At 46.9% G+C, this 71,464-nt stretch overlaps 1 protein-coding gene across 2 annotated transcripts; it reads left to right on the top strand.

The window, feature by feature from the left end:
- Positions 1–44,103: 44,103 nt before the first annotated feature.
- On the top strand, positions 44,104–61,364 carry SUCLG1 (succinate-CoA ligase GDP/ADP-forming subunit alpha). Of its 2 annotated transcripts, XM_044428982.1 has the most exons (9): positions 44,104–44,202; positions 48,686–48,789; positions 51,554–51,670; positions 53,510–53,722; positions 54,348–54,405; positions 55,848–55,931; positions 57,304–57,455; positions 60,028–60,216; positions 61,110–61,364. In XM_044428982.1, exons 1-9 carry the CDS (start codon positions 44,151–44,153, stop codon positions 61,134–61,136), a joined length of 996 nt encoding a protein of 331 aa, XP_044284917.1. In that variant the 5' UTR covers positions 44,104–44,150; the 3' UTR covers positions 61,137–61,364. The 2 variants fall into 2 exon arrangements, with proteins under 2 accessions (XP_044284917.1, XP_044284918.1); XM_044428983.1 differs by lacking the exon at positions 51,554–51,670.
- Positions 61,365–71,464: the final 10,100 nt, after the last annotated feature.

Here is a 71,464-nt window from a genome sequence, read left to right as displayed (position 1 = left end):
TTCAATTAGCGTTTGTGCCAAAGGTTTCCTCCAGATTTCCCCACCATCCTCATTCCATTTGATAGAAAACAAATCGGTTTTAAAAAGAAATTCAACAGAGAAAATATATCAGAGACATGCTCTGTGTGAGCCATCCCTTGGGGAATTGGGAGGGGTGGCTGCTAGGAGAAGGGCCTTTTCTGTAGCTGCTCCCCATATTCACCTGGCGCCTTCCTGACTTTCTTTTCTGCGCCAGGCAAAGACCTTCCTTTAAAAAAAAATGAATATCTAATTGCTATAAGACCTTGGTTTTTGTAAGTTTTGCTGTATTTTATTGATGTTTTTAATATGTTAAGGATTTTATTATGTTTTTATTGTGTTTTAACTTGTGGTTGTGAGCCGCCCAGAGTTGGTGTGGTGCAATTGGGTGGCATACAAATGTTTTAAATAAATAAATGGGTCCAGAGTTCCTGATCTTTCCTTACCCGTAAGGTGGCCAAGAAGTGTGCATCAATGCATTCTACAGTCATACCACTGGCTTCCCACACTTCAGTCAAACGCAAGGAGAAGAGGTCATGGGGTGATTCCTTCCATTGGGCCTGCAGCTGAAGGCAGGCTGTGGTGCCGCAAAGTGAAGGAAAGCGTTGTGTTGCCAACAGAAGCTCGCTCCTTTGCGGAGGAGGTTGAGGCCCCCGGAGGACAATGCCAGCCAGGGCCCATGTTGCAACGGGGCCCTGAACTCGCGCAAAAGCCTGCTGAGATCCCATCCCTGCAAGAAGAAGAGGCGGCTGAGTATTTCCGTAGTTCCAGGGATCAAGCCCGACTCAGAGAACCTCAGAATGCGGTGCCAAGGAGTAGCAGCTGTCTCCTTGGTAGCAGAGAATGGCTCGTGAGTAGAGGACCCTCTGTAATCAAAGTGAACAATTACAGCTGCGGTTTGGATGGAGCTGGGTGAAGAACCCAGTAGAAGCTTGCAGAAGCTGCTAGGAGTCGTGCCCGTGTCTGAGCATGGCTCGGGCCTGCGACTGGTACCTGCTTTGCAAGCGACCTTGGCCTTACGTAAGCCACCTGGAGTTCCCTGAAGGAATAGAAATATGATAAAGAAATCAAGGTCTGAGTGCTTGGCTGGGAATCGGGATCCTGGTTCTAGTCTCCATTCCAGGATAGGACATGAGGGTGCATAACAGAAGGAACTTCCACCCAAGGCTGATGTTATATTTTCTCCACCATTTTTGGCAGCCCCTTCCTCTGTCCCACGTAACTGGCATGCCACTCGGAATGGGGCAGGGGGGAGGAGGCCGAATGGTGAGCGGGCTGCCGACACATGTGCTGCTGTCGCCTGCTGCAGCAGCAACACAAAAAAACAAAACAAAACCCAAAGACAAAAGAAAGACCCTGTGCTGCAATGCCCCAAAACCACGAGTTTCGCTTCACCTCCCTCCTGCTGGAGAACTGGGTCAACTTGTCTTCCTAATTCCTCTGCCTTGGGTGGAGATCTCCAAAGGCCTTTCACGTACAATTCAGGTTAAAATGCATGCAATGACTTTTCAAAATGTTGATTTTGAGAGGAAAGACATTAAGCAGTACATTGTTTGTGGGGAAAACGAGCATTTGTTCTGCATTTCTCAGTGCAAAGAACGAAGAAGCGTGATGGAGTGGACCTGTGGGAGAACGCAGGTCCGAGTGCCCGGACCGGAGATCCGGTGGGTCAGACCAAGCATTCTGCCAACCTGCCACCCCTGGGAAATGCACCAGCAGGACATGGGTGCAGGAGTACCCTCCTGCCCATGTTCCCCAGCAGCTGATGTTCAGAGCACAAACTGCCCCCAGTACTGATAGACTGACTTTTGCCATCCTTACCAAGAGAGTTTTCAGAAGCTGGACTGAGTTCTTCAGCAGAAGAGCTGTTGGATCAAGCCTTGCATGAAGACCCCACAGGGGCTCTTCTGTCAGTACAGCAAACCTTTGCTAGACTGAGTCAAGGTCACGGTGCGGCAGAGTTGGCAAGTAGCGCGGGAGCCGTTTGGTCCAAACGGAAACCCGCTCCTGCAGCACCCTGCTTTTCCAGGCAGTCGGTCCCACTGGCAGAGAGCTCACGCTGCCTGGAGGTTCTTTCTAACACGCGACCCAAACCCCCTTTCTTGTCCTGGCAAGTATCCCATAGAACACCCCAGCTTTTCTGCACCGAGGGCCAGCGTGGCGCAGAGGTTAAAAGCACAGGTCTTAACTGCACCAGGTGATGTGACCCACTCAGCCATGGAACTAACTTTGAGCCAGTCCTAGACTCTCAGCCCAGCCTACCTCACAGGGTTGTTGTGGGGATCAGACTGAGAGCAAGAAGAGGGGAATGATGTAAGCCACTTTGAGTTCTTTTAAGGAAGAATGAAGGTGAGATATATCTAATAAACAAATACGAATTATGTGGCACTAGATTGGAGTGCACAGCCGTCTTTGTGCAGGCGCCCACTCGTGCAGTTGGGTGACCTGTCTGGCACCACATTCAGCAAGGGGGAATGCAGAGCCCCAAATGAATGCCTTGATCCTGATCAATGCCTTCACTGCATGTGGAAATCATGGGGTCCAGACACACCACACCTGTTGTTTATTTATTATTTATTTATTTTTCGATTCATATCCTGCCTTTTTCCTACAAAGGGCTCAAGGCAGCTTGCATCATTCTCCTCCTCCATCTTATCCCCACAACAACAACCCTGTGAGGTAGGTTGGGCTGAGAGACTGTGACTGGCCCAAAGTTACCCAGTTGGCTCCATAGCTGAGCGGGGACTAGAACCTGGATCGCCTGAGTCCCAGTCCCGTGCTCTTAACCACTACGCCACACTGGCTCTCCCTTCCTTGGTTGCATTTGCTCCTCTTCCTCCCTTTCTTATCACAGATGATCCCCCTCAGCTGGCCCCTGTGCCTGGTAAACTCACTGCCTGGGTCTTCTGCATCCCAGAAAGAGCCCTTCAAAGTTGTTTTGTGTGTATGAGATGCCTGGGTAGGAATCATAGAGTTGGAAGGGGCCTCAAAGGTCATCGCATCCAACCTCCCCTTCTAATTTTGGAAATCAGCTGCTGCTGCAGCATCCCAGATAGATGACTATCCACATTCAATTTGAAAACCCACCATGAAGAAAATTCCTCTGCCTTCCTAGGCCATGGTCTACTGTCCAATGGGCTCTACTACCAGGAAGATTCATTTATTCATTACATTTGTATCCCGGTTTTTTCCTTCTAAGGAACTCAGGGTGGCACATAATTCCCTTTTTATCTCAGCCTGATCCTCACAACAACAACCCTGTGAGGTAGGTTGGGCTGAGAGTCTGTGACTGGCCCAGAGTCACCCAGTGGGCTCCATGGCCGAGCAGGGACTAGAATCCAGATCGTCTGAGTCCCAGTCCCTTGCTCTTCACCGCGACACCACACTGGCTCTCTACTCCCCGTGCCCACCAAAAATCCTTTTTAATTGAAATCTCCTTTCTTGTCATTTGAACCCATTGCACTGGGTTGCTCTGATACCTGAAAACAAATCAGGTCCACATTTTGTGACCACCCTTCAAAAGCTTCACAGTGGTTATCACACTGCATTTCTGTCACCTCTTTTCCATGCTAACCATACCCAGCTTCTTCAAGCTTTGCCTATAGAATTTTGTCCACAGAGATCCCACCATCCTGGGGACTAGCTCCCCGCACAGGTCACTAAAATACACATCTGTGGGAGTTTGTATCTCTGTGGACAGGGGGATGAATCTTGCCCCCTGTAGTTATGGGGTGAAGATGCAGCTTGGTTCCAACACACATTGCTGCTGACCATGGGCCTTGCTGACTGGTGATGGTGGATTCCACCATCTTTGGAGGACCCCAGAATTCCAGACCCTGCTGTCATTCAATGTATTTTCACATTTGCAAACAAGACCGCATTTCTTTTTTTCCTGGAGGCTTCCCCGCAGCCCTGCACTATTTGTTTTGGCTCTAACCTAGAGCAACAGACTCCGTTTCAGCTGCATCCCGAACATGGTTGGCCCCTTGATGACCCTTAACAAGGTAATAAACCAAGGAATGCCTGCACAAAAATCACGTCACTCATTCCAATGGCATGTGTGAATACCATCTTTGGAGAAAGGGGGGCTTTGTGCAATGACTTCATTTGTTCTTCCACAAGCATGAGAAACGGACCTCCATGCACAGCCATTTTTGTCGATCGGCTGGAATTTGCGCCCAGGGAAGCCTTCTGAGAACTTGTAAATTCTGACGCCCTGCTGGATGCCCTGCATAACAGCAGACTTTGTGGTTTAAAAATAATTCTCCCCCAGGGCAGTAATTCTTACCCGGTCTGTCTGCACCAGTGGAGGATCTCTTTGCCAGAAGGTCCTGTCATACCTCCAGACTTCCCCTGGGGCATCTCAACCATCAAGGAGAGGCCAAGCTTGGGAGTCCTTCATTTTCATGCCCTCATTAGGTAGCCCAGGTTCATCCTTGCCTTTTCTCCTTTTGGTCTGGTCTTTCTATAGATTCTGACTCACATCCTGGTCACTAAAGGTGCACACCAGTTGCTTATGAATAAGCCTCAGCTTTCCAGAAGTTCTTGTGCTTATACTACCACCCTAAGCAATGAGGCTTTTGGGCCTTGAAACTCTCGATAAGCTAAGATGATGATGAAGAAGAAGAAGAAGAAGAAGAAGAAGAAGAAGAAGAAGAAGAAGAAGTCTTCTTCGTCCAGCCCCCATTTTAACATCTCCCCATTGAAGGTTCATCTGTACTCTTGGCATTTCAGTAATGGATGATTGGTATTTTTAAAGGCTGAATACACTATTTATTGGAAATGCACGAAGGCTGCTTATTAGGAAGCGTGTGTGTGTGTGTGTGTGTTTAAAACCTCCCAAGAGGTTCCAATTTACAACATAATGCATTCCAAAAATGCTACACTCCACAATACTAAAAGTAATGATTGATGAACACCAGCAACCACACTGAGACCAAAAAGGAGTGGCCCGACAGAAATGCTGAGATCCAGGAAAAATGATAGCAGCCCATAGGCCCAGCATCTTGGTGAAAAGTTTTTAGGATGGGGTGGGCAACTTGGGGCTATCCCAGTTTTTTTGGACTGTCCGAGGGGAAAGACAAGATGGTGCCCATTTCCATGGGCAAAGGAGTCTTCAGCACCAATTAATCTCCATTGCACATGGAGGCACTGAGCTATTTTGGAGACTAGTCAAGCAGCATGGCTTGGAGCCCAGGAAGAGCAGGCGAGAGGCTGCCTCCAGGGTCTGATGCCTAAGGTGAATACCTCACTCTGTCTAATAGTTGGGCTGGCTGGGGATGATAGGGGTTGTAGTCAAAGAACATATGGAGAGCCAGACGTTTCCTACCCTCGTTGGAAGGTCTCCTCTGTAGAACTGGGCAGAGGCACGCTGGGGACCCTGCGTCTGCAGGAAGACTGACCGGTCTTGTGGCTGCAATTGCCGATGTGGCTTGCCAGTGGGGACCATGTGCAGCATTCTGCCAGGAAGAAAAGGAACGATCCTTTGGTATGGTCCCTCTTCAATTCTCTTTCCATCAGGAAAGATGTGTCCTGTGAAAAGTCTGCATTCTTAGCAATTGTGCCAGAACTCAGAACTCACTTGAGAATGTAATGGGAATTGTAGGCCTCTGTAAGGCCTCAGGTTGCTCACCCTTGAATTATGGGATTGTGCTGCCTCCTTGATATTTCAAGAGAGCATTGTGTATTCCTGCAGCTTAAGATTTCTGACTCAAGAAAAAGGAGATGTGGTGGAATTTTGACCCGTGAGTGAATACGGGAGCTTTATTACTGGAAGCTGGAAGGAGCTGGTTTGGTGGTGTCACAGATGCTTTCATAGACCATGGAAGATGCGATAATCAGTTCATCTTTTATTCTTACACGTTACCTCAGAAATACTCCTGTCCTGATCAGTAGCAGAAAATGGTTTGAAATGAATGTTTACTTATTTATTTAAAACTTCTTAGACCGTCCCTTACTGTGGTCTCAGGACAGTTTAACAATAAGACAAAATAGAATTAAACTCAGTATCCTAATAAAAAATTTCCAAACGACAATAAAATCCCTATTAAAGCAATTGAGTCTTAAAACATTGGGAAAATATAAAGATTTTAGCCTGATGCCTAGGTGGTGGTTGGTAATTACCTATAAAGCCCTTAAGGGCTTGGGACCTGGATACCTAAAAGAACGCCTGCATCCATATTTGCCCTCCCGCCCCTTGAGATCATCAGGAGAGGCCCTCCTCCAGGAGCCCTCCATGAGAGTTATCAGGAAGCAAAATACCCAGAGGAGGGCTTTCTCTGTGGTGGCACCCCATCTGTGGAATGCACTCCCCAGAGAGGTCCACCTGGCACCATCGTTATTTGTTTTTCAGCGCCAGGCCAAGACCTTTTTATTCAAACAATATTTTAATAATGTTTAATATTTATGTTTTTTATTTTATTTATTTATTAAAACATTTCTATGCCGCCCCATTCGCCGAAGCCTCGGGGCGGCTCACAACATAAAATATAATACAAAAATAACAATATAAAACTAACAATATAAAATAATTAACAATATAAAAGAAGTCGCCCTGGCCAGATAAATAAGCAAATACTGTTAACAATTAAAATGACGCTTAAATAAAAAGGTCTTCGCCTGGCTCTGAAAAACAAATAACGACGGCGCCAGGCGGACCTCTCTGGGGAGCGCATTCCATAGATTGGGCGCCACCGCTGAGAAAGCCCTCCTCCGAGTCCCCACCCTCCTAATTTCTTTCACAGAGGGTTCCTGGAGAAGGGCCTCTCCCGCAGATCTCAAGGGGCGGCCGGGCATATATGGATGTAAGCGTTTTAATTGTGCAGCCAGGGTGTTTCCGGGTTTTAATTGTAATTGTTATTTATCTTGTATTTATTTATTTCTGTGAGCCGTCCTGAGGCTATATAGCAAGGGGACAGCATATAAACACTTTAAATAAAAAAATAAATGCCTAAAGTATCGGCTCCAGGGAGCGAAAAGGCCCTTCTCCAAGTAGCCACCCTCCTAATCTCCTTCAAGGAGGGCTCCCAGACAAGGGCCTCTGCCCCAGATCTTAAGGGGTGGGCAGGCACGTATGGAAGGAGACACTCCTTCAGGTAACCAGGCCCTGAGCTGTTTAGTGCTTTATAAGTCATTGCCAGCACCTTAAATTGGGCCCAGACTTCAACTGGTAGCCAGTGGAGGCAGTAAGGACCAGCATTACGTGTTTATATCTGCCAGTCCCTGTCAACAGCCTGGCGGCTCTATTCTGAATCAGTTGAAGCATCTGGACTGTCTTCAAGGGCAGCCCCACATAGAGTGCGTTGCAGTAGTCCATGTATGTAAATAATAAATTTGACATCCCTACATCACACCACCCCCTGCAGGCTCTAGGGATCTCTTAGGGTTTGTTGGAAAGCAGGGATTCCCAGCCATGTTGCCATGTTGATTTGACGTGAGCTTCTCTTCAGGGTGATGGAGAAAGCAAAAGCCACCTCTGCCAGCGGTCTCTCCCTCTCTCTACCCCAGCCTTCCTCAACATGGTGTCCTCCAGAGGTTTTGAACTACAGCTCCCATAACTCTCATCCTGCAGGGCCAGTGCCCAGGAATCCTGGGAATAGTCATCCAGAATCTGAAGGTTGAGAGAAACTGGCTTCATGGAAACAAGGAGACAGAACCAGGAATGTTATGAGATGAATTGCAGGGATGGTTGAGGTACAGACATGGATGGGGAGGAGCCTGGGGAGGAGGGTGGAGCCTGATGCACAGGGGAGGGGCCTGTTGACCCAGGGCAGAGTCCTAGGGCACCTGATACAGCCATTGGATGAGTGGGATTGGTGGTGAAAATGGTGGGTGGAAACAGGATAGAGAATGAAACTAAATCTAAGAGAGAGAGAGAAACTGACAGCAGTGTGGTTAAGCACACAAGACTGGGACTCAGAGGATCTGGGTTCTAGTCTCCCCTCAATCATGGAGCCAACTGGGTGACTTTGGGCCAGTCACAGACACTCAGCCCAACCTACCTCACAGGGTTGTTCCTGTGAAGATAGAAACACAGAAACATAGAAACAGAGTGAATCAGAAGGGGTTTCCTGGGCCATCTAGTCTGATCCCTGGTTCCAGCTGGCTCCACTTATGGCATGCCTACCATGTGCATGTTCAGCCTATCCTTGAACACTCTCACGGATGAAAAGACTCAGTTCCCTCAGTCTCACCTCGGTTGGCTTTCTCTGCAATCTGGCCACCATCCTTGTGGCCCTACGCTGCACTGACTCCAACCTGGCTACATCCTTCCTGTAACGTGGAGCCCAGAACTGAACGCAATACTCCAGTTGTGGCTGCACCAGAGTTGTATAGAGTGGTAGTGATACCTCTCTCAATCTAGAAGCCACACTTGACTATGCAACCAAGGGTGGTGTTCACCCTCTTGACCACCGCATCACACTGCATCACACTGCTGACGCATGTTCAGCCTGCAGTCAACCAGCACCCTGAGGTCCTTTTCACAAGTGCCGCTCTCCAGCCACTTGTCCCCTAACCTGTACTTATGACAGCTATTCCTATGCCCCAAGTGCAAGACCTTGCATTTATCCACATTGAACGCCATCCTGTTGTTCCCTGCCCACTTCCATACTCTGTCCAGATCCTCCTGGATCCAGAGGATAAGATTGAAATGAGGAGGAGAATGATGCTAAGCTGCCCTGGAAGGAAAAAAGGTGGAGTTAAATATAATCAATCAATCAATCAGTCAGTCAATCAATCCACAGTGTCTACAGTTCACTTTGTTGACCAGCAGCCCTAGCCGCACAAGGAAGGTAGAAGCAGCGCCTGTCCGGCAATTTCACCGTTCAAGCATTTCTTGCTCAGCTTATTAGCTGTGACTGCATTTGTGTGATACCCTGGCAAGAGGGGGGCAGCAAACTCGTCCTGGAGGAAGGTCTTTCTCCCAAGGAAGGCTCTGCAGCTGGCTGGGCTGCTGGCCTCTGTTCCCTGCATGAACAGTTAGGGGCACTTCAGGCCCCCAGTCTCAACATCCTGTTTTGTTTTGATCTTAATAAAATTGAAGTCAGGATGGTGCTGGCTGAGGCCGACAGGAACGCAGGTGCTCGTGCCCCAGGAGAGGAGCCCACCCTAGGAGGTGGCAGGCAAGCTACCCAGTTGCTCAGAGCTGAGGCTGCGCACTCCTTGCCTTTACAGCGCAGGCTTCTTAAGGTGCCCACCAGTTTGTTGGACTATTCCCCAAAGACGGACTAAATTAATCGCTTTGGTACATATGTCCGTTCTGTATTTTCACAATCCTTTCCAACACTCTTTTCCTTTTCCTTCCCCTTGTTTCCCTTCCTTTTGTCTTAATTCCCTTCTTTATTTAGCTGCAGTTAACCTTTGCCTGCAATGCTTACTGTCCTGGACGACTTGGGTGGTCTGAGTCCCAAACCAGCACAGGGGGAGCCAATTTGGATGGGGGGTAGGAAAATATTATTACTCCATTAATGCACCAGTCGCTGCTATTGTGGCTGCTACAATGGAATTCTGCTCACAGCCAGACAGACACAAAGGAAGAATGCGGCACCTCCCAGTTTTTCTCCACGATTCCCCAGCTCCGTTGGCCTCTCGATTCATCTGCTCTGGATGTGAACTCTCTCCAGGAAAACAAACACCGTTCTTCTGATCCACTGTTGATTAATCATTGACCTGTACCAGAGAGACTATTGTGTGCAGCTGTTCTTGCCCAGGTGGTAGGAAGTTGCTTACCAGGCCAGGCCGTCCATCTGTAAGCTCTGGTTCCACTAGCAGCAGTTAACTGTGGGCCACAGATGGGCTGGACTGACATTTGTTCCTGTGAAGACTTCCGAGTCTTCTTTCCAACTTAAAGGCCTCATGCAGAGATAAGCCTGCAATCGAATGGCTGGATTCACACAACACAAGCCATGGTGGTTTCCTGTCATTGCTGGCCTGTCACGTTGTCCAAACCCAATCATTTCACCAGGGCTCGTTTAGTCTTTAGAAACCATGATAAGAAACAACAGCTTGTTCTATGGTTTCTCCGTACCACCGTGGCCTGCCAGGTTGTCTGGATCCTGGATCATGGTTTCTATGGTCAACTACCACAGCGTCTTCTGGAAAGAATGGGGGAACCCGCAGAAATGCAGCCCCTATTCTGAAAAGGTAGTTGGGAACCAGGTTCCCCCTTCTCTCTTTCAGAACAACAGACCATTCCTTGGAAAAATTTGATGTTGTAAGGCGCCCCGAGGCCTCGGCAAGGGGCGGCATAGAAATGTTTTAATAAATAAATAAATAGATAAATAAATAAATAAATAAATAGAGCTCTTTTTCCAGTGTAAATCCAGCAAAATACGGCCAGTGAAGAAAGAGAGAGTCCCTGAGCATGCACAGAGCGGTTTGTTGAGCCCAAACTAGAAACTAGTTCTGAGAATCCTCCTTTTGAGCATCCCTGGATCCCACCCCTCCGGGAGGGCCCTTCTGGAGACAGACAAGCCTCCTGGTTTTATGCAGCCCCTGTAGTTCGCTAGCCCTTCTCTCCCGGAGCCCTATCATGGGTCCAGGCTTGTGCCAGGCTCACCTGGCTCCTGGGAGTCCTCTCCCAGGCCCCCTCCTGGCACTTGCAGATCCTGTCAGTTCTCAGAGCCCGCCTGACCACCTGCAGACGGAGGCGATAAGCTCTTTTCCTCCACCATCTCCATGTCTGGAGGCCCCATTTTCCAGGCTCCTCCTCCTCATCTGTGTCACCCTTGCCCTGAAACACGTGCCAAGAACCACGACCTCCTTCATTCCCAGCAGGCAGAGATCTCCTCTGTATCTTGAGCTTTTGCCATTCCCAGTATTCCTTTCTTGGAAAAGCTGCCTGGCTGCTTGGATGCCAAATGGCCAGAAAAGAAATGTCTTGGTCTGCCTTTCTACTTCCAAACCAGCTTTATGAAGTCTGGAGGAAATCAGCCTATGATGCTTTGCATACTGTCAGCTGTTGCATGCATGTCAAGCTGCTATTAGAAGACAGAGGAGTAGGGGCTTGTTTAGAAGTTGGCAATTCCAGGCAGTAAGTGGAAGATTACGCAGGCGTGCGTGTGTGTGAGGGGGTGACCAGACTTGCTCAATGGAAGAGCCACATATGGTAAATGTCGGATGCTTGAGAGCTGTGAGACGTGAACAAATATATATCCATCCATCCAAAAATCCATCATGACCAAACAGACATTGCTACAAGTGACATATTGCAGATAAGACAGAAAGTTGTACTTGCTGCACAGATATTATCCACAACAAACCCGCCCCCAAGCCAGGGAATAGCAAGATACCCAATCAGCTTATCTAGTAAGAAGAGGCTCTGCACCAATTATAGCTTAGAATTGCCTTGCTCTTAAAAGAAAAAAAAAAAGTAGCCCGGGACAGTGCATTTTGAATTGTGGTGCTGGAGGAGACGCCTGCCAGTCTCTTGGACCGCAAGGCGATCCAACCGGTCAGTCCTGGAGGAGATCAACCCTGGCTGCTCTTTAGAAGGCCAGATCCTGAAGATGGAACTCAGATACTTTGGCCACCGAATGAGAAGGAAGGACTCCCTGGAGAAGAGCCTAATGCTGGGAACAAAAGATGGCAAAAGAAGAAGGGGGCAGCAGAGGATGAGGTGGCTGGATCAAGTCACTGAAACAGTCGGTGTGAGCTTGAGTGGACTCCGGGGGATGGTGGAGGACAGGAAGGCCTGGAGGAATGTTGTCCATGGGGTCGCGATGGGTCGGACACGACTTTGCAACTAGCAACAGCAACAACAACAACAAAATGACAGTGCATATGAAGAGCAAACCATCATTTTAGCTTCACAACAACCTTCTGAGGTAGGCCAAAGACAAATGACAGAGTCCAAACCACCTCTGTGGGGTCTTCTGGCTATTTTAAAACACAGGACATGCAAGAAGCAAGCCCGTGCCTTCCCAATACGCTCTGCCAGTCCCACCGCAGTCTTTCATCGGCACATTTTTTAACGCCCTCTGCAAAGGTGAATCGGAGCAAAGGACCCGTCGCGGTGGCAGTGCACACCATTCCTGCTCCAAGCCAGACTCCGGATTTTGTCCTTCCATCACATGCCTTGCTTCCATTGGCTCAGGCTGGTGTCCAGCTGGTCAATCTCAGTCACCTCTGTGGCTGGTTGATGATTAGAGAATGCCGGCACCTTAGTTAGCATAGTGACTTTGTTGGAAGGTGCTCTTCTTTGCTTCTCTTTCATTTTGCAGTTCAGCCCCTCTGTGAGCTGCCGAATAAAATCAAAGAGCCGCATGCAGCTTGTGAGCCTCTCTTTGGCCTCCCTGATATCCGTGTGTGTATTTGTGTATTCATTTAGTTCTTTTCAGTAGCTACGGATTCTCTTGTGGTGCTCAGTTACTTCTCACAGATTGCCCTCTTCCTAGCAAGAAGCGTGTGCGTAGAATCATCTCTCAACAACTTTAATAAACTGTCTGATCATTATAAACTTAATTTATATTGTTAATTTATACTATTCTATTTTGAAGTTTATTTATGGTTGTGAGCCGCCCCGAGGCTTCGGCGAATGGGGCGGCATAGAAGTCTCCTAAATAAAATAAATAAAAATAAAATAATAAATAAACTTAGGAGGAGGAAAGAAAAATCCTATAGTGAGTTAGATGTTTGTATTGGGGAATCTGTTTTTGTCCATTGTAGCCAATGGCCAACTCTCTCTCCAACCCAAACATCAGACAGCGTGTTTTTCATTAAAATTAGTTGCAGGCCTCCAACGCAAACATTGAATGAGGCTTACCACTAAAGTACACCGCAACATGCTGTGGATAGCCTACCAGTCCGGATCCTCCAGGGAACCAGTGGGAAATAAATTTCTATTTATTTATTCCCTAATTCTGTTTATGGACAGGCTAGTGCTTCCTGCAACATTATCTCCAGTGTTTTATAGAATGCTTCGCTATTTTTCCATGTTGCTTGAATTAGGAAACCTGGCAACAAGCATTCGAAATCAAACAGAATGCGAGATGCGTGCATTGGGATGCATCCTTGCTGGGGTCCGAGAGCATTCTTTTTGCCGACGACTGAACTTTTAATTTGAATGGCAGACTGCCTGTCAACTGGCTCTTTAACCCGACAACAGCACTGCAAGGTAGGCTAGACTGAGAGTCGGTGACTGGTCCCTTTTTATTCAGACGTTATTTTAATTGCTAATATTATTTATTTATTTTATTCTTTGGCCAGGGCGACTTAATTTATATTGTTAATTTATATTGTTTTATTGGATTCTATTTATGTATGGTCGTGAGCCGCCCCGAGGCTTCGGCGAATGGGGCGGCATAGAAGTCCCCTAAATAAATAAATAAATAAATAAATAAATAAAATAAACTCACACAGCAGGCTTCATGGCCAAGTGGGACTAGAACCCAGGACTCCCAAGTTCCTTCTGACACTCTAACCACTATTTCGTGCTGACTTTCTCAGTCTTTCATGCTTCATTTGGGGTTGCTAGACTTACCAGGACACCCTATGGCTGTTCTTCACCCTTCCTTCAGCACCTAGCTTTTGGGTTTTATTTATTTATTTTCCGATTTATATCCTGCCTTTTTCCTACAAAGGGATCATGGCAGCTTACATCATTCTCCTCCTCCATCTTATCCCCACACAACAACCCTGTGAGGTAGGTTGGGCTGAGAGTCTGTGACTGGCCCAAAGTCACCCAGTTGGCTCCATGGCTGAGTGGGGACTTGAACCCAGATCGTCTGAGTCCCAGTCCCATGCTCTTCACCACCACTCCACACTGGTTCCCTGCCTTTTAGTCTGCCTGTTTCCTGAACCCTCATGCCAGATCTCAATCTGTTTGACAAAGCCATTCCTCTCCACAGAAACCTTATGCAAGGAGTCTGGGAGAGGAAAACACTTTGCTCTTGCCACTCAACGGCCGAGTGCTCTGACAATTTCGCCTGAGCAGCAGGAATGTTTAGGAACCTCCTGTGTCATCCCACCATTTGAGTCTGTCAGTGTCAGGCAAAGAGCTGCAGCTAATTTGGGGGCGGCAAAAATTCCAGTGTAGGCAGTGGCCCAGTTCGCACAAAAACTGAGGACATGAAGCCACATGATAGCTTCCTTTCCCCATCCTGCAGATCCCATAAGCAAAGCCCCTGCTGGATCAGACCAAAGGTCCACCTCCCATATACATGGTAGCAAACCAGCTGCCCACGGGATCCCTCAAGCAGGATGGGTGCAAGGCCTCCTCCTGCCCAAGCTCCTCAGCACCTGGTGCGTGCAGGCAGGCCACCTCTGCAGAAGGATGGAGCATGGGGCCCGCAAGGCTAGTAGCCACTGCTAGCCACTTCTTCACGAATCTCCAGTCCTCCTTTAAAGCCATCCAGGTGGGCAGCCATCGCCAGTTCCCATGGTGGTGAATTCCGTAATTTGACTATACGTTGTGTGAAGAAGGACTTCCTTTGATCTGTCCTATCTCCCCACCAATCAGCTTCATGCACCACACCATGTGCCAAATTGGGCTCATGGTGTGGCTTGCTGTACTGTCCAAACCGGGCAAGGGGCATAGTGGGGATGGCTCTGAGGCTGGTCCAGAACACATTCTTCACTGGGATGAATTTCGTACAGAGCGTTTTTCCTGCTGGAAAGGTGTCCCAAGGAGCATCAGCTGCATCTTCAAGGATTAACCACCTACATATCTCGTGCAATGCCCAACTCAGCCAACAAGACCTTGTACCATTTCCTGGACCAACACAGGGTAATCTCCAAGAAGCAGGGTAAACATGCAGAAATCAAACTATTCTTTTTAAAGGATACATCTCAGAAACAGAGGGGCATCCTGTAGCAGATGTTTGCCGAATCACCACGTACACGTTTCCAGGAGTGACTTCAGTGTGAACTTGTGGTTCTGATGCCCATTAGCCATCTTGAAAGTGGGACTTGCAAAGTCTTTCATAATCCTGTGAATTTCTAATTTACAGCAAGCAGTAATTGTTTCCTGTGAGGCTTTGATTTGCATCATTGATCCTTTGATTATTTGTCATCCAGGTGGGCTGCTGATTTAATTAATTACTTGCAATACAGCCAAATAGGCGAAAACTGGGAATGGGACATAGCCAATCTGATTGGAACTGGAATGCGTTGGATGGGATTCGGTAGTCATCTGCACCCTGCAGACAACTGTGACAACTGTACCTCTCTTCCGCATCATGCGACCCTTTTATGACACAGGTCTGGGTGTGCTTGACCCTCTCTTTATTCCAGGTATTTGTGTCTACAGTCTTTTGATTAAGTGGAGCTTAGCCTAGAAAGACCCCCACCCAGCCCTCGTACTGCATCTTCAAGGTGAATAGAAGAACGGCTGTGGCTTGGTGGAAGAACACCTGCCGTGTGCATGTGGAAGACCAAGGTTCAGTCCCTGACACCCCCGGCCTGGGCTGGGAAAGGCTGCAGGCTGAAACCCAGGAGTTGCACATTTGTGCAGAGGGAAACTAAGAACCATTGCACTGCCTCTGATCAAAGCAGCTTCTCGTGCTTCTTTCAGATGCCACAGATCTAGCTGTTCCATCTCCACCAGGAACAGTGGGCATCATTGGCTGTTCAAGACCAGGCCATCTCAGCATACGGAGCAGTCCAACCAGGAAAATCGGTGTGCGGCTGGGAAAAGTCATTCTGCCCAGCCACACTGAGAGTTGCAGCGAAGCCCGGGGTGTGTGTGTGTGTGGGGGAGGGGGAGGGTCACTCCCGCTCACCCGGCATTCTGGAGTGTGGCGGCTCTGCCACAGCCCTGCCCAAATGCCCCCCCTCGCCCACCCGCTGCCACCTGGGTGTTGAGACATACCTCTAGCCGTTGTAAAAGAAAAAGAAAAGTTTGGATCTGGAGAATGCATGCACTCACATACCAGGAGCAGGCCTTTGCCAAGCCCAATAAAATATAATATAAAATATAAAAATAAACCACACGGAACCATATGGATTTTCAGTCAGGCCTTCCAAAACTCTTCTGGGCAGATGACTGACTCCAGTTACAATAGCGGGAGATAGACATTCTGGGCACGTATCTGTTTAGTCTAGACCCGTTTGTTTTCCGACTTTCTGCCTGGACTGCAGGAACCCGTTCCACATCACTTTGTCTGCCTGGGATCCCCGGCGCACGACTGCCAGGGATATCCCGGAGGAGACACACGCCCCGCACGCTGATGACTGGCCGAGCGCCCTGCACACCGCAAAGGCATCGAGGGGGCATTGCCCCAGGACGCACCCAACACCCCGCCGTGGCTCAGGATGGGTGTGGATCTCCTCGGTTTGTTTTCTTTGCAGCTCAGGCCTTCCCACATTCTCATTTATTTCTACACGTGGGATGGAAAGAGTAAAAAAATGAAATTGGGAGTGGTGGTACGGAGAGATCACTTTAGGTGCTTGATGGAGCAGGCAGTTGAGCCCTTGCTCCACCCATGGGAAGGTCGGTGCCGGTTGGCCCTCCAGGTGTGCACTGGGGCCTGAGAAGGGGTGAAAGGAGTGGGCAGGACTTGGAGGGGAGGACGTGGTGCCGGTGGATTCATGCCCATTCCAGCGTCCTGGCCTCTTTCCTTCCACTCCTTGGCATTAAATCTAGACAGCTGGAAATGGACGTCTAGAGGAAATACCCTGAGCAATATTATTATTATTATTATTATTATTATTATTATTATTATTATTATTATTAGAACATTTCTGTGCCGCCCCTTGCCTCAGTGGTCGTGCTTGTCACCTTCAGGCATCATTCTGGGCGTTGGGTGTGCTGCGACCCCCAAGTTCAGAGGCTTGGCTCCATGGGGAGCGCAGGATAATGGACTGCCAAGAGTGCCACCTGTGGCCAGGTGCCCTTCACCCCATCAGCTGCTCATTTACAGGGTGGGATTCTTCTCAGTCCCCTACTGGAAATGGTTCCTTTGCACAAATGTGCAGTTCTGAAAACATGCAGACCCCTCCCAGTCCAGCATTTCTAACGACTGGGTCTCAAAGTGCAAGATTTTATTCTCAGTTGCACCAACACCATGCTAACACCATGGTCATATAGAAGATGATCTTATGGGAGGAAAATGGTTTCAGCATTTGACAAATGAATTGGTCAGATTCAGAAAAATCCAAACTCATTTGAATCACCTTGGCTTGCTCCAATGGTAAGTCTTAGCTTTAGCTATGTTACTGTGTGAGAGAAAAGTGGGGTCTCCTCTCCAGGCCCAAGGCTTTGGGAGGTTCGGTTCACTCTTTAAGAGTCTGGCTTGGAATCCTTGCATATTCGCCTGTTGCTGGGGAGGGGGAATTAAGGCTGCCGCTAGGGATGTGTCAAAGCCCCACAGAAGCCATGCCCCCCTGCCCACCCCAGATGGTCAAGGGCTTGGAAAGTGAACCAAGAGAAGAGGAAGGTTGTACAATCAGCAACTTTCTTCTGCGTTATGTGTAGCAGCACAAAGAATGGCTGACGTGTGTGAGGCGGAAGAGGGAGTGGCCACGCAAGCCTTGATTCCTGGGATGCACCGTGGGAATGCTGGGTGAGCTCACCAGGAACTCAGGCTCCTTGGCTGGACCCTGTCTGGAAAGCTGAGCCCACGGAATCGGCTAGGAATGGAACAGAAAACAGGACTGCCAGAATCTTACTCCGCTTATACACATCCTTGGTGCAACCGCACTTAGAATATCGTGTTGCGTTCTGGTCACCTTACCTGAAGAAGGATGCTGCTTCATTGGAAAAGGTGTGGGGAAGGGCACCGAAGATGATCGGGGGCTGGAGCAGCTCCCCTGTGAGGAGTGGCTGCAACAACCAGGCCTGTTTAGCTTAGAAAAGGCGAATAAGGGGAGACACAGTAGGGGTGCTTAAAGTAATGCACAGCATGGAGAAAATGCAGAGAGAGACCCTTTTCTCCCTCTCCCACAACACTTGAACCTGGGATCAACCCATGAAGCTGATAGCTGGGAGGTTTAGGACAGGTCAAAGGAAGTACTGAGGGAACTGGGTCTTTTCAGCCTGGAGAAGAGGATACTTCGAGGGGATCTGTTGGCGACATAGAGGTATGTGAGGGGGTGTCACACAGAGTAGAGACCTTTTTCCCCTGCACAGGAGGGCAGGATGAGTTCCAATGGAGCAAAGCTCGGGGAACCAAGGTTCAATTTGGATGCCAGGAAGTACTCCCTGACAGTTAGGACCCCAAGGGTGTGGAATGGGCTTCCACAGGAGGTGGTTGAAGCCCCATCGGTGAGGGTGTTCAAAGATAGGCTGGACATGGACATGGTGGGCATGTTATGAGTGAAGCTGCCTGGAGCCGGGGGGGCGGGGTCAGACTAGATGGCCCGGGAGGCTCCTTCTGACTCGCTCTGTTTCTATGTTTCTAAGCACTTCTTCTTCATACACTCTATAGTAAAGCTGTGGAATTCACTGCCATGGGAAGTGGTGATGTCCACCAGTCTGGATGGGATGGGACAGATTCATAAGGGAGGAGGCTACCAGTGGCTACTAGCCTTGCTGGCTCTGTGCTTCCTCCTCCACCAGAGGTGGCCTGCCTGCACACCGCAGCTGCTGAGGAGCTTGGGCAGGAGGAGGCCTTGCGCCCATCCTGCTTGAGGGATCCTGTGGGCAGCTGGCTTGGCACTGTGTGTATGGAGGGCTGGAACAGATGGACCTTTGGGATGATCTAGCCTGGCTGTTCTTCTGCTCTGCTTATTCCCACCCTCAAGAAAGATTCCTCACCCTTGCTTAGGTGCTGCCTCATTCTTCGGATCCATGCTTGCCTTCAAGAGGCCCAGCATAGTCCTCTGAGGGCTGGGAAGTGCTTGCTTTGGCTCCAGTGGCTTTGCCTGTGGCCCAGAATTCATGGCAGTGGAGCTCCAAGAACATCTCTCCGTTTTCCTCTTGGCCTGAAAAAGGTTCAGTGCTCCTGCCATGAAGGAGGAGGCGCAACCTCCATCCCCAGCCATCGGATGCTGCTTGGGTAGCTGCACATCCGTGTAGGTGCTCACACACGCGCATATCACACACATGCACACACGCCCCCACACGCTTGCCTCTCATCCACACACCCATCTGATCCTACAGCAGACCGCATCCCGGTAGTTCTTACTGGGTTTTTAACGGGATGCCAAGGCAGACAGCAGTGGTGTGAAGGGTGCTTTAACCTGGTCCCCACCACAGTGATTCTCTAGGGCGTGAGAGCACACAGGAATGACTGGCTACCAATGGGGCAGCAGGCGCCATGCCTGGACTCAGCCAAAGCAAGGAGCACAGCCACTCCCCACAGCACTGGGTGAGTCCTCCACCATCCGCCATCTTGCCACTAGCCCCGCTCTCAGTTTGGAGACAGCAGGGGTGGATATTCTCCCGGGAGGCCTCTTGCAAGGGCCAAGGCTTTGAGGTCAAACCATCCTGCCTCAGAAGACCCTAAGGAGGCTCCAGGGCTGGACAGGCAGCCTCCATGACCTGGATTAGGCCCACGGGCCCAAGGCTCCCCTCCTGTGGCAAAGATCAAGCACGGACAGGAGAAATGCCAGAAAGAAGAACTGCGCAGGGATTACTGGAGCCACCTGCCCCTGCCTAGAGGTGGGTGCGGCCGGGCCACCAGCTGAAGTTGGCGGGAGGCGCTCTGAGACAGTCCGTAGCATTCCCCTCCTGTGCCACCAGCTTGCCAGCCCTTCGTTGCCCTCTCGTGGCATGCAGCGCTTGGTGGCCACGCCACAAACGGGAGTGTCCCAGAACATGCAGTGCCCTTCCATCTCAAGCGAGCCTCGCACCAGCCAATGTCTCTTCCCCTCCCCTCACCTCCCCTCTCCTCCTCCCTAATGCACTTCGAGGAGGCATGCCAAACGCCTTTTAAACAAATTGTAAAGTTGATGCTGACAAAACCAACCAATCCCCAAAATGGTTGAGCAGTATGACTTATGTAAAAAAATAAAATAAAAATAAAAATAAATCCACTAAATACCAGTGGATGGAAGTATAATAAAGTAAGAATTCTATAAAATTTTTATAGTTTTAATACTTTCTGCTAGTAAGCTCCTTTCTTCTGAGGGCTTGGCCAATTTTCCTGTAATACAGTTTGTATGGTATGCACGCATGCACATGTGCACACACAGGCTCTCTCTCTCTCTCTCTCTCTCTCTCTCTCTCTCTCACACACACACACACACACACACACACACACACGGTTCTTATTTTTCAAGATCCAAGTCTGCATGCAAATCCTACTTCACAGCTATAGAGGGGCCATCAGGGCAGGGCAGGGCAAAGCAAAGCATTAGGGATGTGGGAAACCCAGGCAAAACCAAAGGCCATTTCCTTACCCCATGGATATCAGGACAGTCCAATTATCAGCACAAGGAAAGCACAGTTTTGCAATCTCTAGGCTCATGTTTCTTTAATCCATGTACATAGCTGGTTTTAACAAAGTTAGCATATCCTAGTCGATCAGCCTCAATGTTTGTGAATGGATTCCAGAAAGCACAACAGGAAAGAATTATTTCTGCAAGACTTATGACCTATGGAATATTCTTACCCTCTAGGTCCAAGTTGCAGCTGCATGTTTGTCTAGATAGGCAGATATGGATAGTAACATTGATTGGCTTTAAAGGGGAGTTTATAGATATCCTCTATGAAATGCTTGTTATTTATTTCTTTAGTTAAACCATGTATACATACCCCTCTTCAAGTTTCAGGATGGTGTACAAAATGCATTTCACCAGAAAACAACAATAAATTGCCAATTAAACATTTGAAACCCTTAAATAAAGTTCAACTTAACTTCAGGCATGTCAAATCTACAAACCAATGTAATGTTTATATATCGATATAATCTTCAGATCCTGGTGTGCATTACATTGGTCTTGATCCTAAGATAAGTAGGATCTTAGGATCTTGCATTTCCTCCATGATTCTCTTGCCCTCCAAGACATTTAGACGACTGATTTTGGCCCTCTAAATATTTTCTTCCCTTCTTGAAATGGCAGGAATCCTCAGAGGACAGGACTGCCTCCCTCCTGCCCAGAACACACCCCTGGGCTACAAAGACCATCTTCTGTCATGGAAAAAACTGTGCTGGCTGCAAGAGTGGATGGAGAGGCATCCCTGTTCCGACCTCAGAGTATTTTTAGACTTTGACCTAGTCTATGGCCTCCCAGACAGGGCTGGGAAGCCATAGGATTTCAGTTTTAGGGCACAATCCTTTATATGTTTAGGCAGAACAAAAGTCCAGTAATCCCAGCATCCCCTCTCTATTCCTCAAATCAGTTTTGGGCCTAAGAAGGAGGCAGATTCTATAATCATTACATTAGGTACCCAATCTGGGGATGGCCTCAAAATATATGACCGTCCCCAACCTGGGTCAAAGTGGTTTTTGTTCATCTTCTGTGAAATGCTATAAATTCCTGTTGATCTTGCAGTGGAAGTTTGTCAAGAGGATGCAAAATCAGTTCACTAAGGTTTACGCTGTTCAAAGGAATTGTAATGCTTTTTAAAAGGCAAGCCCAAGGCAAGTCCCACCTTAAAATGGAAGCCAGTCTTACAAGTCATATTAAACCAGTTGTGTTTTCCTCAGAGGCCTTATGAGGTGTGTGTACAAAGGCTCAGTTATGCGAACCATATCATTTCACTTCAGCGCGAACAAAGATCTCAGCTGCAACCCTATTCACAAGTAAGTGTAAGGTCACCAGCTGAAAATGCCCCCTTTCTTGTGCCTTTTGAGACGAGATTACATGCTTTCCTCCAAAAAAACTATCTAAAGAAAAATACCCTTTGTTCCCCCCTGAAAGTCCTCCAGGGTCTCCCTTGAGAAGAGCCCTAAACTCAGGGCTGGTGTCCAGTGTGCGTGTGGTTGGACAACTGCGCAAGTCCCACACTCCAAACAGGGCTCTCCAAACTTGCTTCTCCTCTTCTGCGTGGCAGCCCGCTTCTTCTCTTTGGCTCAGGCAATGGTGGCGGTGGTGAACCTGTTGCCACCACTGTCCTGTTCAATGCTTCTCTGCTTGTCCGGCAAGCGAGCAGGAGCGATGAAGAGGAAGAAGGTGAGGAGGAGAACCTGCAGGTGGTGAGCATGGCAGGAGAAGGCTGACCTGGGAGCTGCTCAGCATGTCTTCAGCAAGATGCCTCAGAAACCTGCAATAGTCTGGCATGGCCTGCGACGTCACCAGGGCAGATTCCTCCATAGTGATGCTCATTAAAGCCACGCATACCCCACATTAGGGGGAAAACAGCCATCCAGCAAGGTGATAAGCAGCAACACCTGCTACATGAAAGCAGCCCTCTCTGACCCGGACTGAACTGCGCATCCAAAGTCCATGCATCAGCATCCATAGTTCTTTGATTCCAGCATGATGCGCTAATTGTGGTGCCACCTGCGTTGGCTCTGGGTGAACCTTGTTATAAAAATATCACAAAATCATATTTTCCAGGGTTGCCGTTGCTCGCTAATTCAGAGAGCAGCTGGCTTTCCACATAAAACTAAATGAGACCATTTCTTTCTTTGTGCCTCTCCAGTCCTCCAAAATAATAACAATAATAAAAATATCTCACAGCTGAATGCATGAATGTATTTAAATGATCTGAAATGATCTATAATTTATCTCCAATGCATGAATATATTTAAATGATCTGAACTAAACCTTAGGAAGCTGGAGTGTTTGATCCCACTCTTCCAATTATCTACACTTGTGTGCGATCCGGAGGGCTGGTTTTCCCTTAAATCTTCGGTACGGAAAATGCCTAAAAACCATTATTTTTAACATGAAAGTATTTACCATGAAAGTAATGGATGTTCCCCCAGACAGTCGTCCCTTTTCATGGCTGTTGGATACCCAGTCAGCAGTGTTGCAGAGGCGCTGTGGCTTGTAAGGTCGAAGTGCCTTGTGTATTATTTGTCCTGCAATGTAGATGCAGGAAAAATAATTTGCACACCAGGGGGTATGCACAATTACTCCTGGCAGTGTGGCTTGTTGCATCATGCGAACCAGGCCAAGGTGGCTTGCTGCTGTGGATAACAAGCCACACAGAACCCATGGGCTGTTGCAGAGGCCGGAGTGTGCCAACAAGCCATTTGCAGAACACAATTAGTTGCACTTTGGTGGGTATTTATGCTAACTTTCCTAGTGCATGACTAACATAAATGCATAGGGGTTGGTGGGGAGGGGAAATATCCTACTGTAAAAAATTGGATAGTCAAGGCTGTGGTTTTCCCAGTTGCAATGTATGGCTGTGAAAGCTGGACCATAAGGAAGGCTGAGTGCCAAAGAATTGAGGCCTTTGAATTGTGGTGCTGGAGGAGACTCCTGCGAGTCCCTTGGACCACAAGGCGATCAAACTGGTCAGTCCTAGAAGAGATCAACCCTGACTGCTCTTTAGAAGGCCAGATCCTGAAGACGGAACTCAGATACTTTGGCCACCTAATAAGAAGGAAGGACTCTCTGGAGAAGAGCCTAATGCTGGGGAACAATAGATGGCAAAAGAAGGAGGGGGCGGCAGAGGATGAGGTGGCTGGATGGAGTCACTGAAGCAGTTGGCGTGAGCTTGAGTGGACTCCGGGGGATGGTGAAGGACAGGAAGGCCTGGAGGAATGTTGTCCATGGGGTCGTGATGGGTTGGACATGACATCGTGACTAACAACTACTTATTCCCCCACCCCATGATATGCAGACTGAGCCATTATGAAGTATCCTCCTTCCAATGCAAAGTATTTTGGGGTGGCTTGGTTTTAAATGGACAGTTAAGATCCCTTAGTCTCCAAAAGACCTCCAACAGATAAAATTCATATACACACCCACACAATTAGAGTTTGCACAAAATTGAAAATGCATCATCTATTTTCCCTAAAATACATATTTTGTATGCATTTTTGCCCAGTACACACATCTTTCCTTCTACAAGCTGTTCCATTAATTTAATTGTGTCTTGCTACCTTCTGCTAGATCCATGGTAGTGGGTAATAAAAGCCAGAGTGGTGCTCTGGTTAAGAGCGTGGGACTGGGATTCAGGCAACCTAGGTTCTAGTCCCCGCTCAGCCATGGAGCCAACTGGCTGACTTTGGGTTGGCCACAGACTCTCAGCCCAACCTACCTCACTGGGTTGTTGTTGTGAGGATAAGATTGCGAGGAGGAGGAGAATGATGCAAGCCACCTAGAGTTCCTTAGAAGAATATATGGTGGTATATAAATATAATAAATAAATATGTCCTGGTTTATCTTCCTGATTTAAACTTAAAAATACCATGATGGCTATTCTTTCCATGCTGCCTAAAAGCCTTTTAAGTAAATATTCTGTGTTGTATTTTTCAAGTGATGGTGCCTTTCAGTTCAGGAAAAGTGGGAAAAAAGAGAATTGCATCACATTTGCATATACTACTTTCTATCTATAGATGCAAATTGAGGTGACCTGTGGCAACATGCTCAGTCTATTGTCCATGCTCAATTGATGGACAACTTCACTGCCCTCGCTTACTCTCCCCCCCTCCATTTTTTTAAATCTTTCAGCTGAACTTGGATTGGACTGTCCTTTTCATCTGCAGGTACATCTGCAAATATTTCGTGGGAACATACGCAAGGTTTGCATTTTTCCAGAATTTCTTTTAGCCTCCAGTCCTGGTAGAACTTTGCTCATGGGGAAAATTTGTCTTCAGCTCTCCTCCCTCCTGAAGCTGCCCCCTGTGGGTCCAGAGAGTCCCCAGAGCTTGTCCCCAGAGCATTTCACTGGGTTTTGTTCATGGAATCCCAAAGCTGCAAGGGACTTTGGAGAACGTGTCGTCCAGCCCGCAGCTGAGGGCAACGCTTCAAGCAGATGGCCACCCAGCTTCTGCTTGAACAACCTCAGTGAAGCAGAGAACTCCGGCTGGGGCAGGAGTGCCATTTCAGGGAATATCCTGGATGGGGAACGTCAGGAGGAGCAGCAAGACCACACAAAGATTCAGGAACTCACCCTCGGACATACTGACTTTGAAGTTTGGAATGGATGGAGAACAGCATATTGAGGAGTTGGTTGGAGGTCCTAAGTTGACCCATCAATCAGAAAAGATCTTGATTGACTGAAAAATCCCCACCTAGTCAGGCAATGTTTATTTTACTTTTATTTCATATAAAAACAGCAGTTGGTAAATGTTTAAGGGAGAGGAAAGAAGGGGCTATCCTTTTACAGGATGGTGCTTCTTGAAATATGCATGCATCCTTGGAAGACGAAGAAACAAAGAATGCTCTTTTCTCCTTTTTAAGAGTCTCCCTTGTAGATTCTAAAACTCAGTTTCCAAGTACAGAGAGCAGAGGCTGGTGACTCCCAAATCTATCCATGGTGCTCATGGTGGAAAGCTTATTTGGAGGTTGGATTTCAGCACCATGGACAGTGCCTGTAAACCATAGGATAAAACCTGCAGTGACTAAGGAAACCCACAGACATAGGACTCACCCTTGCCCACACATCTCTGGTTCGAATCTCACCTGTGCCAGAAAATGAACAGGGCAGCCTTTGGCAAGCCAGTTTCTCAGCCACAGTTCACTTCCAATGTGAAACTGACCAGGTCTATTCTTCCTGGACCTTAATGTGAACTGAAGTGAGGTTTGCCTTGCCCCCACACACCAAACTGCCTCCATTTCATGAACACATGGAACACTGGTGCACATTTTGAAAATCATGCATGAAAGATATTCTATATGGGATAATTTGTAAACATGTAGACAAAAATGTGCACCTTTTAAAAATGCACACAGAAATGCCCCTTCTAAAAAATGTCCATGGAAATTTATACACATTTTCATATAGAGTTAAAATCCAAGTCAGGAATGGGATGGAAGAAACAAAATGGTTAAAAAAAATAAAGATAAAACAGCCTGAGTGAGATTCACCCACTCCTATTCATACCCCACTCCTTGTCTGTAATATGGGGAAATATATGGACCTAAATAGAATAGAGATAGGATCTATGTAGGTTAACTGGATGTATTTGCCTCAGTTGTTGTTTTTTTTTTAACCCTTTGGCTCATTTTGCTTATGTATATGCTGTGTGTGTGTGTGTGTGTGTGTCCATTCAGATTTTGACATTTTTCTTCCACAAATGTGTAAACATTGTCTCCTGAAACGCACATGTGTGCATGCATACAAGTGTGGAATCAACTCATCTCACATGTAATATCTGAGCCCCACACTAGCTGCAAGCATTAACTGAGGCCCAGATTTTAAAGGTTGGTTTGGCGGAGGAAGCCAGAGAAATAAAGGCTTCCAGTAAGTGGCAGAGCAAACGTCCACAGGAGGTGAAAACCAGAAATGTCACCTGCTTTCCCTTACACTGTTGTATACCGAGCAGACATTGTCTGTGATAGTAACCTACAGAATACAGGAATCAATATGGACATATTTCTTTATTAAATTTATATCTCACCGTTCTCCCGCTATGGAAGTCAAGGTGGCTACATGCAGTTCCCAGGTGGTCTCCCCTCCAAGCTTGGGCCAGCCTCAGATCTGCTTAGCTTCAACATGGCAGATGTCTGACATGCCTTCAGACCACTATGCTCTTGCAACAGAAAGAGGAACTTCCCAACTTATAGTAGTGATCTTAGTTAGACTGCACCAGTACACCAAGAAAGAGAAATGGTATTGATGAATAAGGATTTGTGTTCAAAGGATGCGTGGCACCATATTAGGAGTCTTTCTAGGTGCACGAGACTTTCATGAACTCTTCTCAAGTCTGGGAACCCCTGACAGAAAAGTGCTGGTTCAGGAATGCACACTGATGGCAGACAGTTGATTCTCATCAACCTTTTCATTAGAAATGGATTGCATTTCTTCCTTTGAATTACATCTGCTGCCGAGCTCATTTGTTTTTCCTGCTCATAACCAGGTTGAGCAAACAGGCCTAAAGGTTTCGAGCGATGGCTGAAAGTTCCGCTTCTTGGGACTCAAGAGAGCAATTTCTGTTTCCTAATCTGAGCTTTCAAATTGCCTCCATATGTTTGTAGAATGCAACCTCATTAGTACGCTGATTGTCTCTGCAACATTAGCACTTAATCATACCCACCCCCTCTCTCTACCTCTGTTAAGAAAGAGCTGAGATTCAATTGATCTATACATGGCTTTTATTATTACTGGAGGAGACGCCAAGCAAACCCTAAATCATTTCCAGGGCTATTACACACAGCTTTCAGAACCATCCCAGTTGTCCAGATTTTGCCTGCGAAGTTTTTGTTAAGTTTCTCTAGGATCTTAATATTAATAAAATTAGGGATGGCTGCACTTTGGGGAAAATATTATAGAAATTTATGTGGTCAATCCCATAGAATCTTCTATGGTACCACAATGCTTTACCATCTTATTTCTTTCATTACTATCATGGAACCCTTTGATGTATGCATTATCTTCATTTAATAGGTAGAGAATCAAGACAAAGGCAGGTTTCCCTATGAGCTAAGAACAGTGATGTAATTGCATCCCGGTTGGCCCAGTCAAAGCTTCTAAACTCTGGATAATGGGAGCAGCCATGCTTGGCTCAGAGCAGCAGCTGCCACCAAAACATCTCAGGAGCACGTGAGGCTGTTTGGGAATCATAACTAAGTGGCACCTTTGGTATACACCAAAGGCACGTGAGTCATGCAAAAATACCATCCAAGTCTTCTTCTCTATGCAGAGAAAGGTGAGGAAAGAGAAGAGAGAGGAAAAGTAAGTGGGAAAAACCCTATGATGACCCTGCAGGGGATGAGGCTTCAGGGTGGGGGGGGCTGCCCATTGACATGATGCAGCCCACTGGCTTGGTCCAGGGGGACTCTCTTACTCCCAGACCATAACAAGTCGTTGTTGAGGCCCCATCGGTGCGGGTGTTCAAGGACAGGCTGGACATGCACATGGTAGGCATGCCATGAGAGGAGCAGGGTGGAGCCGCGAGTCAGACTAGATGACCAGGAGGCCCCTTCTGACTCACTCTGTTTCTATGGTTTGCCATGCTGACAAAGATGTTTAACTGATGATCTGTGTGCTCATTCTGCTGTCCAGGTGTTCAATGCAACTTGGAGAATGTCAAGACCTTTCTTTCTGACGATCCTTTATCTTTAAACTGAGTTTGATTGCCTTCAAACAGAGGCCTGTCCTCTTTAAAATGGGACACACGACCCTCTTCCTATGACCCACGTGCATAAGTCTCTTCATGAAGCCTTGTTTCTCTTTCCCTTCTAATTGAAAGTTGAAACTGCATTTTACGATGCTGATCCTGCCAATGTGAATAGCGTCCATGTTTAGTATAGTCAGAGGTTGGCCACAGTCATTTCTTTCTCCCTAAAGTTATTCCTTCCAAACTCTGCTTGAAGTGTTCTTTCTGACATCCAAACTGTTGCTGGGCACAGGTCACAACAAGGACGCCACATGTGTGCTTGGTGGAGATCTCGTTTTCTCATTACCTTCACACTTACTAAGATTCCTTTCCATCGTTCTGCACAGGGCATATTGGAGAGGCATCAGTTGTTTGAGGAGACAAGTTGACCTTTACATGGGCCAAGTCACCGGAGCTAGGAAAATTGTGGTGGTGGTTCTGTGTTGGAAGTTTCTTTGTGCATGTGCATCGATGGAAGAGGGATCAAGCTTGTGAGCCTTTGACCATGGCATTCGAGTCGGAACATTCCTTGCCCATCTTCAGGAGACTAATGGCAACCAGGTTGCCTGCCATGGAAGATGCAAATCTTCCAGCACATGATGTTCTCTGTTGGAACCAACTTCTCTTGCTCAGCTTGCACCTGCATCTTTTGACCTTAAATATGCTCAGATAACAAACAAGAGAGGAAGGACTCATTAGCTTCAGTGCCTAAGAAAGAAGGAGCAGAAACACATTTTCCATTGGAAGGTTTAGTTCTATTCAAAGAAGCTGCTAGGAGAAGCCAACAAAGCAAAAGCTGTTGGTTGGACTGACCTTCAGTATCTTCGGCAAATATTGGTAGAATAATTTCCAGGGACTCCAGCTGCCCCAGGAGTGAGGCTTGCTTGCTTTTTCTACAAGTCTTGAATCTCCTACCCAGTTGTGAAAGTTTCAAAGCAGAATATTGTCTCCATCAGAGGGCACACCTGATTTTCCAAAGGTCACATGAAATTTGGGTTGGCGTGGCTGATGTACCAATTTTGTTAAATCCATTCCACTGGATTTCACCTGACATCTGGTTTTCTGCTCATAGATGTCATTTTATTTATTTCTTGGACTTATAAACCACACCCAATAGTCCCAAAGAGGACTCCCTTTTTGTTCGGTTTGTGCTCATTTGAATATGAATGAGTTGCTGTGAATGTGTGCAAATTTCCCCAAAAGTAGAGGGCAAATGAAAAATGTACAAATCTACACCCCCGCCCCCAAATGGTAGTATAGACTACCATATTCAGCATATCCTTAGCGATGATTGTTTCAATCAGCTAAAAGTCAGAGGTCCAAACGGGGAAGCCTTGTCGGCCAGATTCAGTCTGTGAGCCTAAGGTTTTAGTTCAATGTATTAATATAATCCTAATGCCGGGTACGATTGATGGCAAAAGGAGAAGGGGATGGCAGAGGTTGAGGTGGCTGGATGGGGTCACAGGGGCGATGGATCGGGGCTTGGGTGGACTCCAAGGGATGGTGGAAGACAGGAGAGCCTGGAGGAATGTTGTCCACAGGGTTGTGAAGGGTCGGGCATGACTTTGTGACTAAACAACAACAATTAATATAATCATTTCTCACATCATGAGAAGGCAAGGCAATCACGCTAGGGAGCATTGGAGGCAGAAGAAGAGGAAGGCCAAATATGAAATGGGTGGACTCTGTCAAGGAAGACAAAGCCTGGAATTGACAAGATCTGAGCAGGGCTTTCATGGACAGGACATCTTGGAAGCCTTTCATTCATAGGGTCGACAAAAGTCAGAGATGACTTGATGCTGCATAACATATAAATTATTATCACTCGCATCTAGACAGATTGATAGTGTTAATTGTCAAGTGCCTGGGGAACCTTTGGTCAGCTAGAAAGACAGGAATAAATGTTATGAATGAATGGAAGGACACATAGATAGATACAACTTTTAGCTTTGAGATACTTGGCCCTTTCATTGGTCTTCCTTCACTGACATGCCCGATGGTCCCACCCGCTGCTGGCCCCACCTCTTTCCCCCATGTTCACATAACTTCCGAGTGTGGTGCCCACTTTCTGACATTCCACTGAATGGGGGGATATTGGGGGTGGCGGTGGCAGGCCCGGACCAGTGGGGTGGGGTGGGTGTGAAGGGCAGATTGGAAGGCAGTGTCAGAAGAGTTTCAATACAGAACAGTTGCAATAAGCAAGAAATAAAGGAAGGATGGAGGAAAGAAGGCAGAGGCTATCACCCAGTGGTTCATTCAGAGTTCAAGAATATATAGAATAAATGCACCCCTTTAAATGTATTCCTATATTCCGTCCAAAGTTTATTTTGTTGACCAACCAACAAGAGTGTTAACTAATTAATTTAATACAGATGTTAGCCCTCTTTTTACTCAAATATCATGTCAAGTGGCTCATCACATCAGCTTGGATTGGAGCAAGAAACTCAAAGCAGGGAGTGGAATGAAAAGGAACATATGGATAGTGGAATTTGCTCAGAAAAAGCAATAGGTTATAAGTAGGCATTGAACATAGAAACATGAAAGGAATGCAAACATAATCTAGTCCAGCTTCCTGGCTTGTTCTCTTGTTTCATTTTGTGGGAAGGTAGGTTTTGTTGGCTTGGTTTGTGGTTTGCCTTGCTTTGCCTGGATTTTTGCAAGTGTCAGGATGTTGGTCTGCAGTTGTCATGAGCTAATGTCCTCCTTTCGCACATTCAAAGCCACCAACCAGTCTTGCAAAATGTTGACCAAGCATTTGCAGATGTACAAACACACAGAATGACTCTCTGAACAATCCCAGAGTGGTTTGTTGGACCCAATCAAGGATTCACCGCCAAGAACTCTCCTTATGAGCATGCCTGGGCCCCATCGCTTCAGGAAGGTCCTTCTGAAAGGAAGCACACCTCCTCTCCATGCGCCAATCTTCTAATTGGACTGCTGTCTTCTGCTAGTGAGGCATCATGGGGTGAAGAGCCATGCTCACCTTGCCTGAGACTAAGAAGCTCCCCTGTTAAAGTCCCCTCCCGCCAGCTATACACCTTGTTTACTCCCACAGGCTGCTGCCCACCTGGGGAGTCTGGCCTTCAGGTAAGCACCTCCGCTTCCCACATCTCAGTGACCAGAAAGGGCTCAACCCCCCCCCCCCCCCCCCCCCCCCACACACACACTGCATCTCTTCCTCCTCCACTGATTCCTCTTCTGGGGACCAGCCAGCAGCCTTTGAAAATGTGCACCCGAAGCAGCCAAATTCTCGGTCTCAACAGCAGCTCTCCTTCTGTGGGCATACTCTGAGAGGCTGTGGATCTTCAGTATTTGCAGGCTCCCAGGGTGTGGGGAGAATTATGCCATTCCTCTTCCTCCCATTCATTGGCACGAATGGGAAAGAAACAGGCTACAGAAGGTGGTGCTGGGAAAGAAGAGGAAGGAGTTGCTCCGCTCTTCATGCACTTAGATTTTCTTGGTGCTCTCTGTCCCAGTTGGTAAGATTGCTGCGTGTGGTGGTCTAAACCTCACTGGGGAATATTGATGAATGCGTTAGGCACATCTGGCCGAAAAGGAGGGAGAGACAGAATGAGTGAGTTCTCGGATGGAGGGAAGAAGTCTATTCTTAGACTCTGAGTAGAAGGCTATTTTAGATACAGGACGTGCAGAATGCAATAAAAGCGTGGTGCTTTGCATGTGGGCAGGAACACCCTCTATTTAGCCTGTGAAGGAGGTGTCCCAAGATGTGTTAATCATTTAGGTTCCTCATGAGAGCAACTGTCCATGGATTTGGCTGGTGGGGGAGCTTTTCTCGGGAGGAAAGACAGTGATTTTTGGCATGCAATTAGAAATAAGGATTTTTCTCATTGAGGTCTCATCTGAAGTTCTGTGTCCAGTTTTGGGCATCACATTTCAGGAAGGATGCAGATAAGCTGGAAAGGGTTCAGAGGAGGGAAACCAGGATGATCCAGGGACTGGAGAGGAAGCCCCGTGAGGAGAGATCGAAAGAACTGGGCATGTTCAGCTTTGAGGAAAGAAGACTGAGTAGAGACGGGCTAGCACTCTGCAAGTGCTAGGGATGGTGGGACTTGGTGTCCTGCAACAGCAGGGGGGTGGACCCAGTGGCCTTCATATGGCCCCTTCCAACTCTTCTCTTCTATGATTCTATGGTTTCCACACTGCTCTCTCCATCCTCCCAGCCTCACCAGGTTAACAAAAAAGGGTTTTTTAAAAAATCATTTTAAAATGTGTATTTCACCAGAATAAAAGCTTATAAAAATTACATTTTTCTTACTTAAATTAAAACAAATCACTTACTGTAAATGTATATGAAATGTATATCTGCAGGTATGGTAACCAACAGAAACATTTAGGTCCATGCATCAAAAAAGGCAGACAAAATATTCTTTTATTGATTCACATGCAGATCATGTCTAAATACCACCTGTTTAAAAACTGAATGTGTTATTAGTCCCCCAATCCTTTGCAATATAAGAGGTAGATTTTTTTTATCTTTCCAGTATTTCAGCTGCTAGAGATGCATGGAAAATCCACTGATGTGGTTCTTGTCATAAGTTCCATGCAGCAGATAAATAAATTTTACATGTGCACAAGTAACTATCAAAGGACATTATGCATTTATGCTAATCCTTAATTATAGTACTAAGATGTATTGTATTTTTCGCTCTATAAGACGTGCTTTCCCCCCCTCAAAATAAGGGGAAATGTCTGTGCGTCTTACAGAGCGAATGTGTGTGTGCCCGACGCACAGGACACTGCCGGCCGCCTGCACCACGTGGCACCACCTGGCCAGCATGCGCTCGGCGCGCCCTGCTCGGCCCCCCACCCCTGGTGCAGGTGAGAGCTGTGCCGCTCAGGGGGAGGCGTGCGGAGGAGGAGGAGCCGCGGGCTTTAACCCACCGGCCGCACGGAGAGACAGACTGCTCACCCCTACCGCCCAGGAAGACCTGCCGCTGCGCCGCCCGGAAGACCACCACCGGCACGCTGCCAGCCCCACGTGGCACCACCTGGCTGGCGCGCCCTGCTCCGCCCCCCTCCTCTGGCGCAGGTGAGAGCTGTTAATCACAGGTCGGTGTGTGTTTTCAAATGGCAACCCGTCTTTTAATGAAGCCCATGGGGAAGTGATGGGGAATGTGCCTGTGATTATCAGGAAGCTTTCCATGGATCCCTCCTCTAAAAACTAGGTGCGTCTTATGGTCAGAGGTGTCTTATAGAGCGAAAAATACGGTATCTCATGCATGTGCAAAATGTGGCTGAATTAACAGAAAGGGTAGGACAAGTCTGACCCGCCCCTAGCCAAGCAACAGGGAGAGGCTGCATGGAAAAGAACAGCTTGCACCATTCAGATGACCCTGGAATGAGTCGCTTGCTCTGGGGCAAATGGCAAGTGCGGAAGTAGCATGTTGGTGCTTCATGACTACGCTTTGCGATAATGCAGGACATGTTACCAGAAGGGGCCCAGAGTGTCTCCCTCGGTCATCCCATCTCAGCCAGGTTCATCTCTGAACACTTTAGAGGAAGACACACGTCCTGTAAGGGCCATTTAATTCTGTGATGTGATTTTTGTGAATGTGTCAGAAGCAGGCCAGGGTGGACAGGGGGAGAGGAGGGAGGCAGATGAATTTCTATCTCATTCCAGGTGGTGGTGATGAGCTTATGCTTGGAAGCTCAATTATTCGACATCCTTGGACATCTGTCTGAGCTCATTGGCTGTCAAGTGTTTTTTCACACACAGTCTTGCATTTTTTTAGATGTCCTAAGAGAAAGCTCCAATCATTTCTGGGGCTATTTCAAGTCATTTCTTGACGGTCTCCATGTCTCTAACCACGTCTAAGTTGCTTGTCCCAAAAATCCAATTCCATTTCTTGGTCCACCTAGAGAACTTGCCTTGGAAACAGCTGAACTGATCTTCTCACAGGGGAATTGGGATCAGGTTCTTGCTCATAATTCCTTAAGACCCATTAAGCCCTACAAGACCTGAATCCTCTTACAGTATGATCTATAGAAATTCCATCTGGATGGATGTTTCAAAGACATCCCCTCAAAAATTACCCTTGATAAAGTTGCAGCCATATTTTGAATGGTGGCTTCATTCTGTAGACAAGGTCACTTCTTACCTTTGCATCTGAAGTCTCAAATATTTCAAAGGCCAAAGGAAAATGCAGATGCAAAGGCATTGCAAAAAGGTTTCCTTGTAGTAAACGGAACTGCAGTTTGAAGAGATGCCAAAGCAGGGGCTCCTTTGCTTTTCTCCCCCAATCAAGCTTCCCCTAAAAGAGGAAATTGCTTTCTTTGCTTTAAAATTTTAGCATAGAATATGTGTGAAGCAAAGCGTGGGAGATATTCTCAACTCTTGCAAAGCTCATCTTTGCTCGTGGCTTTCATACCACCTCTACTGAACAACGTAATGGCTTTGCCGTTCTCTAGGCACTCAATCATAATTAAGGCTGCACTTCTACACACTATAGCCCAGGTGAAACTCATCTGGAATCTGGTGGGTTTTAATTTTGAGTAATGGAATCTTTTTCTTGCATTATATACATACCAATGTAAGATTGATTTGCAGGTTTTAGACTGCAAATCCTACACTCTCTCTCTCTCTCTCTCACACACACACACACACACACACACCAGGGCTGATAGGAAGAAAAATGATGCATTCAAAACATGGTGCTGGATGAGAGCTTTGTGAATACCCTGGACCAACAGAAAGACAAACCAGGGGGTCCTAGAACAAATCAAGCCAGAACTTCCTTAGATGCAGAAATGACCAGACGGAGGCATCATGAGAAGGCAACACTCCTGGAGGAAGACAATCATGGTAAGCAAAGCCAAAGGCAGATGATGAAAGGGAAGACCAAACGGGAGATGGACTGAATCCATCAAGGAAGCCACAGCCTTGAAACTGGAAGAGCTGAAAAAAGCTATCATGGACAGGACATTTCGAAGGGCGTTCATTCATGGCGTCACCAGAAGCTGGAGATGACTAGAAGGCTCATAGCAACAGCAATTTAGATCCAGAGCTGTGCACAAATGATCTCTCCAAATTGTTTACCCCTGTTGTGGTCATAGACATGGAGGAGAAGGGACAATTTCATCAGATTTCTCTAGAGGAAGGAAAAATTCAAGTGCTTTATAATATATCCCTTCAGTCTTCTCTTAGCCAGGATAAACATGCCCAATTCTTCCAGTCTTTTCCCCACAGGACATCTTAGTTGCTCCGCTCTGACTCGTTTCCATCATGTCTGCATCTTTCTTAAATGGTGGTGCCCAGAACTCCAGATGAGGCCAAACCAAAGCTGATCAGAGGGAAACTAGCACTTCCTCTGATTTGGAAGTGACACCTCCATCCATCCAGCCCATTAACATCAACTCATCGTTAATGACGATGAGATTGTGCACATTGGAAGGCAGTAGGAAAGATTTGGAGGCAGGAGACATGGCACCTGCAGCTCTGCCTCCAATGACCTGCTCCTGCCCCCTGCCTCAGCATCTGCTGCCTCGCTCCACCCAAAGGCAGGGCTGGCCCCATTGAAAGGAAGTATTAGCATAAAACCAGCCAAAGCAATGGGCCTGCTATTTTACATGTCTTCTGAATGACTGCTCATCTGTGCCTGTCTCCTGTTAATCACCCAGAAACCTATAAGTCTCTGATCTGACTCACCTGAACATCATGAGAACATCGAGTCTCAAGACTTCAGGCCCTGGCTTGAACGTTTGGATGGAACCTGGATCTTGAAAGCATCTCACACACTTAGACCTCCATGTGTGTGCTGGATACACAAGGTGTGGATGCTTGTCCATCATATAGTTTTGGTCTGTCATGAAATCATGGTAGTTTCTATACTGCCCAAGAGGCTGAGCACTCCAGGAATTTTACAAAGACTGAAACATTAAAAATACAATATAACTCCTCTTCCCCACGCACATAAATATATATAGACATGTAATATAAAGAGACACATGTCTACAAGCAAATTTAGGCAATCAACAATAAGAACACTTCAAGAACACTCCACACATGATTGAAACCTCATCTTATGCTACCAGAAGTCTGAGAGAAGAAGGTCTTAAACTGACATCAGAACGATAACAATGTTGGTGCCGGGGGCCACCCATGAGAAGGCTTTGCCTCTCATTGATACCTTCTGAGTCTCCTCTGGAGCAGGCACCTGAAGGACAACAGTGATGACAAATAGATTGGATGGGATCTTGGAGGTCATCTAGTCTAAGCCCGACTCAACCTCATGGATAGCTGCCTAGTTCGAATTTCTACAGCAAAGGAGAAATATTCAGAGGCTCCTCCTACATAGAACCACTCTTGCTCTGGGGTATTTCTCTAAGCGTTCAGCTGGAAATTGCCCCCCTTCCATTTGCATCCATTGGTTCTAGACCCACTGCTCAAAGGAGTACCCCACAGGAAAAACTTGTCAAAGAAGGAAAATGAATGCAGTCTGCAAAGGTTTGCAGCGCTTATCTCCCGTCGGACGCGGCCGAGGTCTGCGTATTTGACTGGCCGTTGACCCCGTGCATGCCTCTACAAAACCAACACCTCCGTAAGAAAACAAGCCTGAGAGGCCGAAGGGGCCTATTCTTCTCCCATCTGGTCACCTTGCTCGGAGCACAGGGGGCTTTGCAAAGACAGACAGTCGGAGCAGTAACGGGGATTGTGCAGACACCTGGCAACGGCCCTTTGGCCGATGGCAGATCAGTTACGCTGATTTTCCCCCTTTCTTCTAAAGATCAGGCAAAAACACCGGGTTACGTCAAAGGCTCATTGCAATGAAGTGGAAAGGCAGTGTGCCAGACACTGGAAAGACACACGGTGGGTTTCGGTCTGAGATGAAAGAAGGTAGGAAGGAAAACACATCTTTGACCTCAGAGGGCCTGCGATGCCTAGCTGCTGCTGAGCCACAACCATGCGACTCCTGGAAAAGCTGGGTTGAAAAGGACATTAAAAACAATGTGATATTCTTTTCTACTCTTTATGCTAAATTATTCTGTATGCTGTCACTTACAATTCTTAATTCATTGCGGGGCTGATTTAATTTTCCAGCAGGTTGCATAAATGCTTGGAGCAGTGCTAAGGGCAGGGTCTAGAGGGATCATTGGCCAAGACACCTGTGATGGGCCGCCTCCCCCAGTGAGCTGGCTGCTCACCTCTGCGGTCACCAGGCCTTGATCTGCACGGGCAATGCTCCCGATGGGCAGAAAGTCCACGAGCAAGCAGACAATGCAGTCCACTAGTCCTTATTCTCACGGCCACTGTCGCCTGGGCCAGCGTGAGAGGCAGGTGAACAGGTGGAGGGGTCCGGGGGTTCTTGTCTGTGGGCCCTGCTTGGGTGTGGGCTCCCGGCAGGTGCAGGACCAGGCTTATCCTTGACACCATCCCAATTCCAGAAATGGGAGGTGTAAAGCGAAAGGCATTTGGTGCTGTTTGGAAGCAGAATACAAGATTTGATGAAACTTTGGCCTGATCCAGCAGGTTGCTTCTGACTGAAGGTCCATCCGACCAAGCATCCTTTTTCCAGAAGATTGAGAACATAAGAAAAGACCTGCCGGTTCAGACCAGTTGCCGATGCAGCCCAGCGCTCCATTCACGCAGCAGCAAACCAGGCGTCCACAATATCCCTGCAGCAGGGTGGGTGCAAGAGTCCCGCCTGCTCAAGCTCCTCAGCAACTGGGCATGCTGCCTCTGGTGAGGGAGGCAGAACACAGGTGGCTCCTCCATGAATCTGCCCAACCCCCCTTTAAAGCCATCCAAAATGGTAGCAACCAGTCACATCCCAGTGGGAAGACTACGAGGAGGTAGTCCTCCACTCTGGTTCATCAGCTTTTGAAATTCAGAGGAATTGCCTCCAAATATGGAGGTGCTGCTTAGCTAGCCATGGAGAGACCTATTCTTCATGAATTTGTCTATAGCTTTAGAACAAAAATACGTGAATCAGGGGCACCAGGTTCTCTATGTGAAAGAACCACTTCCTTTGGCCCATTTCAGACCTCCTGCTAATCCATTTCATCGTATCACTGAAACTCTCATTCTTGGATGAACTGATTGACACATCTTCTTACCTGGACTCTTGCCCCTTTGCTCTGGCCCTGGGATCACTGGCTGAAATCCAGTGGTCTCACACAGTGTTAACATAGAATCACTACTCTGTGTGAACATTTCAACAGCAGCTTGCTGATAAGGTTCTGAAAAAAGGGGGGAAACTTTGTTTAGGTGTGTATGTGGGCTACAGAAAGGAGGTGCTCTGTGTTTTTACTAAGTGGGCAATGGACAGACAAGCCTTGGAAAAACAGTAAGACAATGTTGTGCGTGTTGTGATTGTTCTGCAAGTCAGAAGAAATAAGTCTGGACACATTGAACTCAACAAGTGTGTCCAGCTTTCCATATAGAAACCCAGTTTGGAGATTTGAGGAGGACCATGTACAGGCAGTTATTGAACTGGTGTGATTCTAGATATTCCTGAATTATGAACTTGTATGGTTTGGAGGAGGGGTGTGAAAGCTGGACAGCGAAGAAAGGTAGAAAATGGATCAGTTCAAAACATGGGGCTGGAGAAGAGCTTTGTGAAAACCCTGGGCTGACAGAAAGATGGAGAAGTGGTTGTAGATCAAATCAAGCCAGAGCTTTCCTTAGAAGCAAAAAGAATAAAGCAAAGGCTGTCATACTTCAGACGCATCATGGGAAGGTCAGCCTTACCGGAGAAGACCATCTTGCTAGGGAAAGTCAAAGGCAGGAGATGAAAAGGAGAACCAAATAAGAGATGGGTGGGCTCCATCAAGGAAGCCATGGCCTTGGACTTGGGAGAGCTGAATGGAGCTATCCTGGACAGGGCATTTTGGAGGACGTCCATTCATGGGGTCTCCATATTTCGAAGATGACGTGACTGCACACTAGGACAGCAATGTGCTTTAAAGTCTGAGGTGAGGGAGCTGCCACATGTGTCCTCCCAAAATATCACCCTGGGTTCTATTGCTATGTTGCTGTGGAGACCCACATCAAAGACGGCTTTTCTCTTCCTAACCTCTGAGATTCTGTTGCTAGCTGGAAGGGCAAAGTAAGTGAATGGCTGCCATTGATGGCAGCTTCAAAGTGGAGTTGGGTCTTCCAGAGATGAAAGGCTAGTGACATCTAGTGGATCTTGGAAGAATGATTTATTTATTTATTTATTTATTTATTTATTTATTTATTTATTTATAGCATTTTTATGCCGCCCCCCTTGCAACAAGCCTTGGGGTGGCTTACAAAGCAAATAAACAAATATTGAATAAAATTTAAAAACCTGGATACATCTTGGCAGGTGTATAATAAATAAATAATAACAACGATAAACAGTTAAAATATTGTTTAAATAAAAAGGTCTTGGCCAGGCGCCGAAAAACAAATAACGACGGCGTCAGGCGGACCTCTCTGGGGAGAGCATTCCATAAATGGGGTGCCACCAGAGAGAAGGCCCTCCTCCAGGTATTCACCCTCCTAATATCTTTCACAGAGGGCTCTTGGAGAAGGGCCTCTGCCACCGAACTCAGGGGGCGGGAGGGCATATATGGACACAAGAGCCCCATTAGAGAACCAAGTCCCAAGCCGTTAAGGGCTTTATAGGTGATAACCAACACCTTGAATTGGGCCCAGATTTCAAGGGGAAGCCAGTGAAGCTGACGGAGGACTGAGGTTATGTGAGAACAACGCCAAGCCCCCATCAGCAACCTGACAGCTCTGTTTTGCACCAATTGAAGTATCCGGACCGTCTTCAAGGGCAGCCTCACATAGAGCACATTACAGAAGTCTAATCGGGAAGTTACCAATGCATGTGTCACAGTTGCCAGGCAATCGTTCTCCAGGTAGCGAATCGGAGGCAAAGGACTTCTAAAGGTCCACCGTTTAAAATGGGATTATTTTCCTCCCTGTGAACTCTGGGGATTATTGTCCTATGAAGAATGCTAGGGGTCTCCAAAAGAACAGGAGTAACACCCTCCTCAAATAAATGCCATGATTCTGGGAGAAAGGGGAGGGAGAAAAGGGCATGCCAGCTGGACTAGTATGAAACTGATCTTTGATCTGTGTGTGCATCTATCTTAGAAATCTCTCCAGATTATTTCCTCTCAAAGAACGCTGCATTAACATGCCTGTAGCCCAACCCAATGCCAGTGGCACTGCATCAGGAATTGATTTATGCTCAGGTTACTGGGTCCATAATCGGAGGGCCGTTTTGGCAGGCACATTTGAGCATCCAGGTGAATGGCTCCGGGCTTTGGCATGGGTCTGAAAGGCCGTCAGGCCCAGAGGTGCTCCCAGTGATGAAATCAGGAGGGACTGGAAGTCCTGACACGGTTGGCGGTTGCTAAGTGAGCAAGGCTTCAAGAACGTGTTGTTCCTTTGCTCCTTCTGGCAAGGGCTGGAGGCTTCCTGGCACCTTCATCTCACTGACAGCTCCATACTGTGGAAATGGCAGGAAGGAGAAATTGGAAGTGTGTGTAGCATCTTTTGGTCCCAAGGCGCTCACCACAACCTGTTTGGGGATGTGCCAGTCAAGACTCTTGCATCTTGCCTGGATCACATGCTATCAGCTCATGCAGGGTGTGGAGAAAATGGACAGAGAGCCATTTTTCTTCCTCTGTCATAATACTAGAACCCAACCGGGTCATCCCATGTTGCTGATTGATGGGAGACTGAGGGCAAGTCAAAAGATGCACTTCTTCATAGAGAGCATTGTTAAACTCTGGACTGCACCTCCACAAGACAAAGTGCTGGCTGTCATGAGCAGGTCTACCCCCCCCCCCCCCCTTTTCCTTCCAGCAGACTCAGACAAGATCCTAGAAGCACAGTCCTTTATTGGAGCTTGACAGTGATCGGGACTCGGTATCAATAGTGAGAACAAAAACGAACAAACAAACAGGTTCATAGGGAAGGCTGAATTTTCTTGAGCCTCCGGAATTTTTTAATAGAACAGGCAGGACCCCTGCAGTTACTTACAACAGCATGCTACCAGGTAGTGGTCTCCAGCCCCAACTGCGAGCTTTTAGAACATACACAGAGTGTTTTATAGATTCTGAGTCACATGGGCTCAGCAGCTGGGCAGTTGATGATGAAATGCGGGGAACATAGTCAGAAGGTGAGAGGTCTGCAGAGGGGCTCAATACAATGGCATCTGATTGCAGGATAGTAACACAAGGATCACTGGGGCACAGGGATTACTGTGGGTCTTGGCATGCAAATGAGGATGACTGCAATGCTGTCCACCTGGCAGCCTTATCAGTTCTTATTGATCAGCAAAACAATAGCCCTGGCAGCCTCTAGGCAAGCTACCAGTTCCCACTTCTTAAACTAACAGCAAATGCCAAACCTTAACCTGTCCTGGAATTTTGGTGCTTCCTGAGAAAGGGGTGCTGATAACACAAAGGCACATATAAGCAATCCTTTCTGCCAGGATTTAATCTGAATTTTCCCAACAACAGCTTGCAAAGCAGCATACACCAAGGTAATGTTCTCTTCGAGATGTGGGAGAACCATCTGCCCATGTAAGAACTGAACCCAAATTGAATCGCCTCCTCCTTCCCTTCCTTTCAGGAAGACCTTGCTCGGCTGCTTGAGCTCTAGGCAACAGAGTCTTCAGAACTGGTCCCTTGCTTTGTGTCCCTCCAGGGTCACAGAGGTCTCCCACTTCGCCCCCAAACATCCCTCGGTTTCCAAGGCAGGCTGGTTCTTACATCCTGTCTATCTTCACTGGGTAACCTTGGAACAGCAAAATCGTCTACCCTGCTGCCCCTCCTCCTCAGCATCTGACAAATCTATCTGAGCAGACTGTAACATGCCAGAAGTGAATTTTAAATTGTCTTTTGCTTGATGTTGCTTTGTTTTGTAAGATTTTTTTTTGATTTCATCTTTTTTTCTTTTTTGTAAGCCAGTCCTGGCTCACTTGTAGCCTGATTGATCTTTCATAATTAGATCAATAAATGCATGCATGCATACATACCAAGGGGAAAGCTTTATTCTTCTCCATGTCCTATTAGTTTGTTATCTGGACATGTTTTTGTTTTAATTTGTGGTTTATGGGATAGGAGTCTTACACCTCCACTCTCCAAGACCCTTCTTGGCATGCTGGTTGTTCAACTACTAGGTGAAAACAGACAGCCATTGAATTGGAGCAAAGTCTGCTTCAAGGCCTTCAATTTCCTTCTCAGTCTGCCGAGTTTATTGCCTTTGAAGAGAATGTTTACCAAAGCCCAGAAGCAATTTGGGAGTGAGCTGATGTTTAATGTTTTACAGCTTGAGTGACTTCAGGGAATGGGCAGTTTCTGCCTGAGAGTGTATATATATATATATCCAAGGAGGAGCAAAATATGACTTGCAAAGCAGAGGTGATTCTGCCATCTAAAATGGTAACCCTGTGTGTGATGGTGCTAGTGGTTAAAGAAAAGGGGTGGAAGAAAACAAATCCCATGCTGCAGACCGGAGCTGAGTATGAGACAGCAATGCTGTGCAGTTTCTCCCTCCCTCTCATACAGGCACAGACGCACAAATATATATTCTTTATTAGAGAATTTATAAACCGAGCACAAAGTAGTGTAGTAAATTAAATCACCAAATACAAAAAGCTGCAACAGAAGTAACCAGAACCATAAGTTAGGAGACGCTTGGCCAGAGAATAAAACTTTGGCAAGGGCTGAAACCGAAGTTAGCGTCGAGGGAAAGCTGAGCTCAGTCACCTAATTCTGCGTTAAACCCAAAAGTAGATACAGTGCTTAAGAGCACAATAATTGACCCATGCAGAAAAAACCATCTAAGTTAGGGTTGATTGATAAGGAAGGTGTGTCCTCAGTTGCCATGGTGCAATTCAGTCCTACCTGATGAAAGATTGGTAGCAGATTTAGAACTGACGACACAAGGATTTGTCCATAAGGCATCATTCATTCCCTGGTACAAGAAGTTGTGACCATTTGAGCAGGGGATTAAGGGATTCCTTGCTTTCCCCTTTTTTTCAGATTTAAAGGTACCATCTTATTTGCATATAGGCATTTAAAAAAAAAAAAGCCCAGGCATTCCCAGCATTACCAGCTGGGGAAAGCTTGGTGGTTGGCCTTTTTTCTGGCCCAACACACACATAAGACTGCTCTTCAGCCCAATGCTTGTCAATGCACAGGGCAACAACTCCCAGAATCCCCCAGCCAGTATTCTGGGAGCTGCCACTCAGCCCATCCGGAAGGCAACAAGTTGGGAAAGCCTGCTTCAAATGCAGGATAATGGAAGACAGATCTTGAGCTTGGGGTTGCCAGTTTGGAGCCGAGTGTTTATTTGGGTGCAATCCAAATATGCAATTATGGTTGCAATTATGCATGCTGAGGCAGAAACAGAAGCCCTGCAATTCCCAGCATGCCCCTGGGTGGGAGTCGCAGGGCTTCTTTTCGCTCCACCATGCATGCGGCTGCACCCTGCTTTTTAAAAGCGGGGATGAAGGCTTTCCTTGTGACCGGCGCCCCAGCGCTGCCCTCTCCTTCCGCGTCAGCCCTCCTGCCGGTCTGCGCCGAGGGACGCCCCGGGGTGTGCAGTCCTAGGCGGGTCTACTCAGAAGCAAGCCCTCCGGGTTGCATAGGGCCTACTCCCAGGTAAGCACGGCCAGGGTCCCGGAGCAGCCCTGCCAGGTGGCCTGCGAGAAACCCGCGCCTTGAGAAGGGCTCGTCCGGGAGCGGCACCGCGCACGCGAGGAGGGCGAAGTCCCGCCGCCGGACAGCCAGCCAAGCGCTCCCAGCCCCGAACCGGCGCGCGGACTACAACGCCCAGAACCCCTTGCGGCCGCGGCGCGGCCTCGCCCACCGGGCTGCCCGGCGAGGTGCCTGTCCGTGCGGCTTCTCTCTCCGCCAGTTCCGGAGCGGTCTCGCGGGCGCGGAGCCGCGTGCGAGGGATGAGCCCACTTCGTGCTCCGGCCTGGCCGCCGTGAGCTCCGGCGCGGCCGAGGCGCTCCGGGATCTTTCCACGCAGGCGCTGCACGGGCGCGCGCGGCGCGTTTGCGCGGCCGGAAGGGGCGGGCGTCTGCCAGCCCGCGAGGCCCCCTTGTCATTGGCCGCCGGGAGGGGACGGCGGCGATGTCGTGCTGTGGCAGCGGCGTCCGAGGCCTGGGCCGCCTCCTCCTGCTCCGTGAGTACCGCGCTGGCCCGCGCGGTGTGGGGAGAGGAGAGCCGCCCCCGCCCCCGTCACGTGACGCCGAGCCCCCTTTCCAACTTCTGCCCCTTCCCGCAACGGCTGGGGGAGGAAAGCCCCCCCCCACGTCTCGGGGCGGGATCGGGGCCCGACGCCGCAGCCCCCTTGCCCTGACAGCCTCTCCGTGCGAGCCGCGGCAAAAGGTCGGGGCCGAGGTCCCCTTGTGCCTCCCCGCCTTCGCTGCAGGCCACGTGGGTGGGCTGTGCGGCCCCCGGTTTGCGGGCGAAGGAGGGGCCGGGGGCGTGGGATGCCCTCCGCGGGCTCCTGCCTTTCCCCAGAGTGCTCGGGCTGTCACCTGGGGCGGGGCGGGGTTCCCACGGGGCTGGCGGCGGGCCAGCCCCCTTAAATCGCGGGTGGGGCTGTCCCCGCGGTCCTCTGCTTGCTCGCTAAGTTACCTTTTATTACGGGCTGCGAGACAAAATCTAAGCACGCATTGAGTCGAAAAAGAAAAAGCAACAACAAATAAGCGAAGATAAAGTTGCACGGGGTCTTGTGGTGAAGATTTTAGAAGATTCACGGAACGCATTGCTGCGAAGCGTGTTTCTGCTTGTGGTTGCACTCTCTCTCTCAGGAAGACTGGAAGCTGCCCGGTCTGGAGTCAGGCCCTTGGGCCGCCCACCCCAGCGTCGTTTGCTCTGAGTGGCAGCAGCTCTTCGGGGTTTCAGGCAGGGTTTTTTCCTAACCCTACTGGAGATGCCAGGGATCAAAGCTGCATGCAGAGAAGGTGCTTTTTGCACTGAGTTGCAGCTTGCATCTTATGCAGCTAGCGTGTGTGTAATGGTCAGGAAGGATGGGGCATGTAGTCCAGGAATGGTCAAGGAGTGACAGTGTCCCAGGGAAGCACAGTCAGGATCCTTGCAGCTTTGCAGAGTGATACTGCCTGCAGAGCCTGCAGGTAACCCCACCTTAGGACTGACTTTGCCTTGCATACAGGGAGGCTGAAATCCTGCACTTTAGCATTCATTTGGTCAGTCCCAGCCCTTTGCCTGCCCACTGAGGCCAGCCAGTTGCCCATGGGAAGCCCATGAATAGGAGAGTGGTATAACATGTTCCAGGCATTTCTCTGGGAGCCTGCTTTGCACTTGTTCTACTGGTGGGCTTCCCATAATGCTTTTGTTAGGAGAGGTACAGTATAGCTCATCAGGACTAGCACGAATTTTCAGTCCCCGTGAATGTGTTTAATAACTTTTTAAACCTGTCCGTGTCTGTGGCCATCACTCACAGCTTGTGGAAGTGAATTCCATAATTAAATTATGATATGGATGAAGAAGTACTTTTTTATCTTTCTTGAATCTCCTACTCTTGAGCTTTGTGGGATGACCTCACCAGTTTTCATTATTATGAGAAATGGGGGAAAATGTCTCCCTACCTGTGTTATTCATGCCATACATAATTTTGAACTGCTCTATCCTCACATCTTCTAACTTAACAATCCCAGCTGTTGTAACCTTTCCTCACAGGGGAGCTGCCATCTTCTTGATCATTCTGATAGCTGTTTTCTGTACCTTTTCTATCTCAACAGTGGCTTTTTAGAAGTGGAGTCCAAAACTGTGCAAAGTATTGCAAATGTGGTCTTGCCGTATATTTATATACCTTTATGTTGTTGTCAGATTTATATAAATTCTTTTCCTGACAATTCTCTGTTGGTTCGTTATAGGTACTGCTTGTGCTTAGGTATAACAGCTTTTTTCAGTCACAACCCTATGTTCAACCCCTGCTCAATGCAGGACTGCAAGTTCAGGCATTCCTAGCAGATGGCCGTCTAGTTGCATCTTGCATGCCTCCAGTGTGGGAGAGCCCCCCACCTCCCTAGACCATGGCTTCCATTGTTGTGCTGCTGTAACAGTCAGGAAATGTTTCCTCATATCTAGCTGGAATGTGACTTCCTATAACTGGCACTCATTATTCTGTGTCCTGTGCTCTAGGATGATTGAGAAAAAAGATTCTGGCCTTCCTCTGTGTGACAGCCTTTCAAGTGTTATCGTTCCTTCTCTCCTCTTCTCAAGGCTAAACATGCCCAGTTTGTTTTCCTTCCCACAGTAAAGGTATATTGTAACACAGAACTAGTTGAGTTTTCACAGGAATTCTTTTGAGTAGCTTACTGAGGATTAGGGCAGCCATATGCCATTAACTGGGCTTGCCAAAGTAGTCAGCTTTCTCACTCCCAACAGTGCAGGCTAAATACACACGGGGGACTGACCCCTGCACACCCAAAAGTAGGAAGCTGGAATGGTTTCTGCAGAACTAGAGAAATAGCCAGGGGAATGGTTTTGCTGTAAATCTTCCTTAATTCTTGTGCCTTCCATGACAGCTGAGGTTGCATTGACTGGGTTTGTCTGTCACTTGAACAAGAAGCAGGAAGTTGCGGCATGAGGGTAATAGCTTCCAGCCCAGTTTTGTTCCAGGCAGGTGGACCCTAACATGTATTTGGTAAGGTTCCGATTGGAGAAGAGTATCATGGGCTGTCAGCCTGGCTCGTAGCTTTCTGTGACTAATAGCACTAATTGCTTGATACTTATGAACTTGGTAAAGACCAAGCCACTGTTAATTCTCATCAACTCATTATTCAGTTGAAGTAAATCTGTTCTGCAGTTGGATTTTCTTCTAAAAACAAAAGCTTGATTGAGTGTACTTAGAGAGTTATGAGCACTGAATAACAATGAATGTGGGGGTTTTTCCCTTGCCTCTTGGTTCCACATTTTTCATTTCACTTGGTGTTAGGAACTATTCTGAAGAATGACTACTGGGAATGTACTGTTTAAAAACTAACAAAGCTGGGACTCCTTTTCTTGTGGGCTACCGTAGAAGAATCATGCCTTCCTACCTGCCTTTTCCAAATTGAGAATCTAGAGGAACAAAGTTTTAGGAATCCCCCCTCCTCCATCCACACACATGTACACACAAACACAGGAACTGGAAAGAGCATTTTAACTACAGAATTCACTTCCACACGAAGTAGTGATGGCCCCCAATTAAAAGAGAAATGGACAGATTCATGGAGGAGAAGACCGTCAGCGGCTGGTAATCCTTTTTCTACCTCTGGCACCAGAGGCAACATGCCTAGGCACATGAGTTGCTGAGGAACATGGGCAAAAGGGTGCTCAGGCCCTGCTTGTGTTTCCCATGACCAGCCTCCGTGTGAGCCGAACACTAGACTGGATGGGTCTTTGATCTGATCCAGCAAAGCCTTTTTTACCTTCTTGTTTATTGGGTTCACATGAGTGGTTTGCAACTGGGAAAGCAGCATGCCAAAACACTGAAGAATATCTTGTTCGTGGAAGGGGTGGCCCATTCTTCAAAGCAAATACTTTTCCCCAGCTTTACACACGCTACTTCTGCTTGGGAAACTTAGCTTGAAATGTGCACGAACAGATACTTCTACCTGCTTCTGCAGAATGTTCAGCTTTACTGGGTGAGATGTTGCATTTGTTGTGTTGTGCTCCTAGTGGCAGATTTGAATTCCCAAACCACACATGCTGCTGCTGCAAATTTCTCTTTCTGAATTTAACTCTTAGAAACATAGAAACAGAGCAAGTCAGAAGGGGTCTCCCGGGCCATCTAGTCTGACCTCCGGCACCACGACATGCCCACCATGTGCACGTCCAGCCTATCCTTGAACACCCGTGGTGCTACTTGAAGTGCACCCTTGTTTAAAAAGGGTGCACTCTTGTTTAAAAACAAGAACAACACCAAACACAAAATTCTCAAAGCTATTATTGGCCATATGAAGTGGGGTGGGGAGGGGGTCATTCTTAGAATAATGCTGTTCTGACAAGGATCTCCAAGTACCCTGAAAATGCCACATCGCAGCGGATGCTGTTTCTCCTTTCTAGCTTGGAGCTGGAATGTGGGGCAGGGTTCACCTTTGCAACTATGCAATTTCAAGGTTGAGTCTGACCCCGCCCCAGCAAATCTAAATTGGAGCACAAGGCTGCAGCTTGTTCTGGTTTTTTAGGGCACTCTAAGCAGCACCAGAACTGCAATTCTTAAGTCAGTTTTAATTGGGAGGATGCCAAAGAATTTCCACCCTCACTGGAGAGCTGTGCGTGACTCCCGTTGGGTGAAACTGTGTGCTTCTTTGTTGGTGTCTTGAGAGTGAAGTGGAGCCCTTGCAATTGTGCACTCCGAACATTCTGATCTGCAGTTCATAGTACAGGTTCAGGACGACATGCAAAGATCCCCATCAGTGATTTCTCCTTTCTCAAGAAGATAATAATCTATGAAAACTCCTACAATGTCAATCTGTTTCTTTTCCTGTTAATCTTAAAGGTGCAATGAACTCTTTTAAAAAATGGTTTTAATAGTAATTAAGGTTAACTTAGGAAACCATCTGTATTTGGTAAAAAAGGCAGCCTAATTTACCAGAGATATCTGTAGAAATGTTCAATGTCTCATTGTTTTCTTCATTTTTATTTTCTAGTGCAGAAAAATGGGGTACGGCATTGTTCGTATTCAGCCACACGGAAGAACCTTTACATCACGAAGGACACAAAGGTCATTTGCCAAGGTTTTACTGGCAAACAGGTGTGTATTTGGATGGCCAAGCAATTCCCTGTACCTTTTCTCATGTTGTAGAACAGCCATTTCCAAGTGGTGTTTGTGGAACCCTGCCTGGGTTTCGTTGATGAGCTTCCTACTTGTTGAAGAACAGCTGACAAGCTTTTTTGAAGAACTGCCTGCCCACCACTCCTCATCTTCTGCAGTGCACTGTTGTAGAGACGTTTCTGGTGCATTTAGAATATGTGTTCATTTCTGGACAAGAAGAGTTCTCTAGAAGACTCAGCCAATTGCCTGCCCTTCTTATGAACTGGTTGTGGAATATGTTTTAGGGTGCTGTGTCCTAAGCTACACCAAGGGATTTGTTGATAGAAAAGCTGATGCTTCTGTGTTTCCCTGAAGATAGAATATAGAAAACCTAAAAAGAGTCTTGCTTGGCTAGGTCAAAGGATTACAACTTTGTTTCTTGCAGGAGCCAAAAAACTACAGGGCATGAAGGCAAAAGCCCTTTCTGTTTTGACCCCATCACCTGATATCCAGATATATTTCTCCTGTGCATGGAGGTTCCATTTGAAGACTAGGTAGATCCTCCTCCATGATTCAGATTCGGTACTGAGTACCTTCATAAGTTTGGCTAAGGTTGTAGCAGTGGAGAAGCACCTTGGCATGCAGAAGGTCGCAGGCTCAATTTGTAGCATCTCCGCGGAGGGCTGGGAAGCGCCTTGAAACCCTGGAGAACGCCTGCCAGTTTGTGTCGACACCCCTGGGCTAGATAGGCCAGTGAGCTGACCATTGCACCATTTTGTGGTGTTGATGTTTCTAAGCTTATTGGATGTTGAGCAAAGAAGCTGTGGGGTTGTGGGTTTTTTTTTTTTTTTTGGTCTGTTCTGGTTGTACTTCACTTTATTTATTAATTAATTAATTAATTAATTAATTAATTAATTAATTAAAACATTTTTATGCCGCCCCATTCGCCAAAGCCTCGGGGCAGCTTACAACAATGTCATTGCCTGATCCTCAGTTAATAGTATTTGGAAACCTTTGCTATGTAACGCTGTATTGTTGAGCAGCTGATACTCCTTTGCTTTGAGTTTGAAGAATTATTTGTGCTGGGAAGAGCTGATTAGAACAGGGTGATGGATTGGTCTAAGCCAACAAGAGAGCTTTGGCTATGGGGCGGTATAGAAATGAAATAAATAACAGTACAGAACAATGATTTCCAGCCTGTCTCGGGGCTAATTTCTGTTTCCTCCTGTGAACCCTCCTGAGCTAATCAGGGTATTAGCTTTAGGAATTAATAGTGGCCACTGACATTTATGCGAGGTATTAGATTTCAGGACCCTGTATTCAGGATGCAAGGTGGCCCCCTATGGTTGTGGTGAGCTGGGCGAGCTGCTTATCATGCAGATCCATCCCGCTGTGCTGGGAGTCGGTCAGGATGGCACGGTGCCGGTCCAGTGAGTCCAGATTGCGTTGCTCAAGTGGCACTGCAGCTCACGGGAGTGGCTTCCCCGTGGCTGCCGCAAACAGCCCGAACCAGCTCTCTGTGTCATGCCTGGTATCCAATCAGAGCCATCGCTGGGATGGGTCTGGTGTCAGCTCAGAAAAGGGAAAGGGTTCTGTGCTTTAATGGGTCCTTCACAGTGCAGTCTTATGCCTGCCTCCACAGAAGGGAGCCCCACTGAGTTCAGTGGGACTAACTCCCAGATAGATGTGTACGGGATTGCAGCCGTAACAATCCAAAATGTCAAGTCACAATGGGAGAATTTTCTTTTGCCTGGAAGGGCTGCATTCATTCAGGGCTCATCTGTTAGTGGTTGTTGGGGTTATGCTTTCTGTCTTCCCCTTTGTTCTTTTTTCTGCCCTTTGCTTTTACTAGGGGTCTGACGTGACCTCTTGAACTTCTGACTGTCCATCTTGATTGACTGGTTCAGTTGTTGATGGTGGGCAGATATGAATCTGTAGAGCTGGAATTTGCAGGTATCCTTGAGGCTATGTTAGTTCTTGAATATATTAAAGATGTCACTTCTTCCTTTTCAACAGTCCGCACCTAATTTTTGTTTAACTTTCATTATAAAATTCACCATCATAAAGGACATCTGTGTTGACATCTTCGTAATACAAAGCTACTTTGATAGTTCTGACAATTTAATCGGTAAAAACTATTTTTACTGGTTTGCGATTTTAACTCTGAAATACTCTTCTGAATTCTGAATATTGTTGCAGGGCAAGGGGGCTGTTCTTTCCTTTTCCTACATCTTGGATGTCTCTCTCTGTCCTGAGGATGGGATCTTCTATTTATAGTCTGTCATGCGATACTTATGTTTGGAGTGTGTATCATTGTGCCTTGGTCCGAGGGGCAGTGGGACATCTGTTAATCTGTGATTGGGGAAGGCTGCTGTAACCTAACCCTGGTTTCAGATCGCCTCTAGTTTTTCCCCATTGCCCTTGACTGGATGGAATTGACCACTTGCAGAGAATCACTCAATTCAGTCCAAGAATCATTCTGCCCCCCCCCTTTTTTAATTAATCACCTGTATTAGGATATTTACAGGATATTCCTTTTTGGGGGTGGGGAGAACGTGCAGGTTTGGAATATTTGTTTTTCTCCTGCATTTAGAAATTTAGCACCTTCTGAAGTAAAGTTCTTTGTTTGGCTTTTTTCATATGCCAGATTTTAGAATCGGAGCGATCTGGATTCATTTCAGTGGGGTCTGTGCAGGTGAAGGCTTGTTCAGTATAGTTTTTCCACTAAATTAAATCATGTTTGTCACATCTGTATCTCTTGCAGGGTACCTTTCATAGTCAACAGGCATTGGAATATGGAACCAATCTAGTAGGAGGAATTTCGCCAGGCAAAGGGGGCAAAACGCACCTGGGGCTTCCAGTCTTTAACTCTGTAAAGGAGGTAAATACTGAATATTAAAGTCCATATGTAAGGGGCATGCCTCTGATAAGGCTTTCACATTGCATTGATTAACTGTTCCTTCCCATTCTGTCTGAAGTGCTGCCTTTGACTTTTAAAGCCCTGAGCTGTTTGGCACTGGCTTTTGAAAGACTGTCACACCTGTATGAACTTCCCTGCGAAGTGTTTCTGGCTCTGTTCTTAGCAGCTTTTGAACAGATTTCCGAAACCTCTTTATTCCACAGGGGGTTTTTACTGGCTTTATCTGGCTTCATTTCTAATCGCTGTTATTGTAATGGTTAACTTGGTGTTGGTTTTTTAGTGTTTTGTTCTTTGATACCTTAATGTACTTAGAAATTGCTGTAAGTTGCCTTGTGAGAGTGTTACCCCAAAAGCTGGGCTATCAGTGCATAAAATTGGGTGAAGGAGAGAAGTAAGCTGACGTAAATGTTTTAAAGTGGGGAGGGGCAGTTCATTTAAGTTTACCTGTAAATTCACCTATCATTCCTAGCCAGCTTAGGAGAGATTTGGGGAATTGTAGTTCAGAAACCTTAAGGTACAAAAGTGACTTATTCCTGTTTTTAAGACTTTTGTTTCCCTCATGGGAAATGGTGCCTCTTTCGCTGTAGTGTTTCCAGTGTTGATACTTTTATGTCAGTCTTCCCCAACCCGGTGCCTTCAGAATTGAACTTCTGCCCCTATTAGCTTCAGGCAGTATGGCCAGTAGTCAGAAATGATGGAAATGTTTGTCTATCTGGAACGTACCAGGTAGGGGTACCTTCTGTGTGGCATCCCTAAGGATGAAGGACCTTGTGAAACAAACCTCCAAAATGGAATGCTCATAACATATAATTACATAATAACATTTTACCGATTTCAGATCAGTAATTTCGCACAAAGCTTCACGGGAAGGAAGCACGTGGGAAGTCTTCTTAGATGATCCCAAATTGGGAGGTCACATCTAAGCGACATCTGGATGAAAAAGTTCAAGTGGGTTGTGCGCTCTGTTACTACTACACAGGGGCTCCCATTCATGCACTCTTGTTCTTTGCTTCCCTCCTAATTGCTCAAGGGGAGATACCCCCACCCCAGCATCCTGTGGGTGTGCCCCTGAAGCACAAGGCCAGCATTGACCGGCTTCTCCCACCCGCACATCTCCAGCTCAGCTCAATATACATAGTGTCCCCCACAGTTGTGGCATGGTGCACAGGTCAGGAAACCACAGTGTTGATGGAAGAGACTCTCACGTGCAGGCCTGAGCCCGCCTTTCAGTGCCAACTTCAAAAGGGGGCATGAAACTTGAGGTGGCGCGATTCTGTCGGCCAGATCCAGTCAACTGTTCAGCTCATTCCACAAGTCAAAGGGAGTCAAGTTGTTGCATCAATGGCAGGCGCTCACGTTGCACCACAAATACAGACTTTTGAAACTCAGAACAGCATCAGAGCGAACTTGCTGCAAGTCTGTTACTTGAAGTTCTCGTATAAGCTGAAGCAATTTAGGGATGACCTACTTTAGCAATCAGCTGTTTGCGGGTCACGAATCTGGTCCCTCGACCTTAAGAAGGTATTTCCTAAAGCAGATCTCAAGAACACGTTGGCAGTGCATTTTAAAGGTTTTAAGCTTTGCAAAGTGCCCAAAGAGCTTGGGCTATTGGGCAGTATGGAAATGCAAAACATGAACGGGAAAAACGAAAAAATAGCTCAGACACAGAATTACTTCAGTGTGGTATCAGATATTCAGACAGCGAAAGGGCATTATCCGTTGCTGGTGGTGAGCGCTTTTGTGCCGTGCTGAGTGCTGCAGTAGAATGATGATCCTTTTTTTAATGTAATTGAACCTTAGGCCAAAGAAAAAACGGGTGCTTCCGCCTCCGTGATATACGTGCCACCGCCATTTGCTGCTGCCGCAATCAACGAAGCCATTGATGCCGAAATCTCCCTTGTAGTGTGCATTACAGAAGGTATTCCCCAGCAGGACATGGTGCGTGTCAAACACAGATTGCTTCGCCAGGAAAAGACTCGGCTTGTTGGCCCAAATTGTCCGGGAGTGATCAACGTAAGGGCTCAAATGACGTTGAAATGGATCGGTGCCTTTTTTCCTAGAGAACAGATAGCTTTCCTAAAGACCAATACACCTTGACGTTAGTATCCTTGCCTGTCCTTTGGCATCACCTTGATAAGCAGTTGTGCTCTGACTTCAGGCCCCCACCTGTTCAAGCACACACGCACACCCTTTAAAGGTGGTAGAAGGTGCGTGGTGTGCTAGAGAGGCTCAGGTTGTGCTCCCCACTTAGCCAGGGAACTTGCAGGATGCCAGGTCATCACCTGCTGGCCCAACCTTCACAGCAGTGTTACTGTGAGAATGGAACTGGGCATATTTGCAGAATAATTTTGTCCAAACTAGGCTCTGGGAGCACCATGCATTGCGCAGTTTAGCAGACATGTGGCTGAAGTAGCTGTTGGGATGATCATGAGAATGGAGCGTGTGCTCAAGATATGCTTTGCTTCCCACCCACAGTGAAACAGGTGCATAGGTGATTCTGGGCAGATAGACACAATGGAAAGGGTTCCCTGCGCAACTTGCCGGTTCGCAAGGTGGCTTTCTAACATCTCTTGCAATAGACTTTGAAATAAATCTAAATAAAATCTGACCAAGTTTGTTTTTTGGGTTTCGTTTTTAGCCTGGAGAATGTAAAATTGGCATCATGCCTGGCCACATTCACAAAAAAGGAAGAATTGGTAAGATCTGAAAGATTATTCTGGTGCATGCTGGCTTTTTGTTCTGATTTGCTTTTGAAACTCCAGTTGTGGTTGTCCTGTTGTGTATTTAGCTTAAGAGTCTTGCAATTTAAAAGAATGGAACAGGACACATCTGCCTGATCTAACAGAGGAACTATAAAACATGTAGGTTAGATTTCACCTGATTTCAGGGCCAAACTCAGTGGCCAGTAATACAAAAACTGTCGAGGTATGATATTGGCTAGGGTCAGGTGCTTGTATGCTTACCCAGAAGCATGAGCAGGGGGAAAGGGAAAGGCATCTTCTGAGCATGTCCTAATTAAATCCAGTTTCTGAAGCACCTGATCAAGTATGGATGCTACTAACTTCAGATGCACTTCAAAGGAGAGAGACTGCCCACATTATGGCTTGATTGTGCCATTTGGTTCAATCACCCTATGACTGAATTTGGATTCTTTAGTAGGAGTACATTGTTTTCTTCTTGCAGCAAGGACAAACTTCAATTCAGGACCTGACTTCCGAAATTCATGTTCCATTCTCTGGAACTGTCAAGTTCAAAGTCAATTGCCATTGTCTCAACAGTCCTGCACCTGTCATAAACCACATTTTAAAAAATAGATGCACCAAGAATATTGAACTTGGTAAACATACACATTCTGTGGCATTCTGCAGATACTTCCTTAATGATTGGCATGAAATGGGTGAGTGAAAACACAGCAGACCACTGAATGTTTGCAAGAGTTCCCGTCTCCCCTTGTGTGGTCAGGACGTTCTCCAGCAGGTCCCTTGTTCTTGGGTCAGTGGGCACCAACCCAGGAGAAGGCCTCTCTGAAGATACTTCCTCCAACTGACTTGGAAAGAACTAGCTCCAGCAGTGCAAATGTTCCACTCAGCCTGAGGCAGGCTAGGCCCCTTGTACATTGTCGTGTGGTTCAGAAATTTCCATGTATTGTAGCATGATGCATGGTTCGTTGTAAAAATTATTTTGAATGTAGCAATTCTTTTGAAAATCAGTGTTAGGTGACTTTTGGGGCAATGGTCAACATTGGTCGAGAAACTGCCCTGGGCATTAACACAAAACAGCCGCCATGGGAAATGCTTTGTTTGTATGTCCGGCTTGGACACCTTGGTGGTCATCAGGAAAGGTGTCTTGAGGTGCCCCCATAGCCCATCCCTGGTGTAAATTGACTATAATCCTTTTGACATAGGAGTTAATCTTTTATATTTTATATTTTTTATTTATTTTATATTGTTAATTTTAATTTTATATTGTTATTTTTGTATTTTATTGTATTTTATTGTGTTGTAAGCTGCCCCGAGGCTTCGGCAAGGGGTGGCATAGAAATGTTCTAAATAAATAATAATAAATAATGTATGTTAAGGTTAGTTTATCACTTACAATATTTTTCATCTTTCATTATCTCCTCCTCCTTGCCCTTCAGGAATTGTATCAAGATCTGGCACCCTGACATATGAAGCTGTTCATCAGACAACTCAAGTTGGACTGGGACAATCCTTCTGTGTTGGTGGGTTTCAGAGCAGCTCAGTCCATGTGTAAGATAATGCATAAGATAGTAGACATGTCTTTGTAACACTCATTCCCACAGTCCTTCTGCCTTAAATTCGTGTGAGTGGGGTTGAGCCAAGCATAGCCTGTGAGGAGGGTAGCCTAGTCAAAAGACAGTTCTGGTGACTGAGACATGAGAACAGGGGCGAATTATGGGGCTGACATGCCTGCGGTCACACTCGGTGTTGCTTCTGAGTGCTGTTTTATCCACAAGATGCTGGAGCGAGCGTAGGAAGTATTTCCCATCCTTGACATTGGCTCCATGGTGTTGATGTCAAAGCCAATCTGTCTGATCCGATCGAGCTCTTCTTGCATGCTTCAGCTGGGTGGCTTGCATGGGGAAGTTCATTTTTAATTTAGTTTTGTGTGGCTTACTGAAAAGAAAAAGAAGCAAGAACCTTCTTGCAGAATTCTGGAAATGAACCTCTGGAATACTCAGTCCTGCTCTGGTCAACAAAGCCAACACAGTAGATTTTTAATATGCAGGCAGGAATCCTTCGGAGACAGATTCTCTGACTCTGTCCCCAAGAAAATGATGACAGATGATGTCAAAGCGAACCTAGGCATCCCTTGGAATTTAGCCAGGAGAAAGCCATGGTATCTTAGACCAATGTCTTATTAGCATTCTTTTTTTGAAAGAAGCTGTTGAAAAAGAAGCCTTGCACTGAGAATAGAACACACAGGGAAAACCTGCTTCCTTTTAACTTCATGTGCAGCTCAGGAGCTGCATCTTTGTAATCGTATGGAATCTTCTCCAACTCCCATGCGGCCATGATGTCTTCTAACCCACGTAAGGTGCATGTTGGGAAGTGATGGAAAGATCCATGAAAAGCAATGTGCAGACAGAGCAATGCTCATCTTTGGAAATGCTGAAAGTGATGGAATATGTGGGTGAAAAGTTGTGGCTTAGCTGTGGGCAGGCAGAGTGCCAGAATTTTGCATGGAGAAGGCTCCAAGTTTAATCCTTAAGATCTCTCAGAGGTCTCAGAATAACTTCTCTTGGAGACCCAATTGCCAGTGGTACCATTTAGAATGGCCCACTGATGTGATGGATCCTTACAGTGTTGTAATGATCTTTTAATTAGATATGTCTCAAGGTTTCAGTCGTGTTTTTCCTGAAGCCAGACAGGTTAGTATTTCCTTGAGAAATATTGGAACCATCCAATAGTTAGTGACTAGTTGGAATGGTTGCCAGCAAATGCAAGGCTGTTGTCCTTTAATAGAAACAACTGATTCAGTGTAGCAACCTTGTAAGCGCACATCTTCTGGAATCGGCATCTGAAAGCACGGTATTGATTGCCTGTCGTGCGGTTTCCTTTGAACCTGTTCAGGAATCGGAGGAGACCCATTCAATGGAACAAATTTCATCGACTGCCTGGATGTCTTCCTAAAGGATCCCAATACTGAAGGGATTATACTGATAGGCGAGATCGGTGGAAACGCAGAAGAAGATGCTGCTGACTTCCTTAAGAAGCACAATTCTGTAAGAGTAAACACGCTAAAAGAATGTTTTCCTCTCTGGATAGTCCCACTAAATCTAAGGGTGTGTTTCTGTTTGCACAACCCTTTTCTTGAAGCATAAGGATGGAATCTTTGCCATCGCTGACCAAATGGTTTGTAACACAGTGGAGTGAACATATGCCAACAGAAAAATCGATCTATAACCTTTTCCAAGCTTCTGTCTCAGAGCAGTGGGAGTCAGGCTTCAGACTTGCAAGCTCTGCCTGATCTTCCCCCCACCCCGAACCTCAGGGTCCACCATCAGGAACCAGGGGCACAGAGGCGTTGGGGAGAAATTAAGGCCGGGGTAGAGATGTTACTTGACTGCAGCCATTACGAACCCCCACCTGTGATTATGCTCACATGGGCTAATACAAATTGCAGTCCAACAGCGACCGGCAGGTCAGATGTTCTCCCCTACCAGGTTAATTTTATAGGCACAGGAATATTGTGCCTATAAAATTCCTTTACACACGCAAAATCACTTCTGGTTTCTTCCTCCCAAGAGAACCTGGATTTCATTGCAGCACCTGATTTTAGGCAGCGGGGGACCTCTCTTTGTTCTTGCAATAAATAATTGAAACATTTGCTGATCTCTTACAAATCACCCTGAGATCTCCCAGTAGGTTTGGATGTACATCCTGCCTGCTGCTGAACCGAAGAATGAAAGCTTTACTTGGTTGATAGCTTTGCTGCCAAGTATTTGCTGGTCTTGCACAGAGTGGAAATAACTCCATTGACATCAGCTGTGCAAATCCTATGAAAGTTTTGACAGGAAAAAACCCTCTGACTCTCGGTATGCCCCAGCTACCTGCGCAAGGATCGCATCCTAAATTAATCCTTGCGGTGTCATTTGGATACTTTTCCTTTGCTGCTCTAAAAGATAATGCCCACCAATTTCAGCCTAGTGTTAAAAGCAGGGCTGTGGGAACCTGACCAGCCTGACGTTCCAGACGGCTGTGTCCCCGTTCCTTGCCTACGCCTCATTTTCTCCCACCCGTTGATAGATAGGTGGCTTCCTGGCGTTTGCATGATTCCCCGGGACACCTGCGCCCAGTTGAAAGAGTGAAAATGGCTCTGAAACGGTGAAGTTGCTGACAGCAAGAGCTCTAAGTGACAACATGGTGCTAATTTTGATATTTTCCCTCTGCCCCCTTCACTCTTTGACCTTACCTACTGTGGGAATGCAACCCTTGAGAATTTCTCTGGAGCCGAATTCAGTTCTTAGGCTGAAATAGGGTTCACGCCCACTTGCTGTGCAAGGTCACATGGGTTCTTCTGGCAGCTGATGTAGGATGTGGAGAATCCTCATCATGTGCTACAACCCAGTTATCCCTGAAAACACCTATATGTAAGGAAAAAGCAGGGTCTTACCCAGACGTTCCACCCTGTGTTCAGTTGTTTAGTTGCGAAGTTGTACCCAACCCATCACGGCCCCATGGACAACATTCCCCCAGGCTCTCCCATCCTCCCCCATCCCTTGGAGTCCACCCAAGCCCACAACCACAGCTCCAGTGACTCCATCCAGCCACCTCATCCTCTTTCGTCCCCTTCTCCCTTTGCTGTCAATTGTTCCCAGCATCCAGGTCTTCTCCAGTGAGTTGTCCCTTCTCATTTAGGTGGCCAAAGTTATTTCTACTGTATTGGAAAGTAATTCCCATGCCATGGAAATTTTGGGTGTGCTATATGGAGAAGGGTTTTGAACCTTCGGGCCAGCCCTGAGAATTTTGTCATGGCTGCACAACATTGCCAGAACTGGCCTCTGGTTGATTGATTTTCATTATTCCTTTAACTTTGCTCTTTGGTCATAAAAGGCTTGCAGAGTTAAGAATGAGAAAGTATATGCACTCTAGTGTACAATCTAAAAGGCACAGCATGAAAGGGGAAGTCTTTGGGAGGGAGGAGGAAACAAAGCAGAACTCAGGCACCTATTACACATATAGCGCTTCTGACGTGGAGACACGTACTTCCAGCAGCTGTGCTCTCTTTGGCTGGTGTGTGGGTCCAGGTGGCTCTCCCCTTGCCATAGTGTCCTTCCTGTGAGGCAAATGGTGCAGAGTTCCAGTGACCCTCGCTTTGCTTGATTTCGTGTGTTAGCCTTTGTTAACTGTCCTGCGGAATGCCTCTCCCACAACCTTGTCTGCTCAAAAGCGTCGATGGCTCCTCACTTTGCTTACCTTCGTATTTTTGTTGTAGCCTATGCAACAGCTAGCAAAAAGCTTCAAGCCTGAAATGTGATCCTTTTAAAAAAATCATGAAAACTTTTTCTTGAGATGTCTCCTGTTGGAGCTGACTTCTATAACTGAAACGGCTCGAGCATTCCTTGGATTTGACGATCCGCATGTGCTCCGCACAGGAGTTTGTCTTACCTGCATTCACCTGTGTCCATTTGCCTACCTGGAATCCTCTGGCCAACTTCTGCCGCAGCTTCCTCAGGGTCAGATGTCTACTTTCTTGCCCAAAAGGCCATTCATTACAACTAACCGAGGTGGTAGCCTTTCTGCCATTTCATTCCCCCGACTACCCTGTACGAAATGTGTCGTTCTCCGTCACAGGGTCCAGACGCAAAGCCGGTCGTCTCGTTTATAGCTGGAATCACGGCTCCGCCGGGCAGGAGGATGGGTCACGCCGGGGCGATCATTGCTGGTGGAAAGGGCGGCGCGAAAGAGAAGATCGCTGCCCTCCAGAGCGCAGGCGCCACCGTCAGCATGTCTCCTGCTCAGCTGGGCTCTACGATGTACAAGGTTGGTTGAGCAGCTGTTGGGCCTTCAAGGAGAGCACCTGCTTGCCAGGGAAGCGTTCAAATAGCAGGAAGATTGTCAGGTTATAGCCAGGCCCTTGGGTGCCCCAAAGGATTTTCCGCTTTATTCCTACAAATAGTTTTTTTTCAAGGCAACCTGACATGAAACGTGTCTTCATGTTTGTAGGACTGGGGCCAGTCCCGGATTCAAATCCTGTACTAGTCAGGAAGTGTCCTAGCTAGTGTGATTCGGGTTGCACTCAGCTTGACTTGCCTTTGCAAGGTTGTTGCGTGAGTAAAATGCAGTTGCCCATAGATGCCGAGGGCAAAGCGAAATAACTCGCCCACACTTTGCTTTTGAGTGCAATTCAGAAACTTCTCCCCCCTCAGTTCTGTAATTAACTCTTCCCCTGCCTGATGTATAAGGGGCAGGTTGGCATTGCAATCCAACCTGGCGCCAGGTTGGGAAGGGCTGCTTCAGCTTCTCTTTCAGATGACCTCTGCCTTTCCACACTCTGTTACCTTCTGGTGGAGGTAAAAAGGTAACAGAAGTTCGCTCCTGGATGGGTCGTAGATGAAGTGGCTGAGTTTGCCAAAAGTTGCTGGGGGCTCTCAGCATCTCCTCCGGAGCCTAGAGTGTCAGTCAGACCCCCTGCAGCCACGGCATCTGGCTTCTCGGTGGCATCCCCGCATTTTACCAATGGCCTCCAACTGCCATCCTGGCCAAACAAGCCCCTTGTGGCCCCGGGGGCAAATCAGCCGATGTTACCCGGGAAGCCAGGGCAGGGAGGGGGTCTTGGACGGGGAAGAGATGGCCAAGACGAGGCAGCAGAAATGACCAGCACGTACTCACCACCGCTGCGTTCAGACTTTTTCTCTCCCTTTTTGTTCCCCAAGGAGTTTGAGAAGAGGAAAATGCTGTGAGAGGAAGAGGAGGAGGACAATCCATCAGAAATATCAGCACAGCCTTCCTCTGTGCTTTTTATTTTTCACCCACTCACTTTTATTTGCCTGAATACAACTGACGTCAGCCTACAAACCCAGCTTTAAAGCCACGCGCTTTCATTTCAGTGGCTTCTTTGTTCAGACGTGATTGTACATTATAGTAAATGAATAAACCCACCACTAAACATGATGATTTGAAACCCTGAATCGTGGTACCTTTTTTCTTATTTTTCTCAAATCCCTCTAAGCAGACTGTTAAAGGTTATTTACTTAGACTACCTAGAAACTCCAAGAATGCATATATTTTAATGGAAAGCTTTTAGTTGTCTTCTGCTTTGAGTTTTTAAGCTTCATTTTTAATGAGCGATTGTACTTGATGTAGAAGCTGATTCAGTCTGCAACTGTATTTGCTCATCCAGTGCATCGGGCGGCGCTCATTGAGGTGCAAACAAGTGGTTGAATTTTGCCGAGCCACGTACCACTTAAGGTCTGGTGTTGGTGATAGTCACCAGCTGCTTCATGTGAGAACTTGAAGGGGTGCAAACCATTAGACACTTCCGTGGGTTTTGGAGTAGCCATGCCTGGGGCACATTTTATGACCCAGTGTACCCTCTTACTGTTCTCTGATGTTACTGTACCTCAAGCCCAAGCCCTGCCAACTTTATACAAGTGGGAGGGGTGCCTGTTAAATTTCCAGATGGAAATGTTTAAAAATCAAGCTATTGAAATTGTGTGTGTGTGTTGCTGGGGGAGGATGTTGTTTATCTCAGGTGTTTTAAAACTGAATTCTTTCAGTATCTAACAGAGTGATTCTGTGCTGCCCCAGAGAGCTGTAAGATGCTTTAATTTTTCATTTTTTGGAATGCCAGCTCCAATGTCAGAGAACACTCCGTTGTCAGAGCTGGAACGCCCTCCATGGAGCACCCTTGCTCCCCACAGCCGACTTAGGAAAAACAGGTTGGCTGATTCTATGAGGACACGACAGTGGCTTCAGGAAAGGGTTTGTGGGACGTTTGGGAGGGTCATGGAGGGAAGAAGATGGACTGAGGGAGAGTAAGCAGCTGGTAACTTGGCAATTTGTGATGTAACATGGAAGATGGAAAAGAAGTTCAACTTTTCAAAGGCCACGAATGTCACTAGATATATCTACAGATATTTCTTTGAATACAGACTATAGCTGCCTGCAGCGGTGTATTTTCATCTCTATTAAAAGCTGTTCTAATATTTCTCTTGCTCTTATATGATGCTCAGATTTTTCCACGGTTTTGAACTGCTAATGAGTTGCTGCAGCTTAAAAAAAGGGAGACAGAATGTCTACTGGGGATATATATTCTGGAAATAATTACCAAAGATCCTCCACTGACTACTTTCGCTACTTCTGGGCATAGATAAAATGTGATGCTCGTAAATGGGTGTTACGAGCTATAAGGAAATTTGATGAAGTTTTCACTTGGCTTTCATTACGGATGGAAATAAAATCAACTAAGGCAAAACGAAACTGGCTTCTTATCCAGCAAGGCATTACGTTAAAAAGAAAACTGGTGTGTGAAAGCTGAATTTTGGGGCGGTGTGTGGGGGCAATGACCTGTATACATGCTTAGGTTTCCCACTAGGCTCCCTTCTGTCTCAACTCAGCTTTGGTACCAAAGACTCTTAGGACCGGAGGCTGGATCTGAAGTCTTTCTGACCATGGGGCGGGTGAATTGTGTCCCTCTGAGAACAACTTCCCTTAGTCCCAACTAGTGTAACAAATGGTGAGGGGTGCTCAGAGTTGCAGATGCAAGAACAAGATCAAGAAGATGAGTTCTATTAGGTCCAAGTGTCCATGCTAGCTGTCTCCCGACCTGGTGCCTTCCAGGTGCTTTGGACTACCACTCCCAGCTTCCTTGACCATGGCTCACGCTCGCTGAGGCAAATGGGGGTTGAAGGCCAAGATATTTCTGGGCATCAGTCTCTAGCTTTGTGAGGGAGGAAGACGATCTGGGAAATGCACGTTCCAGTCTGTATAATTCACTATTTGTAATGTGCACTTTGCAACTGGACTACACACTGCCCCTCAATATCTCGGCCACTCCAGCAACAGCTAAGAGATACGCACCCTACTGAAATTTATTACTTATTGTTGGTAATAAATCTATTAGCAATGGGTCCGTCTTCAGAAAGTTTTTATTCATGCCCTCGAATGTGATCTCCCTTTCCTTCCATCCCTACTATTCTCCCAGCAACATCTCCGTTGTGTCACTGTGCTCCCTGTTGCATCCCTGATAAAAATCCTCTCTCCTGACATCTTTAAATGTTCGTTGTTAATTTTTTAAAAAGAGCAGCTGCTTCTTGCAAATGGATTTTCTAAAATTTTAAATGACGGATGAAAGAGATGCCATCTTGCTAACAAATTGGCATTTCAATTTGCTTGTCAAGAAGTTTGATGCTCTACAGCTGGGTGTGTCTAAGTCCATTGAAATCAGGTTGTTCCGTATTTGGAAGGACCAGATGTTGCAAAATCAAGTTCTTGTTTATGGGGGACAGACCTATTCTGTTGAGAAATCAAACATTTTCAGCTGTTGCAACATATTTATTTATTTATTTAGGAGACTTCTATGCCGCCCCATTCGCCGAAGCCTCAGGGTGGCTCACAACCATAAATAAACTTCAATAGAACAATATAAATTAACAATATAAATTAAGTCGCCCTGGCCAAAGAATAAAATGAATAAATAATATTAACAATTAAAATAACATTTGAATAAAAAGGTCTTCGCCTGGTGCCGAAAAACAACGACGGCACCAGGTGGACCTCTGGGGAGCGCATTCCAAAAGTTCATCCATTAGGGAAGAGGGGAAAAGTCTGTATAAGTTCTAAAGCAGTAATTTTACCATTCAATGCTAGAATAGTAAAAGATGGGGGAAAGCCAGGACAAAGACCAGTGCCATCCTAATGATGCATTGCTCCAATTCATTTGGGCGTTATTAAAAGTCGAACATTATTTTCTCATAATCAAAAAGGAAATGGGAACAGCTCATGTGAAAAGGTTGCTTGGTCAGGTCTGATTTAATGTCTGAGTAATAACAGTCTAAGGAGGAAATGTATTCTACAATTACTTTCATCATGTCCCTAAAACCTTACACACTTCAATCTGTCTGACCTCTACTTCTTAACTAGTTCAGATGGAAACTTCAAAAAAGCTTTAAACTAAGGTTTTGGTCCAGTGCTGTGTATTGGGAGGAAAACATGAGGGGATTTGACCTAGAGAGGCATGAACATGGTTTGAAATGTCTTTTAAACTCTAAAAGGCCAGGTTTTTGAAATGATACTGGATGGTGTTTGAGGAAAGCAACCAAGTAGTGTTATGACATGTACCAGACATGCACCTGATGGCCAGTCAGCATGACTTGGTACCAACTAGCAGTAGGAACATCTCACTTACAGCAGGATCTTCCATCTAAAATCCCAGAGTAATGCAACATTCTCCCTTTCCAGCTTGATTCAATTTGGAAAGGATTGCTCTGGTCCAGAGACTGCTGGTTATCCCTGCTTCAGATGTCAGAGAGTAGGTTCCAAATAATGGGTCTTTGCTGATCCACAATTTCCCCCACCAAGCTCCTCCAGGTAGCATTACCAATTTCCGGTGCTAGTGCTAATTTAGTTCTGGTGCCCATTGTAAAAGTGATCTTCCCCCAGCCTGGGAAAAGATGCCGCGCCATGGGGGAAGAAGTGAGGGAGTGAAGAGGAGTGAAAAACAGTTCAGGTTTTCTTGGCTTCTGGCTCAGGGGTCAGCAAAGTCGGACAAATTGAACATTTGGCATTTTCCAAGCAAGCACCCAATGTGCTGCTCCCCCTGGTCATGTAGCCTCTTGCTCCTTGGAGAGAGAACTAATCAACAGCTCTGAGCACTGGGCCAGTCCTTCAAGTTCCTCTCCCCAAAGCACTGTGAACAGGGAGCCCTAGCAAGGTACAGATCCTAGTCAGAAAGCTACACCCTCACTTCTCCTTTTCTCTCTCACCGTCCTGATGTTTTCCTTATGTGGAGAGTTTGGGAAGAAAGGAATCCGTTTTTGTAGCTGCATTGTCTGGGCCTCTGAATCCCTCTGAATTTGTGACGAAGATTTGGGAGAGTCCAGCTTGGGATTCAAGATTTAGTTGAATCCATAGCCCACCCTTTATCCTGATTCTTGGCAGTCATTGGCATTATGTGATGCTATTGGCTGTAGAGTTAATACCATTTAAAAATTTGAAGTAGCCCTTGTTTTTCCTAGTAACAGCGATGTTATCAGAAAGCCAAACAGATTTGGCTGTATGAGAAGACACTTCAGAACATGAAGATCGTTCTGAGTGAGGGCTGTACCTATTTCGCAAGCACAGCCTTCACTCTAAATTAGCTTTGTTTGCTCTCTCAGCCATAATCATCTAGCCAAAACTGATAGGTTGCATTATGATACAACTGTTTCTAGGAGTATGATCTATACCCCACTCCCACAAGCAACAATTAATCATGCCTGTAAACAGCAATACACTGTCACAGAAAAGATACACATTGAGAAAAGGTTTTTTTTTTCCAGCTTGGCTTTTGTATAGAAGATGCTTGCTGGAAAGCACTGGGTTTCACTTTAATGATTTTTGTGAAAGCATTGCTCAAAAGGGTACAACTAAGAAACATGTAGGTAATGCCAAGGCATTCGCTTTGTCAGCCTTTTGTGAGGTGTCATTTTTCTAATTAATGGGGTTGATGCCAGACTCACAAAGAGCGTGTGATGTTGTCTGTCCTGATGCTGGTCTGTTGTGTTGAGAATATAATACATGATTCAGACTGTCCAGGTGATGGGTGCTGCTTGAAGTGCTGAAAGCTACAATGTTGGGGATGATTCATGGAAATTATATAAGTAAATTCAGGCCGGAGAGATGGTTCATTGGTGTCCATGAAAAAGCACTCAGCCTCTTTTTTCCTCCCTGAATCATTAAGGTTGCAGATCTAGGGATGGTGCTTTGTGCAGGTTGGGCCCGGACTGATCAGAGATGGCTAACAGGGCTCAGATTTCATATTTTGCAAACTTTGTGCAAAGTGCTGTCTAGGGATTAGGCGGAAGAAGGAATTGGGAGTTCCATGGAAGCAGGATTGTGTTCTAAAGGGCTGGGCGATCATTTCAATTATATCTGCAGCATTTATGGAGCTGCACATCATCATCCTAAAATCACCCCATGGTTAATAGTATATACTTAGTGTTAGGACTACAAAACCCCAAGACTGCACAAAAGCCACATGTGTGGAAGTGGCTATCGATGCAGCTTTAGGAGGACAGTGTGATAAAATCGTAAAGGTGATTAAATCTGGGATCTTTAGTTGTGATTCAGGACCTATGACTGAAGTAAGCAACCAAAATCCTTAAAGCAAATACATTTGCAACAGAAGTTTAGCTACGCCTGTGAAATGGACTTTACCACGGAATTCTCTCTGGGAGTTTTGCATGGCACCAGATAGGGAAATAAATCTAAAGTAAACATGGCTACAACTCAGTTGTTATGTTTGTCCCATGCTCTTGACCATAGGCAGTGCACAGGAGTAATATATGCAGATGTTTGGGACTTCAATTTCTAGCTTTCCTGGTCATTACCCAAGTGGGCAGGGGATCTGGGGAGTTCAAGTCCAAAACAACTGGAGTCCTACCTTTTGCCATCCCTGCTCCAAAGGAAATTCAGTTGCACATCAAATAAAGGTCTTCACCATCACTATTTCTTTCTGCACAGCTAACTTCTTACCTTCTAGCTAGAGCAGAAAAATAAAGATGAGTTGTTTTTCAACCATCTCATTTCTCTAGCCATTTCCCTTCAATTTCACTGACAATACTTTAAGACTGGCTGTTAAGAAAGCTTCATGCAAGTCTTTAGGTCCCATGCATCCTTTTCTGTCCATATTCCAGACTCCTTTTCAGCAAGCCTGTAACCATATAGTTTTCCAGAAGCTCAACTCCCTTGCGCAGAAGATAATTTCCCCCATAATAGTCTTTTCAGTGCAAGAAGGCTGCACAGCAGTGGAGAAATGAGGACACCAGAAAATGCATTCTCTAACTTCCTGACATTCTAACTTTTCTAACATCCCCATTTGTAATGCATGGCTGTGAGTGTTGGACCACAAAGAAGGCTGAGCGCTGAAGGATTGATGCTTTTGCGCTGTGGTGCTGGAGAAGACTCCCGAGAGTCCCTTGGACTGCAAAGAGGTCAAACCAGCCAATCCCAGAGGAGATCAACCCTGACTGCTCTTTAGAAGGCCAGATCCTGAAGGTGAGGCTCAAGTACTTTGGCCACCAAATGAGAAGGAAGGACTCCCTGGACAAGACCCTGATGCTGGGAACAATTGAAGGCAAAAGAAGGAGGGGGCGGCAAAGGATGAGGTGGCTGGATGGAGTCACTGGTGTGGTGGGTGTGGAGTTGGGTGGACTCTGGGGGATGGTGGAGGACAGGAGAACCTGGAGGAATGTTGTCTATAGAGTTGGGTGTGACTTTGCAACTAAACAACAACAACCATCCTGAACATTAAGCTGAATGATGGAAGCCTCTTCCATAGGAGAAGGAAACTTTCAGAAGGGTGAAAGATGGAGTTTGACAGAGCACTATCTCCACCTCTTCTCTGGAGCTGGACAGAAGAGGTGTTTGTTTGATTTTTGTTTATTAAAAACTTTTATAAGCCGTTCTATTATATAAAAATCTCAGGACAGTGTACGATTTCAGGATGTGTTTTCCCATGCATGTCACTACAGATGCAAAATGGGGACCAACATGATAACACGAGCAATGCTGTTGCAGTGGTGGTACCCATAAAAGCCAGAAACCCCAAGGAAGAAAGGCAAAAGCTGCCCTACACCCCTGTCCATGGTGACCCCATAAGAGACTAAGAAAATCTCTTCTGCTTGGAGAAATTCAGTGGAATTGCCCCCCATCCCTCCAATTTCTCTGCCTCCAAAACGGATGGAGGATTTCAAGGTGCTGCTTGTGCACAGTTCTACTTCAGATGCTCAAGAGTAGAGAAAAGTCTTAGCTTGGCCCCGAAAAGTTTGCCAGGTGATCATTCCTCATGGATAAAGCCCCTTTTCTTGCTTTCACCACAACTGCCATGTTTTACCAAGTTTCTCTCATGTTGCTGCAAGCATTGGAGGAAAAGGAGAGGGAATGAATAGCCCAGGCCTATCTGAGTCAAATTGATTAGCCTTCCTGTCCAAACGATGCTGCAGTGGAAAGCTATTTCAATAATAGCTTTGTGGTGCCTGATCTTTTATTACGTCCATTGCTTGATTGAATGAGACACAGAGAAGCAGGCCTGATGCTGGCCACCCCTTTTCTCCCGGGCCTCCAGATAAGCACAGGTCACAAATCCTATCATGTTGAATTGCACGGAAAAACAGTCCTGCAAAGCCCTATTGCAGCTCATGTGTGACATCTTCACATCTGCCAACTTGGCCTCGTGTTTGGTTGGCTGGGCTCTTCTCCCCAGGCAAAGAACTTTGGGAACATTTTCCCATGGACACAGCAGAAATAATTTCTGTTCCGAGTCTGTATTCCTCATGAGTTTCATGCGTGAGCTTCAGAGATAGGAAACCATTAAAGCACAAGCAAGTCTCTGGCACTGCAACCAGCCAGCCCGTCTGGAATCCCCAACACATCTAAAAAAGCAAACTACCCAGAAGGGATTGAAAGAGGGAGAGAAGATTTCACGTGAAATCCATCTGGGTCAGTGGAGACATCCAGCAGCATCCAGCTAAACTATACAACTCTCCACTACATGATGTAGCAATGGCCAATGAATCAATGGCGGTATTGAGGGATTAGATAAATTCATGGATGGGAAGGCATCCGCGGCTACTGGCCATGGAAGCTCCGTGCCACCTCCACCGAGGTGAAGGACATTTTCTCCGAGTCCCAGTTGCTTGTGCATGTGAGCAGACCCACGACCTGACTCCCGGTGCTCCTAAGCCATCTTCCAGTGCTCCTGTGATGGACTCTGTAGGCATTTGGTCTGATTTAGTGGGGCCCTTCTTAGGATTTTAAGTGTTATTTAGTGCCTGCTTTTCTCATGCAGCCAATAAGCAAAGGACTGACCCCCAGGCAAGCAGGGAGGGAAAAGGTGGATTCACAAGTAGCTGGCTCTTGCTGCAATCCAAACTCGAGCAATTGGATGGGGAGGGAGGAGAAGCGACAGTGGCAACTTGGCTCTCCCCAGCTGTTTTCTCCTTCTTCCTCCTTTGGCACTGGGCTCCGTGGGCTCCGGAAGTCTGCTCGTGTGTCCAAAAAGGGATGACTCCCTCCAGTTCTGTCCAGGGTTCTTGGGCTTGTGATCAGCAACTGCAGGGCTGCATTTACAGCCTGGATGCATTGCAACAAACACTTCCAAGCACTAGAGGGGAGTATATGCTACCAAAAGAAGAAACCTAGGCTTAAGTTTGCAGTTGAGGGGAAAATGTTATAAGCATTTGATCAACGCTGATCGTAACAAACCGAAGTATACAGAATAGGGAGGCAATGTGTCCTCCCTCCCTCTTCTTCCTCTTCCTCTTCAACGTAGAGGACTTTGCTTATATGAAGGCCTGCTGGAGGATTGCCTGCTTTGAATTTGTTGTCTGAATGGCTGTCTGGTTCATGTGTAGTATAGGGAGAAAGAGCAAATCTTGAGGTTGCCCGTCAGACAGCAGACTAGCAAGAGTCAATTTAGCGGGTCACACTCCTTGCTACGGTGAAGCATTTCATATTTCTATTTAAATTTCAGTAAGTATTTTAAAATTTGCATTTCTGTGTTATCAGGTAGCATATGCAAATGTCACGCATATTGGCACACTCTTGTGTCCTCTTGTGTGATGCATTTCCTCTTCTGGGTTGACCAGCTCTAACACAGACCATGGCATTGGTTCATCAGCGTCATGTACCCAGCTCTACTCTGTGATACTTAAACTGTGATAGGGACATAGAAACCTGCCTTCCACTGAGTCAGGATGTGGGTTCATCCATCCCAGTCCTATTGACCCTGAGTGGCAGTGAATTTTCAGGGTTTCCTGCAGGTATTTCTCCTGGCCCTACCTGGGATTTCTGCAGTGCCCCCCCCCCTGCTCACCTGTGCCCCACTGAGCTGCTAATTACACCATCTCTGTGGCCAGTTCAGCCTCCAAGGGAGCGGAGAGAGGTCCCTTGGGCAGAGACACCCTGGAGTATGAAAAAGACTACGCTGCCTTGTGCCTTGGGCCCTGCCCCATATTCAAGTGTGCCAGGAATCTCCTCCATCCCCAGAAGCCCCACCTCCAGGATGCCTGGGGCAAGAAGGACGGCAGAGCTCGTAAAATTCCCTCCACACTGCCTTGCCTCCCTCTGCTGCTCGCAGAAGAGACGCTGAGGCAGCCTGAGACGCCCCAGTGACAAGGCTGCCCTGGTGATTCCTGCAGAGGTGCTCCTTCTTCCTGTTTTGAGGACCAGTCTCTGCATCTGGTCCAGCCTGCAATGCAGCAGAGAGAGGTCTTCTTGGGGGGACCCTTTGGGAGCAAAACATACATGAGTGGGGAAAAGGGACCACCTCAAACGCCACGTTCTGCCCATTATGCAAATGTGGCCTATGAGTCGCTCCACCCTTGTGGGAAGTCCCACCCTAATGCTGGAGGTCCTACCACAGAGGGAGGGATGACCATGGGGCTTGTCAGGTCACCATGGACCAATGAGGGGAGCCTTTAGACCCTTGGCGTACATGTGGGGGCAGGAAGGGACCGTGCACGAGACATTCCCCACACTGGGTTCAGAAGTCTAGCTTCTGCAGGCCTTCCTCGGATGGACTCACTTGAGGGGGTTCCGTGACCTGTCCAAACTCAGGTGCAGAAACTGACCCCAAAGGACAAAGTGCAAGAAGGATCACCTTCCAAGTCTCTCCTCAAGGAGAACCGCAAACCCAGTTTTCCGCAAAACAAGGTTCTGCTGGGTTTCTGCTGAATATGAGTCACAAAAGATTCTTTATCAACAGAGGAGAACCTGCTGTTTTAGGTCCCCGTGGTCTTGGTTCCTGATCATTCCCCTTTTCATCGCTTGATTATTGCAAGGAAATCTTCTACATTTCAAAGGGAGGCCAATGATACAAAATCCACTTTAGAGGGGTGTTGCAAACTTTAAAATAAGGAGAAGCTTCTTTGATTTGATTTAATTTAATGCAAATTTTCTGTTAGAAAAACATACTTTTCTTTAAAAAAATGCAAGCAATAGTTTAAAAGTGATTAGGGTAAAAGGACCTGATTACAGATAAGTTCCTAAGAGTTGTTAAAATACATCCTCAAAATAAAATGGATGTTCA

Source organism: Varanus komodoensis, unplaced genomic scaffold (assembly GCF_004798865.1).
Source record: "Varanus komodoensis strain SLA01 unplaced genomic scaffold, ASM479886v1 scaffold2, whole genome shotgun sequence".
Lineage (NCBI taxonomy): Eukaryota > Metazoa > Chordata > Lepidosauria > Squamata > Varanidae > Varanus > Varanus komodoensis.
This window is presented reverse-complemented; position numbering and strand designations above follow the sequence as displayed.

Excerpts from the sequence above, each read along its gene's own strand:
- SUCLG1 (XM_044428982.1), top strand. The coding sequence starts at position 44,151 with ATGTCGTGCTGTGGCAGCGGCGTCCGAGGCCTGGGCCGCCTCCTCCTG. Across the intron at positions 55,932-57,303 it reads GGGACAATCCTTCTGTGTTG|GAATCGGAGGAGACCCATTC; the intron begins GTGGGTTTCAGA and ends GAACCTGTTCAG. Across the intron at positions 57,456-60,027 it reads TCCTTAAGAAGCACAATTCT|GGTCCAGACGCAAAGCCGGT; the intron begins GTAAGAGTAAAC and ends TCTCCGTCACAG.